Consider the following 63,604-nt stretch of genomic DNA (forward strand, 5'->3'; position numbering starts at 1 on the left):
ATGCTGGAAGCTGAAAACTCTTGGATCAGGCAGAAATGTTGCCATGGGCTCTGATAAAGTGGGAAATGCCCCAAGGCTGGGAGGTACCAGCACGGGGCTGCTCCCAAAGTCTCTTCTGCAGTGGCTGGACCCCCCCCAGGCCACCAAAAACCCAGGGCACGGGGGGTGTGAGCAGCCAGAGGATGCTGGGGGGGACCCCAGTGTCCCCCCAGTGCCAGCAGCACTGAGGCAATTTGCTGCCTGACCCCAGCTCCAGAATGAGATCTGTCATGCTTGGCTTGACCTGCTGGCCGAATCATCATTACTGGGGAATGCTTTTTTTGTTTTTCAGCTGTGTAAAAACAAGGGAACGGGGAGGGAGGAGGGAGGGGGACGGTGCCAGGCTGTGCCCTCTCCTCTCCTCACATGTCCCTCACCGTGCTCAGGCCACACAGAGCACGTGGGACCTGGTGGAGCATCAGGAAGAGCTTTAAAGAGGGGGTTGCTGCTGTCCCCCTGGCCCTGGATTTTGGGTGGGTCCCCGGTGCCCTGCAGGGACCAGGCTTTGCTCCTCCAGCCCAGAACCATCTGGGGCTGTTTTCTTGAGGAAGCACAACCTGATCCCCCCACTCTGGTCTCCCTGCTGTGTGTTTCTTACAGTTCCTTGTGCCAAAATCGTGCATTCCATGGGTTCAGAGGGCAGGCTGAGCACAGGGAATGACTCACTTTGGAAAGGAAGAGCAGCCCAGAGCCACCTTTGCCTTCCTGTCTTAGCACAGGCCTGGCATGGGAGCAGCACAGGGCTGGCAGCAGCAGTGCCCCACTCCAGCCTGGCTGCTGAGGCCCTGCCAGGCAGGGCTGGGTCCAGGACTGACAAAACCCAGCCCCTCTGTCCTGGATTGCCAAGGAAATTGCATTCTGTTTGCTACCTGGATGGCAGCTGTCTTCTGCTCATTGGGCAGTTTGCCTTATCTCTTCCACACCCACTCCTCCCTCGGGAGGGGACATCTGCTGATAACAGGGATTGAATGTCACTACATGTCTGATAAGAACCACAGCATCCCATTGGGAGATGCTCTGCCCGGGGGGAGGAGCCAAGCATTCCTACCTGGATATAATCTGGAGATTCTGGAACACCAGCACAGCCTCTCCACTGGATTTCCCAGAGGAACAGCAGCTGCCTCTTCTTCCACTGGATCTTCAGATTGTTACAGATGGATATTGGGACAATTGGCTCTCTCAATTAAGGGCTGGCTATTGTGTGGATATTAAGAAAAGCTTTAGTGATCTGTGGTTATGTTATTGTAGTTTAGATGTTCTCTGCTCTCCCCACAGTTCCCTTTCCCCTGTGCTGTTGCCATCAGACAGCCTGGGCTGTCCAGGACAGGCACAAAGAAGCTGCACATGTGTCCCTTGCATGGGGCAGCTGGGAATGGAAAAGCTCAGGGGCGCTTATGGGGTGAGGCATGGCAACACCTGACCTCCAATGCAGTCACAAGAAAGCAGCTTCCAGTGATAAATGGCACAGAAGGGCTGAGTGACAGACTCTGGGAGGGGCCAGGGCTGGCTGATGCAGCCCCAGGGGTACAAAAGACTGAGCTCCATCTTGAAGATGAACTGGCCATGTGCTGTCCACAAGAGGCAGGTCCCAGTGCTGGGAATTTTTCCTTATGTAGACCTTTGTTGTATTTTTGTCAAGATTTAATAAACTTCTTTAAATTTTCAAAGTGAGCAGTTGTTTCTCACAAGAGGAAGACTACACCTTTCTACAGGATCCCTGCTCCAGCAGAACCACCCCTGACACTCCAGGAGGGCTGCAGCCACAATTCCAATGGGACTGCTGACAACACCCTGACCCACAGGGTGTCCAGTTGAGTTCTGACTCTGTCAGTGTTTGGTTCACTGCATTGTTTATTTTACCTTTTTATTTTCTTCCCTATTAAAGAACTGTTATTCCTGCTCCCATATTTTTTGCCAGAGAGCCCCTTCATTTAAAATTTATAGCAATTCAAAGGCGGGGGGGTTTTACATTTTCCATTTCAGGAGAGGCTCCTGCCTTCCTTAGCACACACCTGGCTTTCCAAACCAAGACACCCTGCTAAGAAAACTCCTGCAAAATCATTGCTCTGAGCCCATTTTGGCTCAACCCAAACCTGTCCCCAGCATTTCCCAGAGGAGAAGGACAGAGAAATACCAACAACAGCTCTCTGGCCCAGCTGGGGACGTGAGGAGTTATTTATGGGTTGTGTCTTTTTTAGCCTGCTGTGATCAATAGGTGTGACCCATCACACAATCCAATACCAGAGCAGCACTGAGAGCAGGACAGAAAAGATTTTCCTCTCTGTGGTCACAATGCCACACACCCAGCTGTCCTTCAAGGAGGGGGAGAAGCAGCCATTCCCTCCAAGATGAGAAGGAAAGCTGGGATTCTCCTCCTTTTATTCCCATGGCTTTCCAACAAGCCACCTTTAGGTGCTTCAATAGACTTCCATACCCCATCCTTATCACCTGGTAAAAATAATCCTGTGGGAAGATAACAATGGATCCAGCAAGCCTGTGTTGAAGTGGGAGAAGCTGGAACACATCTGTGCTGCTGAAGCCCTGGATTTACCCTGCCATGGCTCTGGCATCCCTGATTCCAGCTCTTCCTTGGATCAGCAAATTCCTTCCATCCAGCAGCAGCAGGAGATGGTAATTTGGGGAGTTATCCTCATTTTTCATGCTCAAAGAGGAGTAGACAACCTGGATCTTGGGAAAGGGGAGCCCTGGGGGCAGCGTGCTGCTCCTGGTCTGTATTTGAGGCTAAGAGAGACCTCCCAAGAGTGGGATCATGGAGCAGGGGAGGCAGCATTGAGCAGCTGTCAGAGGATCTGCTCCCAAGAGAGGGTCAAGTTCCCCAAAAAAGGGCCCTCCCTGAGCACTCACAGGTCTCTGTTCCCCAGCCTGGGTCTCATTGGGGTTCACCTGTGCTGGGACAGGACAGGACACTGCTCTGCCTTCCATTGGGAAAGCAGATTCCCTGCTGAGCTGAGCCTCAGGCAGCCAGAGCTGAGGCACTCTCTGGCCACCATCCAGCCGTGACGTCTGGAGTTTACAGGCTGTGTCCCTCTCCAAGTGCTTTCCTGAAACACCAGGAGTTATCTCTGAGTGCTGAAAGCCAACCTCTCCTCTCCTCTCCTCTCCTCTCCTCTCCTCTCCTCTCCTCTCCTCTCCTCTCCTCTCCTCTCCTCTCCTCTCCTCTCCTCTCCTCTCCTCTCCTCTCCTCTCCTCTCCTCTCCTCTCCTCTCCTCTCCTCTCCTCTCCTCTCCTCTCCTCTCCTCTCCTCTCCTCTCCTCTCCTCTCCTCTCCTCTCCTCTCCTCTCCTCTCCTCTCCTCTCCTCTCCTCTCCTCTCCTCTCCTCTCCTCTCCTCTCCTCTCCTCTCCTCTCCTCTCCTCTCCTCTCCTCTCCTCTCCTCTCCTCTCCTCTCCTCTCCATGGCATCAGCAAACACCTTCACCTGCCCAGCCACATTCCTTGGCTCAAGCTCTTCCCTCCCAGTGCCTCATTCCCTCTGGTTTTACCAAGATTCCAGAGGTTTCTCCCCCATGGCTTTCTGCCCTTCTTTCTTGACACCCACAGGTGTTGCTGGAGCCATCATGACCCGTGGTTTCAGGCAAGCTCCTGGTGCTGCTGTTCTGCACCAAGCTCCAGACTGTGAAGAATTTATCACCCAAATACATCAGGGAGGCAAATGTCAGGCACAGGGAGCTGATGGATGGAACAGGGAAATGGAATCAAGAAGGATTTTGGCCAGAAAAGATCTTATCACATGGTTAGAGCTTGGAATAAAATCCTACCAGCACATGCTACAAGCCACCAGAGAGCCCCTCTCACCCCTCCTGATGGGGACACTGAGGTCCCCAAATGAGAGGACAGTCACTGCAAACCACTCCCCAGACAGAAAATGCTCTCCATGGGTAAAAACTTCCTTCTCCCTGCTTGGGTGCATGATTGAAACCCCACAGGAGGAATTTGCATTCCAAAGCTCCATCACACTCTGATTTTTCTTCAAAATTGGTAAAATTAGGAGCCAAGTTACAACCTCGTAGTTCTCACCCCCCTTTCCATGGTATCATCCTTGCAAGGACAGAATCCCTTCCCCTTTCCTGCAGTGGGGATGCACAGCTCCTGCTCCCATCCCAGATGGCATCCCCAGGAGCAATGGCTCCGGATGGACATGTCACAACAAAACCTCCTTTCTATTTATACCCTGCTTGTGACCTTCAGCTGTTGCTACCCCGCTCTGGACGCAGCACAAACAGATTTTCAAACATCCTGGAGTTTGTTTCTGAGAGGTGCAGAGGTTCCTTGTGTTTCCCAAGGGGTCATGAAGTGCAAGGAATCCAGACCTTTCCAGAAAGTGGCTAATAGGCTGATTTTTTTCCTGTCTGTATCATCATTTCTGGGGTTAAACTTAGTATTTAAAAACACAGATGGGCTCAGTTTAAAGACTGGGAGAGGATCCAATTGTAAGTTGTCCAGCTGGTAAAACACCCTCACTGCTAAAAAAACGGGTGAACTTGGGAATTCAGGCAGCTCCATCTTCCCATCCTTGCCTCTCCCTGTGCCTTTTCCCAGCTCCTCTGGCAAAGCCATGAGCCCCCCAAAAGGTCTTCACAGCACAAATGGGGTCGGTCCTTGAGCCACTCACCCCTTCCCCCCTGTTGCACAAACCCATCTGACCTCTCTGCCTCTCTGGCCACGAGTCAGATTTCTCTCTTCCATTAAAAATGTGTCATTTCCCTGAGCTTCTCCCCATTTTTCTTTGTTCCCTTGGAAGCACAGGCACAGGAGGGGGATGCAGGAGTGACCTTTGGTGGGATGTGCAGCTCTGGTGCTGGTGCACCCCTCAGCCTCTTGGTTCCTTCATTCACGAGGTGCATTCCACACAATTCTGCATGAATTCATCCCGTTAATGGGAGGGAAACATCTTCTCTGGGCTCCAAGCCCAGCTCCTGTCCTTGGGCAGGAGAATGTGTCAGCCCAAGCTTTGACTTTGTGGTGTCCCAGCATCAGGAGGTGCCTTGGCACCTCAGCTGCTGGTTTTTGGTGGGTTTTTTAGGGAGATGCAGGAGGGGAATGAGGCAGGAGAGCAAGACTTTCTAAGTCAGTCATTGAAGCCTTGTAGTCCAGGTGTGTGGAGAAAGCACTGCTGGAAGAGGAATTAATATAAAATTAATATAAAGCAAGTTGTGGGTGATTTGGGGAGGGGAAAACACAGATGTGGGAGGGCCTGGGTGGTTATTGCACGTTCAATGAGGAGCAGCTGGAGTCAGGAAAGAAACCCCAGGAAAGAAACCCCAGTTTTGAAGAGAGGGAGGGAGAATATCTGCAGATGAATTTTGGGGACGCACAGGGAGGGATTGGCTCTCCCTGCTTCAGCAGAGCCTTGGCGGGGGGAATGCTGTTTCCATTAAAAAAAATTAAGGTTTTTCCCTCAAAGCCTGCTTGTCTCCCCTTGCCTGGCTCCATTCTGGGGGGAGCTGGACAGTCAGAGCCCAGAAGAATGGGACACAGTGGGCACTGAGCAAACCAGCCCCTGGGGATGGGACTGAGGGCCAGGGCTCTCCCTCAGGGACCCCTTCTTTGCCTCCAGCAGAGAGAAAGCGCTGGAGAGAGGGGTTTGGGTCACTCTAGAGCCCTGCTGACTTTCCAAAGAACTCAGTTATTGATTTCTGGGACTGTGCTTCTCCCTGGAGGACTGGAAAAAGCCCAAGGCGGTTGCCTAGGATGCCTGTAAACTGTGACTCTGAGAACAGCCTTGTTCTGCAAGGACCTTTCCTGATGGAATTTGAGGCCAAGGTCATTCCCCCAGGCTGCTCTCCAGCAAGCAGACTGTGAGGGGCTGGAGGATCTGCCAGCCAAGGAAGCAAATTCCCAAAAATAAGGTAGAAATCAGGATAACGATGTTGGAATTATTTGTTGCAGGGTATTTTAGAGTACTTTCAAAGTTTGAATCATCTTTGCAACTTGTAATCAGTTTGGATTTATCAGAGCTTACCTAAAAATTGGCAGAAATTAAAACCCAGGACTTTATAAAATCTGAAAGTGAGCAATGTTAGTAGAGATGAGTGAACATCTCTGCAGTTGACACACAGATGTTGCAGAGAAACAGGGAAAAGATTAGGTTTTGGACCAAAATGTTGATGGACCAAAGTCCCAAATGGACCAAACTGTTTGGACCAAAGGCCCTGAAGCCCTTCTGTGGCAAAGAGGCAGAGATTTCCACCTTGTTGGAGTGGCTGATCTGGAGAGCCCAGAGCTGGAAGATGTTCTTCAGCCACTCAGATGTGTGGGGAGAGGTGCTAAAACGACCCCAGAAATCAGTTCTCTCTGCAGGGAGGTCCACAGGAAAACTGGTTGTGGCTATCTAGTATCAGTGTGAATATGGGCACAGGGAGCTGAGCTGGCCCAAACTCCATTTCCCACCTCAAACAGATAGAAACACTTGTCCTAGACCCGTCCTAGATTTGTCCTAGACTCACAGAATCGTTCAGGTTGGAAAAGAGCTCCCAGACCAAGCTCACCCTTTGACTGCCTGCCACCACTCCCACTAATACACAGCCCCACATCTCATTTTTTGAACAATTCCAGGGATGGCAACTCCACCACTTCCTGAGGAGCCTGTTCCAATGATTTACCACTCTTTCAGTGAGGAGATTTTTCCTAATATCCAACAAAACCCTCAACTCAGTGAGGTTTTGACCTCAGCCTCAAAACAGGCAGTGTTATCTCCAGCAAGGATCTCCACCACAGGTGATGCCAATGGAGATCCCATTCCCGGTCTGCCTCCTCCTTGTAGGTGCCTCAGATATTCTGGGACACCCTCAGAGCTCTTGGACACCCTTTGGAAAACTGAACTGAGCTCAGGCCAACACAGACAAGGAGCTGGGATTGCTGCTCACCTGGCACTGGTGTGGACACAAGGTGTGGTCAGCAGTGTGTGCTTGAGGAGTGACAGCCCCAGGAGTGGGCACTCTGCACCCAGGAGTGTCCAGCACTGCAGCCTGAAAATCAGGGGTCTTGGTTTGAACAGACAGGTGTGTGCTAAGGAAGGCAGGAACCGCCCTTGAAATGGAAAATGTAAACCCCCTCCCTCTGAATTGTTATAAATTTGAAATTAAGGGACTCTCAGGCAAAGATATGGGAGCAGGAATAACAGTTCTTTATAAGGAAGAAAATAAAAATAAAATAAACAATGCAGTGATACAAAACAGCACTGCCAGAGTCAGAGCAGGCCCTGTCCCCTGTGTGTCAGGGTGGGGGCACAGCCCCATCCCATGGGGCTCAGCCCTCCTGCAGTGCCAGCTGTGCTTCTGCTGCAGCAGGATCCTGCACAAGGGGGGAGTTTTCCTCTGCAGCTCCAGGGCTGCTGGAGATGGGCCTGCTCTCCCTCTGGGAATGCAGGGCAGGAGAAAGCTGCTCCTCTGGGAATGCAGGGGGCAAAGGCTGCTGGGCTGTCCCAACCCTCAGATTGTATCCAGGTAGGAATGCTTGGCTCCTCCCCTGGGCACAGCATCTCCCCATGGGATGATGGAATTTGATCAGCCATGCAGGGACACTGACTGGCCATGAACAGAAGATAATTAATGATTAATGGCCCATGGACAGTAGAGATCTCCTGGAGGGAGGATGGGTTGTGGGAGAGATAAGAAAAAACTGCCCAGTGAACAGAAGATAACTGCCCCACCTCTGACAGATGGGGATAGAACACACACATTGCCTGGCAATCTGGGACATCAGGGACTCACAGAGTCTCAGCTGGAAGGGACCTTAAAAACCAACCAGTTCCAAGCCTCCAAACCTGGGGCTTTCCATCTTCCACTGTTGGAAGGGGTGCTCCAAGCCCCATCCAACCCGGCCTTGGGCACTGCCAGGGATCCAGGGGCAGCCACAGCTGCTCTGAGCACGCTGTGCCAGGGCCTCCCCACCCTCACAGGGAAGGATTTTTCTCCCAATAGTGCAGCCCTCAGTGCCCAGGTCCCTGCTATCTTTAACAACAATCAGCTCCCACCAACTCCACCGTGATCCAAGGACGCCCTGCAGCCTCCAGGGCTGCACACCCCTTGGAGCACACTCCCAAAGGAAAGGTCCCAGCTCTTTCCCCACTAAACGTGAACCCACAGAGGTGTAAAAGCTGCCAAACCCGAGCTGTGCCTGCAGCCTGGCATGATGGATGGCAGGGCTCAGCTGGGAGCTGTTTAATTTGGGTGAAAGACACTGTGTGGGAAGCAGCCCTGCCTGAGCTCCAAGGTGTGTAGGAGCCAGCTTGGTTTCATCTCAGCTGATTCTAGCAGCAGAGTGTTGCTTTGGAGAAAAGCAAAATGCCAGGAGCTGTGGAGGGGGATGGAGGTCAGGACGAATCTCTCCATTCACTTTTGCAGGGATGAGAGAGCAGCAGTGAAGCTTTCAATGGGAATTTTTCCATGAAAGGAGCGGGACAGATCTGGTGTGGTGCTGAAAGAGGAGATAATCTGGAGCCTGCCTGCCTTGGCCAGCTCACCAGGCTCATAGCCCTGGATCCTCACTTGGAGGAAGCCCTGAGGCTTCTTCCCAGCAAAGCCAGCACGGTCCCCTCAGCAAAAAAATCACAGATTGGTTTGGGTTGCAAAAGTCTTTTAAAGGTCATTTTATCCCGCTGCTGCCATGGGCAGGGACACCTTCCACTAGCCCAGGGTGCTCCAAGCCCTGTCCAGCCTGGCCTTGGACACTTCCAGAGATCCAGGGGCAGCCACAGCTGCTCTGGGCACCCTGTGCCAGGGCCTGCCCACCCTCACAGGGGAGAATTTCTTTCCAATCTCCCATCCATCCCTGCCCTCTGGCAGTGAGGAGCCATTCCCCTTGTTCTGTCACTCCAGGCCCTTGCCCAAAGTCCATCTCCAGCATCAGTTCTTCAAATTTCTTTGGAGAAGAAGAATTAAAGAGAACTTTACAGAACCCCACACCCCAAAGATCTCTTCTTCTTTGCATGACACCCCAAAGATCTCAATTTCTGGTCCTCCTCCTCAAAATCCAGCAAAACCATCAACATCCCCAAGAACTGCTCACAGAACTCCTGCATCTCCCCAATACTTGGAGAGACCTCCTTGCTCCCGAGCATGTTCAGCCTGCCATGATGAGACAGCCCTTGGCACTGGTATTTCTGAGCACCCCCAAACCATCTGCTCTCCTTTCATCCCTCTTCTGGGTCCCTGTGAGGAGGAGGAGGCTCCAGCTGAGAGAAAGGGACAGGCCGCCCACTTGTGCTGAGTAACCATTGCCAAATTGGATGCCAGCACACACACACACACACACACACACACACACACACACAAATATTTCCACCAAGGCTGCTATGAACAATGGTCCCTTGATGATCTGCTGTCTCAAACACTCCTGCCTTTGGCAGTGCTCCACGGGGAACAGGCAGTTCAGCACTGACCCTCCCACCCCTGGGCTGGCTCGTGGGCACCTCCACATCCATTGTGCCATGGGCAAGGAACAGGACACAGTGATCCCTGCCCTGGGAATCTGCAAGGTGAAGGATGGCACGTGGACCCGGCAGAGCTGCATCCTCATCGGTGCAGGGAGGGAAATTCCTCCTCCTCCTCATCCCCCCTGGGCCTTCACTGCCCACTTGGAAAGCCTGGCTGTCTCCCTGGACACAACCCCAGCCTCAATTTGTTATCACCTTCCCAGATTTCCTTCAAACATTGCCGTGGTGTCTACAAAGCCATGGGAAGGAAGAAGTTAGGGAATGCCCAGCCAAGGTTGGGCAGCCCTTTCTTCCAAGGGTGTGACAGAGCAGTGACACCCTGAGTGGCACCAGAGTCACATCCTGATGATGTCCTGCCTGAAAGGTGAACAGCAGTGATGGAGGAAGCACTGGGAGATGCCTGAACCCAGGAAATGGGGTGAGCTGAGCAAAGTCCTGCTTGCACAAGGTGAGAGCGTGCTCACGGCTCAGGGAGGGCAGAAATCAGTGCTAAATCAGGGGGGAGAAAGGACTGAAGTTCTCAGAAGCCAAATGTTTGATCTGATTATTATTTGTGACACTCAGAGGTCTTTGCCCAGCCTTTGATTCTCTGCCCTGCTGGTTCCTGCATGACTGGAGAGAGCCTTCCAGAGACCCCATCCATCCGTGCGCGGCGATCCCGGCTTTTGCACCGTCTACAAATAGTTGGTGCGTGCTGAAAAGAGCAGATCTGGAGCCACAGTTGGCAAATTGCACCAACAAGCATATTCCCAGCGAGGCATTGTTCCAGTTTGTATATGTCTGAAAAGAACTGTTCAGGCATATGTTAAAGTTGGCACCTTCTCCCGGGGACTCGCTGCAAGCTGACGGCTGGAGCATGATCACCACAGCAAGGCACACAAAACACTCAGCAAATAAGGGAAAACAAAGTCCACTCAGGGTTTTAGCAGGGCCAGGATGAGGATGAGGATGGGGATGAGGAGTGGGGGCAGAGGGCTGTCCCTTGGGGAGAGAGTTCATCCCAACCTGCCACAGGGAATCTGCATCTGCAATGAATGGAGGGGGATTGATATAGAGGAGGAGAGTGAAAATCCTGCACACAAAACACTCAGCAAATAAGGGAAAACAAAGTCCACTCATGGCTTTAGCAGGGCCAGGATGAGGATGAGGATGGGGATGAGGAGTGGGGGCAGAGTGCTCTCCCTTGGGGAGAGAGTTCATCCCAGCCTGCCACAGGGAATCTGCACCTGCAAGCACTTGGAGGGATTGGAGTAAAGGAGAAGAGTGAAAATCCTGCACACAAAACACTCAGCAAATAAAGAAAAACAAAGTCCAAACTTGGGATTTTAGCTGGGCCAGGATGAGGATGAGGAGTGGGGGCAGAGTGCTGTCCCTTGGGGAGAGAGCTCATCCCAGCCTGCCACAGGGAATCTGCATCTGCCTGCACTTTGAGAGGGATTGGTGTAAAGGAGGAGAGTGAAAACCCTGCACACAAAACACCCAGCAAATAAGGGAAAACAAAGTCCACTCAGGATGTAAGCAGGGCCAGGATGAGGATGAGGATGAGGATGAGGATGAGGATGAGGATGAGGATGAGGATGAGGATGAGGATGAAGATGAGGATGAGGATGATGAGAATGAGAATGAGGATGATGTCCTCTGGGGAGAGAGCTCATCCCAGCCTGCCACAGGGAATCTGCATCTGCCTGCACCTGGAGAGGGATTGGTGTAGAGGGGGAGAGTGAAAATCCTGCAGCCCCAGTGCTGGTCCCAAGATAATCCTTATCAAAAGGCTCAGGGATTGGAATGGGAGGGAATGGGGGTGTCCTACAGGCTCTGGGCTTCAACCCACCAAGGAGGCAGCACCTTGCAGGGGATGGACTCACAGCACACTGAGGGTTCTCAGCTCCCAGGAATGTCTGGACCTGGGAAAACTTCTCCCTTGGAGGTGCTGGAGAATGCCAAGAGGAAATATTGACCTGTTTTGGTCTTCCTTGGGTGTCCATGGACAGCTGCAGCTGGGGGCAGGATGCTGGGCTGGCCTGGTGGAGCTGTAACACCATCAGAGCATCTCCTCTTAGCAGGGCTGGATTGACTTTTGGACTCAGTGATCTGAGGGGTCTTTTCCAACCTAAATGATTCTGTGATTCTGATTCTCAGCTACAAAACTGGACCTGCCCCAGCCTAGGCATGACCCATTTTGGGTAGGAGGACAAGTGCAGGCTCCCTGTTTGTCCCCTCAGGGTGTCCAGGAGCACTCCAGTGTCCCTTCCAGAGGGCAGCTGGAGCTCATCCCCCATCAGGTGCTCAATCCTGGAGGTGTTTTCTGGGGTGACAATTGGAGCAGGGTTCATCTGAAGCTGGAGCAGCATGAAAATCTCCATGAGCTTCCTGTAGGACACCTCCTACCCTTGCATGACCCCCAAAAGAGGCTGCACTGCCAGGCTCAGAGCAGACCAGGCTGCCCAGGAAGGACAGGACAGACCCCCCCCAGTTGTCCATGCAGGATTTAAATTGCTCCATTGTTGGCAGTGCTGGTGGGAAGCAGCAGAATCCCACCCACAGCAGAGGTGGCTTTGCCCAGCCAGTCTAATCCTGGTCCTCAAAGGCTGTAAGTAAATCAGGGAGCCTCAGCTGCCCTTTCCATCCAAGCAGGATCACACACAGCCCCTGGAGCTCCGTCAGCAACAACCTGTGCAGGGAGATACTCACAGCCTGAGGTTCTGGGGGAGCAGCTGAGGGCCTGGCCAGCACTATTAGCAGGAATAATTCATTACCTGCCCTGCTTTCACTGGAAAGCTGCAGAATTCAGTGGCAGCAATTCCTGCCTCTTTCCTGCCTCTTTCCTGCCTCTTTCCTGCCTCCTGGGACTCCTGACAGATGAGCAGGAGGGGTGTCACCTCCATACATCCATGGAAAGGCTGAGGGGAGAAGCAGAGTGTGTTGCAGGACCTCAACTGGGATCATTGTGCCACCAACCTCCCCATGGGCAGCACCATGAGCTTTCCCTTTCCCTTTCCCTTTCCCTTTCCCTTTCCCTTTCCCTTTCCCTTTCCCTTTCCCTTTCCCTTTCCCTTTCCCTTTCCCTTTTCCTTCTGGCACCTCTCGTTCCTCCTTGGAGAAGACACTGTGCAGTGCCACAGCCAGGAGCAGCCCTGCCTTCAGTCCTTGCCCATTTGGGTGTCCCTTTCTCAGCTCATCCATGTAAGAGGGAATTTGGGAGTTTGTCCCCATCCCCTGCGAGCTCAGGTCCTTGGATTCTCCGTGGGATGGGAGAAGTTGTTTCCTCTCCCACACCGACCTTACATCCCCATCCCACCCCCACCGGAGACCCCCGGGGGTTCAGGCTGTGCCCCCTCCCCCCCAAAGGGCTCTGCTCCTGGAAATGGGGGGAAACAGGGACCAAAATGGGATTTTCATGGTGGATCCGGGCAGGCAGACTTGGCTCCCACCCCTCAGCCTCCTCTGTCACCCGGGGGCTGCCCGTGCCCCTCAAACCCCAGCCGTGCCGGGGCTCAGCTCTGTTCGGGGACTCTTTTTTGGGGGGCACGACAAGGCTGCGGGGGACAGAGCCAGGGCACCGGCAGACCCCAAACATCCCGGAGCCCCGTGGGGGACGACGACAAGGCGAGGGGAGGTGCGAGCAGCATCCCAGCATCCCCAGCCGGGTCCGCGGGGACAGAGCCCTGTCCTGGGGGGTGGCGAGGGAAGAGTTAAAGGGAAGGCGAGCAGATCCTCCTCCATCCTCCCGTCCTCGCTGTTAGGCTGCCGCTGTGACAGGGGGTGGGGTCGGGGCTGGCCGCCGTTTGCCGCAAGAAGGGGGGGGAAACGTGGCCGCGAGTGAGTGTGTGTGTGTGTGTGTGTGAGTGTGTGTGTTGGTGACACAGGACAAAATGAGATGAGACCCCTCGGACGGGAGCGGCCGCCCGGCTGCCATCCCTGATCCCGGCCCGATCGCTGCCAGCGCTGCCATCGCTGCCCGGCATCCCCGCCAAGAGTAAGGCTCGGCGCTGGGAAGCGACTGGGAGGAACTGGGGAGCGGTGCTGGGAGAGGGGGGAGGTGGCATGGGGTGGGGGGTGACGAGGAGGGGGGGTCTCCCGGGGGTGGGGAGAGGTGGCGTGCGCGGCGAGAGAGGTGGGGGACCTGATGCTGGAGCTTGGCGCGCCTGAACCACCCACCCAGATGTAATTGGGGAGGGGGGAGGGGAGGATTTTGGGGAGGGGGTGGGGTGGAGGATGGGCTGCCAGCGCCGATTTCGGGTGTGATGGAGGGGAGGGAGCCGTGTTTGTGCCTAAAGTCGCAGCTGCCTGGATTTGGCCCCGCGGGGCCATCGGGATGTGACAGCACCCAAAAATAGAGTGCGAGGCGGGGAGGAGCGGCGGGGGGGGCAGACTCGTGTGCCAGTGCCAGGGCCCGGTTATTCCCCTTCGTCACCTTTCCCTCGCCTTCTCTTATTTATTTCTTTATTTCTTTGGCAGTGATGTCAGGGAGGGGAGCGGTGCCTGGGGCTGGGGTTGGATCGGCGGCACGGAGGGCTGCTGGCGGCCGAGTGATTAACGTGCAGTTGCTGGGAATTATGTCATTGCCTCGGTGCTGGGTGGCCCTCGCCCAGCAGCGGCGGTGGGGAGGGAGGGAGGACGTGGGGGGACGTCATGGCAGGGGGCTCCCCGCCTGAGGCTTCGCCCCGGGAGGCGCCGATGCCTGCCCGGCTTGGCGGGGACGTGGGCACCCAGCGTTCCTCCCCATCCCCGCTCGGGACATCGCCCGAGGAGGCTTCGCAGGGATGGAGCAGCGGCCCCCGGGCCACGCGTGCACGCCCACCCCGCTGCTCCTGGGGGTCCCGGGCTCCATCCCCGGCAGGAGAGGAGCGCCTTGTTCCGCTCCCGATGGCTCATCCCGCTCGCTGGCCCGGCAGCCGGGCTCGGAGCAGGCGGAGGTGAAGGTGGGCATCCCCTCTGCCACCTCCCCGGCAGAGAGCGGGGCTGGAGCTGCTGCAGTGCAGCACAGAGCCCCATCCGCGCCCCTGGGTGTGCCCGGGGGAGCAGGGACCCTCCTTGCCACCCCGTCCCCTCCTCGGAGCCGAGGCGAGAGCCTGGGGACCTGTAGCTGCTAGCGGCCCCCCAGGCCAGACCATCCCTCCGCTCCAGAGGAGGGTGTGGGGCTGCTGGATGCTCCACAGCCTCCTGGGCATTCCCCTGGGCATCCTCTGAGTACCCCCTGAGCATCCCCTGGGCATCCTCTGAGTACCCCCTGAGCACCCCCTGAGCATCCCCTGAGCATTCCCTGAGCATCCCCTGGGCATCCTCTGAGTACCCCCTGAACATCCCCTGGGCATCCCCTGAGTACCCCCTGAACATCCCCTGGGCATCCTCTGAGTACCCCCTGAGCATCCCCTGAGCACCCCCTGAGCATCCCCTGAGCACTCCCTGAGCATCCCCTGGGCATCCTCTGAGTACCCCATGAGTATCCCCCCCGTGCATCACCTTGAGCATCCCCTGAGCACCCCCTGAGCATCCCCTGGGCATCCTCTGAGTACCCCATGAGTATCCCTCCCTGAGCATCACCTTGAGCATCCCCTGAGTACGTCTGGGCATCCCCTGAGCATTCCCTGAGTACCCCCTGGGCATGCCCCTGGGCATTCCCTGAGTACCCCCTGATCATCATCCCCTGAGCATCCCCTGAGCATTCCCTGAGCATCCCCTGAGTAGCCCCTGAGTACCCTCTGAGCATCCCCCCCTGAGCACTCCCTGAGCATCCCCATCCTCTTCCCGCCGTGGGGAGCCGAGAAGGGAGGACAAGGCCTGCCAGCGAGCCAGGCACGGACCCTGCCGCACATCCACAACCTCTTCCCTCTGCTCCACACCCCGCGGATCCCCGGGCAGCTCCGTGCGCCGCGGCAGAGGCTCGGACAGGGAGAGGAGCAGCCAGGAAGGCTGCAGGGAGATGTGCAGTGGAGGTAGGAAGGGCGGGCACGGCTCTAGAGGGGCGTTTTTTGGCATTTTCTGCCCCACAGCACAATCCACGGGAGGGAGGGATGCCGACAGCTCCCCGAATTCCAGCTGGGAGCCAGAGGCGCCGCGGCAGCCGGGGGATGCCGCTTGCCCCGCGGGATAACCTTTGGCAACTCCCTCAGCTCCGAACACCCTCCGGCACATCCTTCATCCTCAAAGCTGCTCGGGCAGCGAATTGTGCCAGCCGAGCCCTGCAGGGAGGTGCTGGCATGAAGGGGGAACGCAGGGCACCCCAAATTTGGGGCAGGCAGGAGCGGGAGGCTGCTCCATCCCCCGGCCGTGCCCTCTCCGGGCGGGCTCGGTGCGCCGGGGGTTTGTTTATGTGTGGCCCTGGTTGGAGCGGCGATCTGGCGTGGCTAAATATAGCAGCGATGCTGTCATCCGAGTTCAGCCTGGCTGGGGAATTTATTTTCTGCAAAGGCTGCGAGGCGAACGGGCTGAGAACAGGCGTGGAAATGCCGGAGCCGTGCGATGCCCCGGCTGCGGCGGCCGGGCTCACGCAAGGGCAGCGGGCACCTCGTCCCCAGGGTCGCCTTTGTGATGGCAACAGGGCAGAGGGGGGACGGTGCAGGGGCTGAAATTGGCCCTGCTGGCTCGCATTTGGTGGGCATTTAAAAAGCGGCGCGGTGCTTGTGTGGCTTCAGCTCTCCGTGCAGGGAAGGGATCCCCTCCTCCTCCTCCTCCTCCTTCTCCTCCTCCTCCAACTCTTCCTTGCTGGCGTCCCCAGGGATCAATTCCCAGCCCCCTCAGATGTAAAAGGAGCATCTGAAAGCCCCACATCTGGCTGTGGGTATCTGGGAGAGAGCAGCAGCCTGTCCTACAAGAGGGGGATTGGGAGAGCCCCCCCGTCCCTGGGAGCTGCAGCATCAGCCCCGGGCATCCCCCGCTGCTTCCATCACCACGAGAAGGGCACCTTTGATCACCCATCCCGGGGAAAAACGGGAAAAGAGGCAGGAAGACAGGTCCCCTGACTTGCAGAAAGCCCAGGCAGACGGGGAGGGTGTTTTCCACACGCACTGTGAAAACCACGTTGCATCAGCTGTCGGAGCTCCATGTGGACGGAGCAGGAATGTGGATAAACTGGCTGAGAAAAAGTTTCTGAAGGGAGTTATACCCCGAAGGGGAAGGCTGAGAGTTAAGAGGGTGTTGCTGGAGCTGTTGAAGGGTTTAAAAATCTGCTTTCTCCCGAAGAGGAACTGAGCCATGCCCGGGGCTGTCAGAGAATTCCAGCAAACAAAGGGTGAAACGAAGAGATTTCTCGTTTCCCTTCACAGAGGATCTTTCCCATTAGTCATTCCCGTCACAGGAGCTGGCAAACACGGTTATTATTTGAGGGATCTGAAAGTGAGATGGAGGCACGAGGCCAGGAGCCCAGACATCCCTGTCCCTGGGATTGGGGAGCAGGCAGGGACCCCCCCAGCCCCTCTGGCTCCCCCACACCTCTGCTCCATGGCTAAAGCCACGCTGGGTTAAACCCCTGGATTCATCCTCTGGTTGTGGGAGCCCTTTCCAAGGTCTAGGGAGTGGCATCCCCTGTCCCTCCCATCCCAAATCACAGTTCCAGCAGGACAAGGTAGGTTAGGGATGGTGGTGGTGGACCAAGCAATCCTGAAATAACCCAGGTGCTTCCCCACAGCACCCAACACTCAGCTCTCAGGCACCTCCGTGGGGGAATGGAGCAGGCTGAGCCTCCATGGGTGGGAGGAAGGTCCAAGGAGCTCCCTGAAGAGCAAGGAAAGCAAAGGTAACTGCAAGGCAGCTCTCAGGAGGTTGGGATGGCTCGTGCCTTGTGATCCAGGCTGGAGCCAGGAGCTGTCCTGGCAGAGGCAGCTCAAAGTCCCCTTGAGCCATGCAGGAGCTGCAGAATTCCTGCAGGGCTGCAAGGCTGGGGATCAGGTTCTCAGGGATTGTGGCTGAGTTTCCATCTCACAAAAACGGGGGTTTGCCATGAAGATGTGGGTCCTGTTGGCTTTCTCTGCTTCCTGAGGCAGTTTTGTCTGAGCCTCTCTTTCCTTCAGAGCCAAAGCATCCTCATCACAGGCCAGTGAGAAGCTCCAGAGCCAGCAGGCTGCTCCAGGGTTAGACAGGTGGAATCCCAGAATCCCAGACTCACTCAGACTGGAAAAAACCTCTGGGATCACTGAGCACCAACCTTGGACCCAACACCACCACCCAGCACCCCAAGGAAACCAGAGCTCTGAGCGCCACATCCACTCATTCCTTGGGTGACTCCAGGGACTGTGACTCCACCTCCTCCCTGGATGGCCCCTGCCAATGCTTGGCAACCCTTTCCATGAGGAAATTTATCCCAATGTCCACCCTGACCCTCCTCTGGATCCCCCTGAGGCCGTTCCCTCTCCTCCTGTCCCTGTTCCCTGGAGCACAGCCCGACCCCCCTGGCTGTCCCCTCCTGGCAGGAGCTGTGCAGAGCCACAAGGGCCCCCCTGAGCCTCCTTTGCTCCAGGCTGAGCCCCTGCCCAGCTCCCTCAGCCCCTCCTGGGGCTCCAGACCCTTCCCCAGCTCTGCTCCCTTCCCTGGATCCTCTCCAGCCCCTCCAGGTCTTTCTCATTGTGAGAGGCCCAGAAGTTTCCCCAGGACAGGAGATGTCCCAGCAGTGCCAGCACAGGGGACAGGCACTGCCCTGCCCCTGCTGCCACCCCAGTGCTGAAAAAATCCTCCTGCCCACCTGAGCACACCTGGGCTCGTGAGCTGCCCAGCACCTCCAGCTCCTGTGGCCCCAGTGGGCAGCAGAGCCCTTTCCCTTTGCAGGGAGCCCAGGAAAAAGGCAATCAGATCATTAACACATGCTGCTCTTCACACAACCAACCTCACAAATATTTATCAGCTGCAGAAACACACGGGCTCAGAAGTTGCCAAGTAACATAACAAGAGGAGCTTTTAAATAAATATCTGTGCTTCTGTGGGTGAGGAATTAACCAAATCCCTTGGTGTGTGGCCCAAAGATCTGCTTTCCTCTGGAAGCCCAGCACCAGCAAGAAAAATAATGATCCAAAGCAGGAATGGAAACCTGGGATAAGCAGTGACTGTCTGTCTGTCCAGCACTGGAGGGAATTCCTGCTGGGAAGGTCTGGGGAGTGATGCCAAAAGCTGGGAGCAGGATGGGATGGAGGGTTTATTTAGGAGGGGAGGTGAGAATGAGCCCAGTGCAGTGGGCTGGGTCTCATCCTGCACCCTGTGCCTCTCCTCAGCACCCACAGGACTGATCTTCTTTGTAGGCTCAGGATTTCTTCTTGTACAAGGTTATTTCTACAACTTGGTTGTTGCAGAGCCTGTGTCTGTCTCTGGCTCTCTTCCTCTCTCTCTGTTCCCTCCAGCCCTGAGAAGAGTCCATTCCTTCCTCTCCAAACCTCTCCCAGAAACCCAGCAGGAATATTGGGGTGGGCAATGCCCCTGTCTGTTTTCCAGCAGAGCCCAGACAAACTCATCTCCTGCAGCTCAGGAGGGCTTTGGGACAGCCAGACCCAGCCTGCAGACCCAGCTCAGCCTGCCCAGGTGTGTTCTGCACTGCCCAAAGGGCCAGCCTGCCTTCCCCTGCTGCCAAATCCCATTCAATCCTCGCTGTGAGGTCACTTTGGAGGTTTTGGGGGTTGTCTGGGGGGGTCAGTGCTGCCAGAGGACTCCAGGAGGGTTTGCAGATGGATGGAGATCATCTCTCATCCAGTTCTCTCTTCCACGGGGACACTCTGGCTTGTGGGGTTGGGATTTCATGGACTGGACCTTAAAACCATCTCATCCCACCTCCTGCCATGGCAGGGACACCTCCCACCATCCCAGATTGCTCCAAGCCCTGTCCAACCTGGCCTTGGGCACTTCCAGGGATCCAGGGGCTTCTCTGGGCACCTGTGCCAGAGCCTCCCCACCTCACAGGGAGGAATTTCCCCCAATATCCCATCTGAGTCCCTCTCCCGCTCTCTTGGAGGCCCTTTAGGCACAGGAAGGCGCTGGAAGATCTCCCCAGAGTTTTCTCTTCTCCAAGCTGAACACCCCCAGCTCTCCCAGTCTGTCACCTCACCTGGTGGAGATGCTCCCAAACAAATCCACCATCTCCCCATCAGCACCACAGGCTTGACCTGGGGGTTTTGCAAGCAAGTTGTCCTTTTGGGCCCATTTGGGGTCATTTGGGGTCATTTGGGGGCCCATTTGGGGTCATTTGGGGGCCATTTGGGGGCTCTTGCCTGAACCAAAACACAACCTGGACATGGAGCTGGTTGGCAAAGTCACCTTGGAGACACTGCCCAGTCCTGGTGGGCCAAGCTGAGGGGGTGAGATGACCCTGCCTGGCTGAGGTGATGGTGGTGGGAGTCACCCAGAGCAGCTGTGGATGCCCCATCCCTGGAAAAGCTGGGATGTGGGAGCTCCTCCCTGTGCCCCAAAGCATGGCAGTGTCCCCAGGCATAGGGGGAGGTCACAGCAGTGTCCCCAGCCATGTCAGTGTCCCCAAAGCATGGCAGTGTCCCCAAACCATGGCAGTGTCCCCAGGCACAGGGGGAGGTCAGAGCTTTTCTTAGCCCAGCTGCTGGAGCTGGGAAAAGCAGCCCAGCTTTTGGGCACAGGAGCTCATCTCCTTGTCCCTGCTTTCTAATTATATCAGCTGATCTAGCACAGGCTCCTGCACTCCCCATGGGCTGCTGCCTTCATTACATCCCTGGCTCTGCCCTTGGCAAGCTCTTGGAGGAGCAGCCAAGCCATCCCAGAGGAGATGTTGGCATGGCAGGAGTGGCTGCCTCACCTCAGGCGTTCCCCTGCAGTGCAGTCCCTGCCTCCAGCACTGCCAGGAGTGACAAGGGGACAGGGGACAGACACAGGGACAGGGACAGGGACATGCTGGTGTCTGTTTGGGCCAGGCTGTGCACCAAAGTGTGCAATGGGAAGACAGGAAAGGCTGTCCCTGTTGTGGGGATTGGCTCCTCAAGGCGGCTCAGAGACACCAGGGCAGAAAGGGCAGGATGGAAACATCTGGAAACATCCCCCAAAATCATCAGGGATGCTGGGATGGGATGGGATGGGATGGGCAGAGCTGCATCCCCACAGGCTCCTGCACCCCAAGGCTCTCCTGCCCAGGGGAGGGGGTCCTGGTGGTCCCTGCCCAGGGGAGGGGGGCTCTGGAAAGACCAAGATCTGTTCTTGACCCAAATCCCTCCCTCCTCCGACAAACACAATTCCCAAAAGGTCTCTGCCAGGAAAACCCACCTCCCCACCCTGTGCAGCTCAGCAAGGGCACAAACCCCATCTCCAGGAGCAGGCTGAGCACAGTGTCAGCCTCAGGGAGACCCAGCAATGTCAATAATAAATCACTGCTGCCCAGCTGGTGCCCAGCCAGCCCCTGCACAGCAGGACTGTGTTCCTCTCCTTCCTCCTGCCTGCCCCACTCCTCCTCCCTCCCAGGGCTTTTCCAAACCCCAGGCTCTGATCTCTTTGGGGATCAGGGAGTCCCCAACACACAGGAGTGGTTTCAGTGCTGTTGAGGCCCGAGTGGAAAGTTTTTAATCTCTTTTCCTCCCTGCTGCTGGCACTCGGTGCCCTCCTCAACCTCAGTTTCCCCCTGCCAGGCTGCACTGCAGGGATTGTATGGACTGGGAGCTGAGCTGGGGACCAGGATGAGGGATTTCCACACCCGACCTTGCAGCTGAAGTGCTGCATGTGCCACCTGCAGGTGTTTGGGGTGGGCAATGCCCCTGTCTGTTTTCCAGCAGAGCCCAGACCAACTCATCTCCTGCAGCTCCAGAAGGGCTTTGGCACCAGCCAGACCCAGCCTGCTGACATTCCTCAGTGCCAGCCAAGAGCTCTCAGGGGCCCAAATTAGCTTTTAATAATAATATTTCATTAGGGAAAAAAAAATAAAATAAATAAATCCCCGGGCAAACAATCCGGCCTTGGCGCCCGCCGGGACAGCAAACACTCCCCGAGGGGCACCAGGTGCGGTGCATTCCTGATAGCTGGGAAAGAAAGGAGCCATTATTCCATGGTTTCCCTCTCTGTGCCATGCTGGGGGGAGCAGGAGCAGCCAGCCCGGCTCCAGCAGCCCGGGAGGTGGGGACGTGGCTTTGGGAAGAGCTCCAGAGCTGATTGATGGTGGCGTTTCTTTGTTTCCTCCTGGCGGAGGTGAGGCGTTTCAGGCGATAAAAGGGATCTGTTTGTTTTAAAAACAAGCCCTGCCAGTCACCCCAGCCATCCCTGGGTGCCCACGTTCCTGGCACAGCCATCCCAGCGTTTGTGTGGATGCATCCACCCCTCGGAGGTTATTCCTCACAGCTGGAAAACTTGATTTTTCCTTCTTTAATGAAGTTTCCCATCGATCTGTTGTCGTCTTTCCCTTTCATCCTCAGAAGAGAAGCTGAGGACAGGCAGGACATGGTGTTACAGCCCCAACCCCAGCTTTGACCAGGATAAAAAGCAGGGAAACCCTTTCCTCCAGCTCTCCACCCTTGCCTTTGGAGTGCAAAGCAATTTTGCCCCCCTCCAGGGTTTGAAAGGCAGGCAGAGATTTGGGCTGCTGGATAATGTTTCTCTGCTGGGATAAAACCAGGGCAACTGGCAGCTCCCGAGGGGGGCAGCCCAGCTCCTGCCCAAATTCCAGCAAGGCCTTGGAATCACAGGAGAACAGGATTCACAGAATTCAGAGAAATCACAGAATTCATGGAAATCACAGAATAACGGGATCACAGAATCACATAATCTACAGGATAATAGAATGTGCAGAATCACAGAATTCATGGGATCACAGAATCCACAGAATTCACAGAATCACAGAATCCACAGGATCACAGAATCCACAGAAACACAGAATTCTCGGAATCCACAGAAACACAGAATTCTTGGAATTCACAAGATTCACAGAAATCACAGAAATCACAGAAATCACAGAATTCACAGAAATCACAGAAATCACAGGATCACAGGATTCACAGGATTCTCAGAATCCCATAATCTACAGGATCACAGAATCATAGAATGCACAGGATCACAGAATTCTCAGAATTCACAGAATCACAGAATTCACTGGATCACAGGATCACAGGATTCACAGAATTCACAGAATCACAAAAATCATAGGATTCACAGAATTCTCAGAATCCCATAATTTACAGGATCACAGGATCATAGAATGCACAGAATCACAGAATTCACAGGATTCACAGAATCAACAGAATCACAGAATTCACAGAATCACAGGATTCGCAGGATTTCCAGGATTCACAGAATCACAAAAATCATAGAATTCACAGAATCACAGAATTCTCAGAATCACATAATCTACAGGATCTCAGGATCATAGAATGCACAGAATCACAGAAATCACTGAATTCACAGAATTCACAGAATCACAGGATTCACAGAATTCACAGAAATCACAAATTCACAGAACCACAAGGTTGGAAGAGACCTTCAAGACCATCGAGTCCAGCCCAGCCCCAACACCTCAACTCAGCCCTGGCACCCAGTGCCACATCCAGGCTTTGTTAAACACACCCAGGGATGGGGACTCCACCACCTCCCAGGGCAGAAAATTCCAGAACTTTATCACTCCTTCTGTAAAAAACTCTTTCCCGATATCCAGCCTGTATTCCCCTTAGGCCAGCACAGGGAGGTGACATCCCAGCGGGAGCAGCGTCTCCCTTTCACGCCCCGCCGCAGGGACAAGAATCCCTTCATTTCCTTCGGACGCTTATCCTCTAAGGATCTTGATCCCGGGGGCGAGCGACAAAAACGCCCTTTAAATCCATCCCAGGGGTTTAGGAGAGGATTAGCAGATGTCTCTGCAGGCTTTACACCGGGGTGTCCCACCCTCATCCACCTTCAGGCTTGCGCTTCCCGGAGGAGAAATGATGGAGCCAGCCTGGCTGGAATTCCCTCGCCGCATCCCAGGCAAGCCCGGGCCGGCCGCTCGCTCCCAAAATCACCGCAGGGCCGGGGCTGCTGCGTGTCCCGTGGCACTGAGCTCTTCCCAGGGTGTTTCACCCTGGAATTTTCCAGGCGGGAGAAGCTCCCCTGCTTCCCACCTTTTGGGGGATCCCTAGAGAGGAGCCGGATTAATTCCCCGGTGAAGATCTGGGTTCTCATCGCAGCCTGGCTGGTGGGAATCATCCCTCTCCGTCCGCCCCTTTGTGTTCACAAGCAATTACTGCCTCACTTTCCATTCTCAACACTTTTCCTCCTTAATTTGTCTCAACGCTGGGTTGTTTTTTTTTTTTTTCCCTTAATTTCCCTGCTACCCCCCACATCCCTTTGACCTCTCCTCAATTCCCAGCCCCGAGGGCTCTCTGACCGCCGGGACTCTCTGGATGCCTTTCCTCCGGCAAACACAAGCTTGCATAATAGCTGTTGACACCGCAACTTCATTTGAATCGATCTTGTTTGCTAATTAGCTGATTGCAGTAATTGGCATGAATTACCTTGGGGGATTCTGCCTCCCCGGGGGCGGCCAGTGGCCAGCGGGTCCCTGGGAGGAGGTGGGAATGGCAGCAGGGAGGTGATTCCTGCTCCAGGGACACCTTTTGCTGGTGTCCCGGGGATTCCTGCAGCTGCAGAGGAATTTCCAGAGGGGAGCCACAGCCTGGTGCGGAGGTTTTTAACCCCTGGAGTGCCTCAGAGCCACCAAAATGTCCAGAGTAGCTATTGCAGAGCCTAAAATGGGTTGAGGATGTGATTCCACTCTGCCTCAAAATGCAACTGCAGATGACTCAAACACTGGGTTTAAAGACAAACCAAGTGAAGCAGCTTTGCTCAGAGGTCATGAGTCCCTTCTGGAAATTCCCTGCCACAAACTCGTGGAGGATGAAACAGCATGAGAGTGAGCGAGGAGGGAGCGGGCAGGATCAGGGACAGCGTCCTCTGATGGCAGCAAACCTTCGGGGGGATCCAAAGACAGCTTTGGGTGGGAGGCATCCCTGAAGAGCTCTGGGATGGGATCAGTGAGATCCTCATCTCCCCAGCCCCTTTTCCTCCGAGCAGCAGCTGCACAGGGAGGAGGGAGGAACATCCCTGTGCCAGTCCCTGGGATCCAGTCGGGATCCAACACTGCCCGTGGTGAAATTCAGGGATGAAAGGAGAGGGACAGCAAAGGGAATGGCTGTAAACTGCCAGAGGGCAGATTTACCTAAACACTGGGAAGGAATCCTTCCCTGGAGGGTGGTGCTGAGCCCTGGCACACGGTGCCCAGAGCAGCTGGGGCTGCCCCTGGATCCCTGGCAGTGCCCAAGGCCAGGTTGGACAGGGCTGGGAGCAGCCTGGGACAGTGGGAGGTGTCCCTGCCCATGGCAAGGGGTGGGATGGGATGAGCCTTAAGGTCCCTTCCCACCCAAACCATTCCTTGCTTCTGGAATAACTCATTTTTTAAACAACACCCCAAACCAAAGCTCCTCACACGGGCACATTTCCATCTGTGGTGCTGCTGGGGTGCCCTGATCCAGCCCTGCCCCTGGTGAGGCTGCAGGAGTCTGTGAAATTCTGGTTTTTTATGAGCCATCTATTTATATTGACAGCTTCCCACGCTCCATCCCTCGAATCCTGCATCCCTTTCTACCAGGCTAAGCTGCATCACTCCAATTCTTCATTCCCCACCTTTTTTTTTTTCATTTTTTTTAATATTGCCCTGTAATTATCATCTTTCCCCTCTTCTGGGATCTGAGAGAAATCCCAGGACTTCTTAGAGAGGATGAGCAGCAGCCCAGACCTCTCCTTGTCCTGCTTCCACGGGGCTCTTGGGAGCAAATTAATCTGAACCTGCTGTTTAAAAATGTTTCTCCTCAGGCCATGCCATTTAGTGTCTTCCTGGGTTACTAATGGACTAGAAAGCACTTCCTTGTCCCTGTGCAATATGAGAACATCAGCCTGCTTTTTTCCAAAGGCAGAACAGAAATTATTGAGCTTCTTTTTTTTTCTCCCCCTTCATTGTTATCAGCGATTTTCTGATCCCCAGCTTGAGGACAGGCAACGCTGCTGACGTTATTTTGCTGCTCCTAATTTTGTAAAATCAAATTAAAAATCACTTCCTCCCTGTTGTGTGTGAGCATCCAGGAGAGACCTGATGTGGCCAACTGCAAACTGAATTGTGCAGTAAATTCCACAGCTTTATTGAGCCAGAATGCCAAGAAATTTTCCCTTGGTTGCCAGTGTTGGTTGTTAAATATTTTGGGTGGAAAAGAGAGAGCCCAAATGAAAACTGAGCTCTCCAAGACCCTTTGGTGGGTCAGGAGGCCACATCAGGTTGGATGTCAGGAAAAAGTTTTTTATGGAAAGAGGGATAAAGTTCTGGAATGTTCTGCCCGGGGAGGTGCTGGAGTCCCCATCCCTGGGTGTGTTTAGCAAAGCCTGGATGTGGCACTGGGTGCCAGGGTTTGGCTGAGGGGCTGGGGCTGGGATGATCTTGGAGATCTCTTCCAACCTGGTCATTCTGTGAATTCTGTGATCAACCAGATATTTTATTTTATTTTATTTTATTTTATTTTATTTTATTTTATTTTATTTTATTTTATTTTATTTTATTTTATTTTATTTTATTTTATTTATTTTATTTTATTTTATTTTATTTTATTTTATTTTATTTTATTTTATTTTATTTTATTTTATTTTATTTTTCTTTTTTTAAATTTTTTTTATTTTATTTTATTTTATTTTTTATTTTAAGACATTGCACACACACAAGAAGCAGCTGGGCTCCATCTGAGGGATCCACGGGGATTTTGTGGTGACTTTGCTCGGCTGCAGCAGAGGGGTGAAGAGGCAGGGCAGGGCATGGATATCCCAATTTCCCAGGGCACAGGAGCTGTGCTGGTGGAGCTGCCACCCAGCAGCTCTGCCAGGGACAAGTGACACGAGTGGGGGTGGCTGGAGGGGCAGGGGACAGGGCAGGAACAGAAGCAGGAGAAGGAGAATTCGCTGCTTTTCCGCCTCCCCCGAAGGTTGGACACAATGAAATTCCCTCCTCCCTCCCCTGCCCGAGGCAGCCACATCCCAGGAGGAATTCAATGCTGCCTCCCGGGCCATTCAAAACAGCCAGGGTCAAACCTTTATGAGGCAACAAAGAAAATAAACCCGAAGACAAAAAGCTATTCTGGAGGAGGGCAGGGGAAGGAAACAGCTCCCAAAACATCGGTGAGAACCTTTCCTTTGAGGCCAGCTGTGGGATGGGGGTCTCTGCTCTGCTGGGGCTGAGCAGGGCAGCTGTGAGCAGATCCTTCCTCTTGGTGGGAGAGGTGCAGAGTTTTGGGAATGTTGGGTGAGGATCACGAGGATCTGGGCGCTGGAGAGGGGTCAGCTCCTGGTGGGAAGTCTCCTGCAGGGCAGGGGGGGTTGGCTGGCACCAAAGGACCATGGATCCCCTTCCTCTGCCCCATTTCCTGGTGGCTGTGAGGGCTCCTGGTGGCTTTCAGAGGTTGTGACCCCAGAGGCAGCTGGACAGACCCCGCTCCCCACACCTCCCAAATAATTTGTTTTTTTCCCTTCATTCCTGTTCTTTAGGTGGGAGCTCTGAGTGAGGCTCTTGGAGAGGCGTTTGGAGCTGTTCCCATGTGGGGTTAAAGCTCTGGCACCGGGAGGGGATGGGAGAGGGCTGAGAGCAGCAGGAGGGAGTGGGAGTCAAACCAGAGCCCCCCGAAATCCCGTGGGGTGGGAATGGACACACACAAGGTCCCAATTCCTGCTTGGCCCCAATTCCTGCAGGCACAGAACCCCCAGTGGCAGGGCTGAGCCCCAAAAACACCCCAGGAGAAGGCAGGAGAAGCAGAAGAGGCTGAGGGTGCCCAGCCCAGTGCCCCTGCCAGCCCTGCAGGGCTGTCCCCAGGTCACTCTGCACACAAACAAGCTCAGTTTGGAGCAGAGCAGGGAAGGATGATCCCCCCAGCCCCTGCTGGGACTCAGGGGTTTATGATCTGTGAGGGGTGAGTCAATGGGAGCAGGAACAGCCTGGCTATTTTTAGGACCATTGACCATTTTTGGGGGGGGGTTTAACCCCTCTCCCTCCTCCCCCAGAGGCATCTCAGCAGTGCTTTGCTTGGAGAAGGACTTGAGGAGCTTTTCCAAGGCCAGCAGGTGCCAGTCTCACGGGGTGGGGATCCCTGGGAGGAGGGGATGGGGGAAGCAGGGTCACGGGGCTGTGAGAGCCACCGAGACAAAGCAAAGTGCACAGAGAGAATCCCAGAATTGTTCAGCTTGGAAAATCCCTCCAGGATAATCCAGTCCAACCATTCCCCCAGCACTGCCAAGGCCAGCACTGACCATGTCCCCAAGTGCCACATCCACAGGGCTGTTAAACCCCTCCAGGGATGGGGATTCACCCTGGGCAGCTGTGCCAGTGCCTGACCACTCTTCTGGGGTGGAAATTTTCCCAAATATCCAATTTAAACCTCCCCTGGCACAGCTGGAGGCTGTTCCCTCTGCTCCTGTCCCTGTTCCTGGCTGTCCCCTCCTGGCAGGAGCTGTGCAGAGCCACAAGGTCCCCCCTGAGCCTCCTTTGCTCCAGGCTGAGCCCCTGCCCAGCTCCCTCAGCCCCTCCTGGACCCCAGCCCCTTCCCCAGCTCTGCTCCCTTCCCTGGGCTCTCTCCAGCCCCTCCAGATGTTTTTCCCCAAGCTCTGCCTGTTCCTTCTCTCTGCCCCAGGGTGCTCCCCCTTCTCCAAATGCACATGGACCAAGTTTTAAAGCTCCTCAGCAAATCACAGAGAGCTTTTCCAGGGTTTTCTTTCCTCCTGGCTCTAAGGGCACAGCACGATGGCCGTGTCCCCTCCACCTGCAAAAGGGACATCATGGGACTTCTCCAGCTTCCAGCTGAGCCCTGGGACAGCCTTTCCTCTCCTTGTGTCCAGGGAAATCACATTCAGGGTGGCCTGGGCTCCACCAGGCTCTTCCTCCAGTCCTTCCCAGGGAATTGGGACCTTCAGCATCTCCTGATGGGAGGAGCAGCCTCCTCCTTCCCACGGCCTGCCCAAAAAATCAGCCTCCATCTCCCCTTCCCCACCATCCCACCTTCCTGCTGCAGAGGAATTTCTTGTCCTGCCGTGCAGATTTCGCTGCTTTCATGACAGCTAATCCATCCTCAGCCTGGAAAACTCCACGGTTTTGTTTAGTTTAGCAAAATATGGAGGTGTTTGGTGGTTTGTGTGGTTTGCATTGTTGGGGGGGCTTGGTTTTTGGGGTTTTTTGGGGGTTTTGTTGTTTATTTGGGGTTTTGGGGGTTTTTGGGGGGGTTTTTGTTGTTTATTTGGGGTTTTTTTTGGTGGGTTTTTTTTGGGTTTTTTGGGGTTTTTTTTGTCTGTTTGGGTTTTTTTGGTTTAGTTTTTTGTTTGTTTGGGTTTTTGGGGGATTTGGGGGTTTTGGGTTTTTTTTTGTGGAATCATGAGCACAAGCACCTCCAGATGACAACATTTTGAATTTTCACAGCTCTTCCTGCACAGTCTGTTGCATTTCCTGGGACACAATGGGGGCACTTGATGTTCTAGGGATGAGAATCAATGTGAATTTTTGGGCTCAGAGGTCTTTCCCAACCTCAACAATTCTGTCAGCAATGGGCAGGGATAGGTAGAAAAGGGTGACTCTGACAGCCTGCTTTATATCCCCTCAATACTCCCAAATCTGCCTCCTGTGCAATTTACAGCAGATCCTGGTGGATTTCCAGTCCATGAACTTGCCAAGCTTCCCCTCAAACCCTGAACATCATCCCACAGCAGGGAGCTCTCCAGGCCACCAACCACTGCCTGAGGAAGGGGGTTCTTCCTTTTCTCCCTTATTTTTACCTTCATCTTCTTCCTGATGGGTTTTTTTTTGCTAAAAAAATGAAAAAAAGGATGCAGCTCCACACCTGTGTGTCATTTGTTCCTGTCTGAAATGCTGCTCCAAAGCCACTGCTGCTCCTGGGAATGCCTGAGCAATTTGTCAGCACCGATTCATTAAAAAAAACCCCAAAACTACCGAGGAAAAAGGCTGGGAATCCTCCTGGTGTGTGCAGAGGCAGATCCCAGGGCAGCCCCTGTCAGCAGCACAGGTGAGATGAACGGAGTGGGATTGCTCCCAGCTCAGAGAAATTAATGAGGATGCTGTGCCAGGGTGAGCTCTGTCCCAAACAGATGAAGTGCAAGCCTGGAACATGTGCCAAGCTCCTCTGGAGCTTGTTTCACAAGTGCTGCCCATTTTCCATGCATGCCTGAGGAATTCTGCTTCCCCCAGCTCGAGGTAGGGATGAGAAGAAAGCTGAGGAGTGCAGAGAGCAGGTGGTGCTGCAGCCTCCTCCTCTGGCAAATCCTTGCACAAAGCACCAGGAATCTCTGCCTGGGTTTGGGCCACAGGTTCTGGGCTGGCTCAGCGTGGATGGACAGCCCCAGCTGGGAATTGCTGCATTCCTTTGAAAGCATCAAGCCACAGAATGGTGGAGCTTGGAAAGAACCTCTAAAGGTGATCACATCTGAGCATACATCCAGCAGAGAGTTCACAGGATTCACAGGATCACAGGAATCACAGAATCACAAAATCACAGAATCCACAGAATCACAGAAATCACAGAATTCACAGAATCACAAAATCACAGGATTCACAGCATCACAGAAATCACAGAAATCACAGGATTCATAGAATCACAGAATTCACAGCATCACAGAATTCACAGAATTCACAGGATTCACAGAATCACAAAATCACAGAATCCACAGAATCACAGAAATCACAGGATTCACAGAATCACAAAATCACAGAATTCATAGAATTCACAGGATTCATGGAATCACAGAATTCACAGAATTCACAGGATTCACAGAATCACAAAATAACAGAATCCACAGGATTCACAGGATTCACAGAATTCACAGAATCACAGAATTCACAGAATCCACAGAATCACAGAATTCACAGAATCCACAGAAACACAGAAATCACAGAATTCACAGGATTCACAGGATTCACAGAATCACAAAATAACAGAATTCACAGGATTCACAGGATTCACAGGATTCACAGGATCACAGAATTCACAGAATTCACAGAAATCACAGAATTCACAGATTTCACAGAATCACAGAATTCACAGAATCACCGAATTCACAGAATTCACAGCATCACAAAATCATCGAATTCACAGAAACAACAAATCACAGAAATCACAGAAATCACAGAATCACAAACTCACAGAACTCACAGAATGACCAGGTTGGGAGAGACCTCCAAGACCATCCAGTCCAACCCAGCCCCAACACCCCAACTCAACCCTGGCCCCCAGTGCCACATCCAGGCTTTGTTAAACACACCCAGGGATGGAGACTCCACCACCTCCCTGGGCAGAACATTCCAGAACTTTATCACTCTTTCTCTAAAAAACTTTTCCCTAATATCCAACCTGTATTTCCCTCGGCACAGCTCGAGGCTGTGTGCTCTGGTTCTGTCAGTGCTGCTGGAGACAGAGCCCAGCCCAGCTGAGCACAGGCACCTTTCAGGAGCTGTGAGAGTGATGAGGGCACCCCTGAGTCTCCTTTTCTCCAGCTGAGCACCCCCAGCTCCCTCAGGGCTCCTCTCAGGGTTTGTGTTCCCAGCCCCTCCCCAGCACCCCCATGTTCACAATGAAACCCCCCAACCACACAGGAGCTCGTTTCCTCCCCTGCAAATCACTGACAAAGCTGCTTTCCCTTTCTCCCTGCTCCCACTCCACCCCTCTCCACCCCTGGGGTATCATCCCCACCTTCCCCCCGAGGCACTGCTGCTGAAGAGGGAAAACTCCCAAAGAAGAGATTGGTTTTTTTGGGTTGTTTTTTTTTTAGGGATTCCCCAGGAGCACTGGGAGGGAAGCAGTGAAAAGCAGACGTGAGCAGGGTGAGGGCAGAAGGACAAGGCCAGCAGCTTTGTGTCCCCAAAGGTGCAGCCACACACCAGCACCCCATCAGTGCATGGTGGGAGCTCTGCAAAGCTCAGGTGAGCTCTGAAAGTCACAAAACCTGCACCTAGAGGGGCTAAAAGAGAGCTGCAGGGGGGCTTTGGAGGTGGGGAATGGGTGCAAAGTGCCAGAGGGCAGGGTTAGATGGGATATTGGGAATAAATGCCACCCTGGGAGGGTGGGCAGGCCCTGGCACAGGTTACTCAGAGAAGCTGTGGCTGTCACAACTTTGGAAATGTCCCAGGCCAGGCTGGACTGGGCTTGGAGCAGCCTGGGACAGTGGAAGGTGTCCCTGCCATGGCTGGATGGGTTTTAAGGTCCCTTCCAAGCCAAACCAGCCTGACTCAGTTGTGATGATCCTCAGGCTGACTGGGGCAATGGAAAAAGGTTTTATATCAATCACAGGGTGCTGGAGAAAAGCCCAAGAGGGGCTGGAGGTATCTCAGTAGAGACATCATGGGGTTTATTTCCATGCTTGCTTTCTGACTCTGGGTTTTCCTCTCCTGGGAAGAACATTTCTGATCCCTGGCACATCCAGCAGCTCCTGGGATTGGTCATGAACAGGAGCAGAATGGTAATTTGGGCAGGTCTCACCTCTGGGTGTCCCCTGGGTCATTCATTCCTCACAGGTTTCATTAGGTCTGGCCCTAAGGAGGGCTCTGCTGAGCTTTGGAGCCTCCTCCCTCCCCATCCTCCATTCCCTGCATCTTCTGAGCGGGAACAACACCAAACTGAGGATCAGGGAGGAGCTGTCAGCGCCCCACTCCAGGAGGCCAGCACAGAGAGGATGTTTTCCCACTTGGGGATGGTTTATCCAAGCTGCACACACGCTCTCACACTCACAGGCTCTCTCACACACACAACACAGCCGTTTTCTCACCCAGCCCTTGGGATTTTGGCACTCCCTCCCACTCTCCTGGGCGTGCACAGCCCCACTTCCCAGCTGAAGTCGTTGCTGGAGGAGATGTGGAGAAATCTCCTGAGTGTTTTGTTTGCAGCAGAGCTGCTGGTGCTTTCCAGGGCTCCCAGGCTGCTTATGAGCAAATGGGAAACAGAAGGAAACCAAATCCATCCCCCCATCCATCCCTGCCCTCGTGCTGCCAGCTTGTCCCGTGGCCATCTCCAGCTCCACATGAAAAGCCCTCCATCAAACCAAGAGCTTTGCAGCCTCTGCTTCCAGTTCAAAGCCTCTTTTTTTCCTTTTGCTGAGGATCTGGAGGGAAGGGAGAAGTGTTCAAAGCCCAGAGTCGGTTCTGAAGTCCAAAGCTGGGGTTTATTTTGTATGACAGAGCAGAGAGCCCAGGAACCTGTGAGGGCAACACCTCCCTGCAAATCAGGTCATTTATTTAGCGAGGGGAAAAAAGGTTCAGAGCATCAGGGCAGAAATCAAAGAGTATTTGAAGGAGGAGGGAAAGCCAAGCTCTGGCTTTGCCACTCCTGCCCTCCTGCTGGATCCCCACGGCCTGGCAGGCACCGAGGGAGACCAGGAAAATATTTCACTCTTTACAAACCCTCAGAGCTGCCCTTTCCAGGGGGACTCAGGTCAGCTGCCACACTAAACTCCCAAATATTTTCCTAGCTGGCAAATGGAAAAAAAAACCCTCCTTGTGTCTGTGCCTGGCTCTGAAGCCAACGTACACGGAATGATCAAGCCCCTGGCACACATCTTGCAGGAGCTAATTATAGAATTTGGAAGGCAATGTGATAATATTTTCTTTAGATGTGTGGTGCAGATGTAATTACTTCTCCGGAGATGCCAGCCGCAGATGACGCAGGATGCCCTTATGTAATCACCTTTATTATGCAGCTATGGAAATTCTCCCTCCCTGACCCATCCCCTCAACTCCTTCCTCTTGTTCCCCACCCTAAATTCTCTGTGGTTCGTTCAGAAGGTGAGGGGTGAGGGCCACAGGGCAGCTGTGACTCCACCACCTCCAGGGAAATGCCATTCCTGGGTTTCCCCATCCATCATCCCTCTGGGAAGGAGCAGGAGGTGATGGCTGTGCATTGGCAAGGCTGGGAAAGGAAAACCTTGGAGCCAGGTTTCCTCCATCCCTGGCATCTCCTGTGGCTTGGACCAGGAGCCAACTGCTCCATTCTCCTGCTGTGGAGGAGCACCCTCCCAAAAATGGGCTGGGGATGCTGAGGATGCAAGAAAACTGCAGAGGAAAGCTGGTTTGGCCCTGTAGGGTGAAGGCTTGGCGGGTCACTAACGCCTGAGGTGCTCCAAGGTTGCTCCAGAATGCAGGAGGATCTCCCAGGTGATCCACAAAATCATTCCTGACAAGGCAAAATCACAGCGGGATCACAGCCAAAAATGCTTCCAACACAAGGGGGATTTTTGCCTCTGGATCCTTTCTGAGGTTTCCCTTTTTGCCTGTGGATCCTCACCAAGATTTTCCATTTTGCCTGTGGATCCTTTCTGATGTTTTCCATTTTACCTGTGAATCTTTTCTGATGTATTCCATTTGCCTCTGGATCCTTTCTGAGGTTTTCTATTTTTGCCTGTGGATCCTCACCAAGATTTTCCATTTTGCCTCTGGATCCTTTCTGAGGTTTCCCTTTTTCCTGTGGATCCTTACCAAGATTTCCCATTTTGCCTGTGGATCCTTTCTGATGTTTTCCATTTTACCTGTGAATCTTTTCTGATGTATTCCATTTGCCTCTGGATCCTTTCTGAGGTTTTCTATTTTTGCCTGTGGATCCTTACCAAGATTTTCCATTTTGCCTGTGGATCCTTTCTGAGTTTTTCCATTTTGTCACTTCACAGTCTCTCTGTCCCACAGCCCACTGAGGTCCAAGCCATGGGTATCTCCAGGACAGAGGTGTCCCCCACCACCAGTGCTGCTCAGGGGGGACACAATCCCCTGGCATGAGCAGTAAAACCCTGCCTTGGCCACAAATATTCAGGAAAAAGGGTCGGGAAGCAGCCTGGAGGCATCACCCTGTTCAGCAGCACATATTTTGGCTCTGTGCTCCCATCCCCTTCCATCCCTCTTCCTGGCCAAACTGGATCCTTCCTTGCTGTTTTTAAGGATTAATATGTGATGCAGAGGGGTGATTCTGAGTTCTGGGCCATCCTGATGCCACCCAAGTTGCAAATCTGGGTTGTGAAGACTTTTCCTTTTATTTTTCTCATCATGGCATCCGAGGCAGGGCATGGATCGAGGAGGATGAGCCTGGAGATGAGCAAGGCTGAATCCCTCAGTGTCTGGGAAGTTCAGGGAGTTGGGAAATGGGGGAATTGGCCACACAGCCTAAAGGAAAGGAAGCCAGGGAGATGGTGGCTGGAGCAGAACTGGAGGCAAAATCATGGTTCACCCACTGGGGAAACTGGTTTCCAGTCATGGGTCAGTGCCAGTGCCTGCCAAGGAATGTGTCCTCAGGGCTGGGAATGCCCACATTCCTCTGAGGACCTGGGGGATGTGTTTGTGGCACTCAGGTCATTCATTAACCGCAAATTCCAAATTCCCAGGATCCAGGGCCAGCAGGTGGTCATGGATTCAGGTGGCATTTCAGCCCAGTCCCTCCCTGTGCTCCATGGGCTGTGTCAGCTGGGTCCCTGTGGCCTGGAAAGGGACTGTGTCAACCTTGTGTCCTACCCAGAGAGGCCTGGGAGCCACCACAGGGGTGCTCCAGGCTTCCTGCTCCGTGTTCCACTGCCCCCCCAGGAGATCTTCCCCAAGACTCGAGGATTCTCATCCTTCTGCTTCTGCTGAGGCCACTCAGCCACCAATTCCTCCCCAGAGCAGAGGCTGGCCGTGATGGAGGTGATGGAGATGGAGACTGGAGATGGAGATAGATGGAGACTGGAGATGGAAACTGGAGATGGAGATTGGGGATGGAGATTGGAGATTGGAGATGGAGATGGAGATTGGAGATGGAGATAGATGGAGATAGAGATTGGAGTTGAAAATGGAGATGGAGTTGGAGATGGAGATTGGAGATGGAGATAAATGGAGACGGAGATGGAGATGGAGATTGGAGTTGAAAATGGAGATGGAGATGGAGATTGGAGTTGGAGATTGGAGATGGAGATTGGAGATGGAGATAGATGGAGATGGAGATGGAGATTGGAGTTGAAAATGGAGATGGAGTTGGAGATGGAGATTGGAGATGGAGATAAATGGAGATGGAGATGGAGATTGGAGATGGAGATTGGAGTTGGAGATTGGAGTTGGAGATGGAGATTGGAGATGGAGATAGATGGAGATGGAGATTGGAGTTGAAAATGGAGATGGAGATGGAGATTGGAGATGGAGATGGAGATTGGAGATGGAGATTGGAGATGGAGATTGGAGATGGAGATTGGAGATTGGAGTTGAAAATGGAGATGGAGATTGGCGATGGAGATGGAGATTGGAAATGGAGATAGATGGAGATGGAGAGAGATGGAGATGGAGGTGATGGATGGGACAGCATGAGCACACACAACTCAGTCCTGAGCCTGATGTTCCTCCCTGGAAAACACCTCCCACCCTGAGCCAAGGGGGCTGTGACAAATCCCTAACTCCTGATATGGACAAAAGGGCATTTCCAAGCAGCATCCTTGAGCACCTGGTGATTTCAGGGTTCATCTGCCCCTCCTGGCTGCAAGCTGCTTTGCTCCAATTCATTTTTGTGAGGCCTGGCCTGATGCTTTGGGACTGTGAATGGGAGATTTGTTTCCTTCCTTCTGGATAATCACCCAAGGATGGATGGATGGATGGATGGATGGATGGATGGATGGATGGATGGATGGATGACACACAGGATGAATGGCCAGGTTGGAAGAGACCTTCAAGATCATCCAGTCCAACTCAGCCCCAACACCTCAAATAAACCCTGGCACCCAGTGCCACATCCAGGCTTTGTTAAACACACTCAGGGATGGGGACTCCACCACCTCCCTGGACAGCCATTCCAGAACTTTATCACCCTTTCTGTAAAAAACTTCTTCCTAATATCCAGCCTGATGCATAAGGGATGGTTTTAAACTAAACAATGAGAGATTTAGCCTAAATATTAGGAATAAATTCCTTCCTGTGAGGGTGGGGAGGCCCTGGCACAGGGTGCCCAGAGAAGCTGTGGCTGCCCTGGATCCCTGGAAATGTTCAAGGCCAGGCTGGAGGGGGTTTGGAGCACCCTGGGATAGTGGAAGGTGTCCCTGCCCATGGCAGAGGGCTGGAACTGGATGAGGTTCTCTTTCAATCCAAACCATTCCACAACTCTAAGTTTCCACAATTCTCTGGCCTAGACATTATCTGTGAAACCTGAGAATTCACATCCTCCCTGCAGGCAGCTCCCACCTGACCCAAATCCCGTGGCCAGGACACCCAGCACCCACTCTGGGCTTTCAGCACCCACGGGTGGAAATGCAGGAGCCTCTCCTGATTTATGGGGAGAGCTGGCCCATGCACCAGGCTGTGGCTTGCCAGCACTGTGAGGCTTTGTCTGCTCTGTGCTGGTACAGGAGGAGACAGCTTATAGCAGCAGGGAGGTTTTTTCCAGAATAGGAAACCATCCCTCTGGATGACATAAAGCAGAGTCTTTTGGCTCGCTCGTGCTGGCTCAAGCTGAGCAGGCAGATGTCATGGACTGGAGATGGAAAGTGTCCCCCACTGCAGCACTGGCATCAACCCAGCTTTTTGGGGTCAACCCAGCCTCAGGACCCCCTGTGGCAGCTTGGAGAAGGTTCCTCTCCCACCCCCAGCTCTGTGTGGGTATGAGGAGGTGTCACAGAGGCTCAAATTATTCCATTTACTGAGCAGGAAAAGCCTCTCCCAGCATTTCAACCTGCAGAGCAGTGGGATGTCCCTGTGCTGGTGAACCCCCAGGTGCAGAGAAGATTTGTTTGATCACATAACCAGGTTTATTCTGGTTAACTGATAAACAAACTCTGGGTGCCATCCTGCCCAGCAGGCTCAGCCACAGAGCCTGCTCAGGCTGTGCAGGCTGCTGGGGATTTTATCAGCATTCCCAGCAGAAAGGTTGGATTTCCTGGCATGGTGGAGTCATGCTCCCCTACCAGCCCCATCCTGCACGTTTGGCTGTGGTCCCTGAGATCACTCACAACAAACCAGGCCAGGCAGAATCTCTCCACAAACACAGGGAAGCCCTTGGATGTTCCACACCCATTGAGTGTCACAGAAAACTGGGGATTTCCTCTGAAAACAGGGCTGGAAATCTCTGCTCTAACAACAGAGAGGGGGGAAGAGCTTCCAGCAGAGCCTGATGAGGAGGTACTGCAGGAATTCTGGTTTCAGTGCCCAGCCTGAGGGGTGTCAAGCACTTGCAGGCACAGCTGGCTCACAGCTGAGGTCTGAGCTGGGTTTAAGTTGTTGTGGTGCTGGTTGGGAAGCTCTGGAAGCTTCCAGCACAAATTCAGAACTGTCTTCATCACCAGACCTTGGCATTGCCCAGCCAAGGCACTGAGACATGCTGGGATGGAGATGCCACTTCATCTCAAAGTGTGTTCAGAGGGGTTTTCTTTCTGCTCCTCAATTTGAAAATTATCTTCCCTCTAAATAAGGAGTCTGGGTGAAGAGAGAAGGAGGCTCTTGCTCACATTGGGATGTTTTGTAGGGAAAAGCAGCTCTCCAGAGGTTTCCAGGAAGAAATCCCAGTGCAGGCAGCCTCTGTCTCTGCTCCCATTCCCATCTCCCCACATCAAGGCTTTCTACCTCTCTTCCCTGGGGAATGTCCAGGCCCATGGATGCTCCTTCAGACCTCAGTGCAGCTGATGGTTTATTCCTTCTCTGATCAGTGCAAAGAACTCTGAACCACTCCAAGGACCTCAGAGAACTTGGGGATCTTGAAATGGAGCAGCTCCAAGGGAATGGAAATCACCCAGCCAGGGGGCTGCCAGGAAAAGGGAGAAGAAAACTGGACATGGGAACAAAGAGTTGGGATTTTGGAAGAGTAATTTTTTCTTTCTCCAAGAGGAAGAAGGCTTTGGGGGGATGTTCAAAGCCTGAGCCCAAGACAGAGCAAGGCTGGGTGGGGAAGGTTTTTTAGGTGGGTAAACCCAACCCTGCAATCCCAGGCTGGAGGTCACCTCAGCTGGTGGGGTCTGGGTGACACAGCTTGACCATGGCCACCCAAAAAGGGCAGAGCAGAGAAGGATGAACCCCACAAAGGGCTGAGACCAAGTCCTGGTGGCTGTGTGCCATGGGGACAGGGAAATAGGGTGGGTGCAGCTGGCTGTGCAGGAGCCCTGGCACAAAGGGGTGCTGGCTGAGAACTGGGGGTCTCTGCTGGCTCCCAGAGGTGATGGAGGGGCTCTGCTGGAGGTGGGCAGAGAGGCTCCTGGCTCAGCCACCCGAGCCCTGGGTTAGAAATGAGAGTTGGGGGTTCAAAAGTTTACACCCCACCTCAGAGCACCAGGAGCACGGGTTATCCTGGATCTCCCAGCCTTCTCCAAAATCTCTCCTCTCATGATTTATTCATCCCTGTGGGGAGTGCTAAGACATAACTCAGCTCCCAAAGGGAGGATGAGCACAGGAGCCTGTGGCTGTCCAGCAGGGAACTGCAGCAGTGCCAGCTCTCAAAGGAGACAGGCAGTTTCCTGACACTGCAGCTGCTGATTTGCTTCCCCAAATCCCACTGCTGGGAGGGGTCCCTGTCCCAGCAGAGCCCCTCAGCCACCTCTGGTCATTGCCAGAGCAGGGATGGGAAGGGCTCTGTGTCTGTGTGGCTGCTTCCAAGCTGCACACACGTCCCCAAACCAGCCTCTTTGTCAGAATTCTCTGCTTCTGGAGCTTAAGGGTAAAATTGCGAGCTTGAATCTCCACAGGAACGCATTCTGGTATAATTTACACCTTCCCCCTGCACCCCAGCAGCGTGTTTTGCCCTGGTTTGAATGCACATTAACCCAAATGTGATTATTTTGGCATTATTGCTGTTTTACTGCTCTCGCTGTTGTTTGCCCACCAACACCAACCCCGTGACCGGCGACTCCTTTGATCCCCAGACATCCTGCCAACAGAAAATTCACCTCAGCAAATGGGTTTCAATGAGGGGTTAGCTTTGTGTGGCTTTTATTCCCCTCCCTCCACGACTGCAAATAATCCAGAGTAAGTGCTGAGGCTGGATGGCCCCCCAAGGGAAGGCTGATTGCTCTCCTGCCACTGGGAAAGTGGGAAAAGGAGCTCTGGGCTATCCTGTGCCAGCAGGGCTCTGCTCTGAGGGCTGGAATGGAAAGAGGGCAGCATCCACATCCAGCTTTTGGCCAGGTGGATGGAGCTTGGGGAGATCTGGGATAGTGGGAGGGGTTGGAATGAGATGGGGTTTAAGGTCCTTTCCAAACCAAACCATGCTCTGGAGGCATCGTCCCATCTGTCCCACCTGTCCAATTCTCTGCCCTTCTTTCAGAGCTCTTCACAGCCTTTCATTTCAGCCACACAGCTGGGAAGCACCCCCAGAAGGATGGGAAACTCGAGGAGGGTCCCCTGATAGAAAGCTCCCAAAATTAGTATTTGAGTGAAAATGAGCTGTTTTGAGCAATCCCCACTTGAAAAATAAAATCCTAAAATCTCCTTTTGAAAAACAAACAAACAAACAAACAAAACAGGCAGTCAGACCCCAAATCCCTATTTGAGGAAAACCCAGCTGCCAGACCCCAAAATCCCCCTTTAGCCAAAATCAGTTACCCCATCCCAAAATCATGACTTGATCAAAACCAAGCCATCAGACCCCAAAATTCCCTATATTTGTAAAATAACCCAAACCCCAGCTGTCTGATCCTAATATTCCTGTTTGAGCAAATTGATTCTCAAATTCCTTATTTGAGAAAAACCAAATTCTGAGAGCCTGAAATTCCCTATTTGAGAAAAAAGTATTAAAACAAAAGAACTCAACAGTCAGATACAAAAATTCCAGTTAAGCAAAACAAGCTGTCAGACCCTCAAAACTTTCTCTTTGCAAAACCAAGCTGTCAGACCCCAAAATTCCCATTTGAAGAAAAAACACATGGTCTGACCCCAAATTCCCTGAGATAAAACAAGCCTCTGAACACCAAATCCCTATTTGAGCAAACCCCAAAACCTCCCAAGTCCACAAATCCCCATTTGAAGAAACCCCAAACCTCCCAAATCAACAATCCCCTATTTGAGCAAACCCCAAATCCACAAATCTCTTATTTGAGCAAACCCCAAAACCTCCCAAATTCACATATCTCAATTTGAGCAAACCCCAAAACTTTCCAAATCAAAAAATCCCTATTTTTGCAAACCCCAAAACCTCTCAAATCCACAAACCCCTATTTGAACAAACCCCAAAACCTCCTAAATCAACAAATCCCTATTTAAGCAAACCCCAAATCCCCAAACCCCTATTTGAGCAACCCCCAAAACCTCTCAAATCCATAAACCCCTATTTGAGCAAACCCCAAAACTTTCCAAATTAACAAATCCCTATTTGAGCAAACCCCAAAACCTCCCAAATCCAAAAATCCCTATTTAAGCAAACCCCAAATCCACATATCCCTATTTGAGCAAACCCCAAAACTTTCCAAATCCACAAACCCCTATTTGAACAAACCCCAAAACCTCTCAAATCCACACATCCCTATTTGAGCAAACCCCAAAAACCTCCCAAATCCACACATCCCTATTTGTGCAGAAACAAACCATCAAACCCCAAAATCCCCATCTGAAAACAGAAAAAGGCAAACTCCAAATCCTTATTTTGGAAAACCCAAAGATCCCATTTCTGCTGAAACAAACCATCAGCCCCAAATTCCCCTTGCAGGAGGACGGAGCCATCCCTTCCCCAAAACCCTGCCAGAGGTGGGCAGGGGTTGAGGAAAACCCAAAACCTCCCAAATCCACATATTTCTATTTGAGCAAACCCCAAAACGTTCCAAATTAACAAATCCCTATTTGAACAAACCCCAAAACCTCCCAAATCCACAAACCCCTATTTGAACAAACCCCAAATCCACAAATCTTATTTGAGCAAACCCCAAAACTTTCCAAATCCACAAACCCCTATTTGAACAAACCCCAAAACCTCCCAAATCCACACATCCCTATTTGAGCAAACCCCAAAAACCTCCTAAATCCCCACATCCCTATTTGTGCAGAAAGAAACCATCAAACCCCCAAATCCCCATCTGAAAACAGAAAAAGGCAAACTCCAAATCCTTATTTTGGAAAACCCAAAGTCCCCCTTTCTGCTAAAACAAACCACCAGCCCCAAATTCCCCTTGCAGGAGGATGGAGCCATCCCTTCCCCAAAGCCCTGCCAGAGGTGGGCAGGGGTTGAGGAAAACCTAAAACCTCCCAAATCCACATATTTCTATTTGAGCAAACCCCAAAACTTTCCAAATTAACAAATCCCTATTTGAGCAAACCCCAAAACCTCCCAAATCCACACATCCCTATCTGAGCAAACCCCCAAAACCTCCCAAATCCACAAACCCCTATTTGAGCAAACCCCAAATCCACAAATCTTATTTGAGCAAACCTCAAAACCTCCCAAACCCACAAACCCCTATTTGAACAAACCCCAAAACTTTCCAAATCCACACATCCCTATCTGAGCAAACCCCCAAAAACCTCCCAAATCCACACATCCCTATCTGAGCAAACCCCAAAACTTTTCAAATCCACGTCTGTATTTGAACAAACCCCAAAACCTCCCAAATCCACAAATCCCTATTTAAGCAAACCCCAAATCCACATATCCCTATTTGAGCAAACCCCAAAACTTTCCAAATCCACAAACCCCTATTTGAACAAACCCCAAAACCTCTCAAATCCACACATCCCTATTTGAACAAACCCCAAAACTTTCCAAATCCATACATCCCTATTTGAGCAAACCCCCAAAAACCTCCCAAATCCCCACATCCCTATTTGTGCAGAAACAAACCATCAAACCCCAAAATCCCCATCTGAAAACAGAAAAAGACAAACTCCAAATCCTGATTTTGGAAAACCCAAATTCCCCATTTCTGCTAAAACAAACCACCAGCCCCAAATTCCCCATTTCTGATAAAACAAACCATCAGCCCCAAATTCCCCATTTCTGCTAAAACAAACCACCAGCCCCAAATTCTCCATTTCTGCTAAAACAAACCACCAGCCCCAAATTCCCCATTTCTGCTAAAACAAACCACCAGCCCCAAATTCCATTTGGAGCAAGGGGAGCCATCCCTTCCCCAAAGCCCTGCCGGAGGTGGCACAAAGAGTTAATTCAAGCTCCTGCGGACGCCCTGGCCAATCCCACCGAGCCAAGGGCAGCCCTTGGCCCCAGCCCAGCAGCAGGTTGCTCTCCCCAGGTATTATTGTGAACTTTTTCCCGGGATACCACGCAGGGAAACAATGAATTTCGCGGGCGGAGGAGGATGGGGAGCTGCAGGATGCACCCCTGGGCTGCCCAGGTAAATCGCGGCGGGTGCCGGATTTTTTGGGATCTTTCTTTTCCTCTCCTTCCCCCTCGGGCTGGGTGTCTTTGTTTGGCAGGGAGGGAAGGGTTTGCGGTGGATTAGCGCCGGGCTGAGCTGGAGGGACGCTTTGCAGGTGATTTTTTTGGGGGGGGCACAGCGGGTGATAGAGGTAGGAGCCTCTTTGAGCCAGGTCTCATAAACTCTTGGAGATCTATTTCACGCTGAAGATAGCTCAGCTACCTTTGGAGGCATAAAGTCAGCAAGATAGCTTCTGCTGCAGAGTTAGAAACAAAAAGGTTTAATAAAAGACAGAATAACAAACAGAAAAACCGAGCCAAGTGCAAGAACTTCCTGCTCTTGGTAAAACACCTCACAAAAGCGATTTGTTTTTTTGTTCACTTATTTTTCTAGCGAGTTGCCCAGCTCCTGTCCAATTAGCTATCCTAAAGTTTGAGGTGAAGTTTCTCAGGCCTATAAGACGCCTTTTTCACCTAATCGAAGAGAAAAACTTCTAAGCTTCTTTCCTTTTTAAAGAGACAAAAAACAGTTTCGTTACTCCGTCAACAAAAACCGCATTCCTATAACCGGGCTGCGCTCGCCGCGGGGGTCAGGGATGGGATGTGCTGGGTGGGAAAAAATGCGATTTTCCCCTCTATAAACCCCCCCTGGGATCCCCCCAGCACCGAGACCTCGCAGCTGGGTGGATTTTAGGGCATGGTTCTAATTCAGCGGTGGGCACAAGGCACCCGGCGTGGGGGTTCGCTCCCAGCGCGGTGTCCGGGGAGGAGCGAGCGCTTCCCGGGCTGGCTCCGCGCCCAAGAAATTCCTGGGGCCGGGTTAATGATAAATCACGGGCTGGTGGCGGGTCCCCGCTTTGTCCTTCCTGCCCTGGGACAGGGTTTGGGCAAAGTTTGGGGATGGCAGAGCCGGGCAGGGCTCCGTGGAACCGCTCTGGGGGTGATGGCTCATCCCAAAGGGTCCTCCTCCTGCAACAGCCCGTCTGCAGGAGGGGCTGGTGACAAAAAGGGGGATCCCTCTGGCATTTGGGGCCATGGAGCTTGGATCACATCGGGATCCCTGAGATCTGGGCCGTGGGGATTTGTGAGGATGCTCAGGAAGGTGCTGGGGAGCCGGGCAAGGGATGTAGCTCCGTGCTGGGACACTTTCAGGGGTCACCACATATCTCCTGTGCTGGGGAGCCCCACGGGCTCAGCTGGCAGCACCTCATCTCCAGCCACCTTCCCAAAGGATCTTCTGTGGATTAGTGCAGGGCTGAGCTGCTGGGACCCTTCCCAGTTGCTTTTTAGGGATGGGAAGTGCCTGCTGTTTGCACCAGGGGGTCAGAGCAGAGATGGGGTGCAGAGATGGATTGTTCAGGGTGGGGAAATCTCACCCTGGATCCCACTGGCAGCCCCTTAACAAGGGGAAACTGAGGCACACAGGGCTGGGATGACCCCTATGGTATGGGGCATCCCAGACCCTCAGGGCTGCAGCCAGCTCCATCAAAGCCCTTGTCCTGTTCCAAGGGAATCCAGGGAGTTTTCCCTGTGCCACCAAAGCTGGTGCTTTTCTGGGCAGAGGTTGCCATCAGGACCTCACTGGGGACAATGACACAGCTGGCCCTGAGTATCTTCTGGGGGCAGTCACAGGGGTCACAGAGGAGGCCATGAATGAACCCTCCCTGATGGATTTGGGAAGGCACTTTGGGATGAGCTTGAAACCATCCTGTCCTGCTGCCCCTTGGGATGATGGGCACAGATCAGGCAGGGCATGGAAAATCCTTCCTGTCTGCCCTCAGGTCCCTCCTGGAGGATGCCAGCCTGGATCCAAACCCAGGGCTCTGAGAGCAGATGGGGAAAAGGGGGAAAATCCCCCTGAGGATGAGGACCTTGGCCAGGGGAATGCTGGTGGATATCCAGGGTGGCTTGTGAAAAATTCCATGGCAGGATAATTCCATGTGGAAAGGACCCCAGGAGCTCTCCAGTCCATCCTGCTCCTGGTGTTCAGGGCTTGAAAACCTCCAAGGATGAGACAAAAAAGCCTCCTTGGGACTGTACAAATGTGCCCTGTCACACCTCCACGTCACCTGCTGAGGTTTCTCTGGGGCTTTGCCCACCTTGCTGCAGCCTCCAGAATAATTCTGATTTCTTCCCTTACTGGAACAGCTCAAGGCTGGCGTGGCCTGCCAGGTGCTTGGCTTTTAATTCCACTCTGCCTGCTTTTTCAGATTCAGAAAATCCTGTGGGTTAAAACTGGGATAAAACCCCCAGAGATGAGGAGCTGGGATTGGGACAGGGGGAGCAGCTTGCTCAGGGTGAGCAATAGCCATGCCCAGATGGATTTACTGATTGTTTTACTGTCAGAGGTTGCCAGGAAGCTGTGGCAGGGTGTCCATTCCAGGAACAGCCTCAGGGAGCTGAGATGGAAGGAGGGACAAGCAGGAGGGCGCAGAGCCAAGGCCACAGAGCAGATTGTGGCTGCGCTTTGCCACGATTCCCCCTCCTGCCACATCCTGGGGGATGGGGACAGGGTGGCAGCGGACTGTGTCCCTTAAACACAGCGAGCAACTGAGGGAGGAAAACTGATAGCAGGGTGGGAGTGAGGGCCAGGGAAGGTGGAGCAGGCTGCTCTGTTCGGGCTCTGCAGGGAACAATGGGGCCTTTATTGGGGAAGAGAGGTGGCGAGGCTGGCAGGCACAGTTTGGTACTCAGAGAGCTCCTTGGCCAGGTGGTGACAGGGCTCTGGCGTGTGGGATGGGACAGACTGGTGGCCAGTGTGCCCCTAGGCAGCTGTGGGGGCAGGGAACTGGGACATGGGGTGGGACAGGTTGGTACAGCTGGGGGGAGAGGGAAATGGGAAATAATGGGGAATGGGAAATAATGGGGAATGGGAAATAATGGGAAATTATGGGGAATGGGAAATAATGGGGAATGGGGAACAATGGGAAATAATGGGAAATGGGAAATAATGGGGAATGGGAAATAATGGAGAATGGGAAATAATGGAGAATGGGAAATGAGAATGGGAAATGGAAATGAGAAATAATGGGAAATGGGAAATAATGGGGAATGGGGAACAATGGGAAATAATGGGAAATTGGAAATAATGGAGAATGGGAAATAATGGGGAATGGGAAATAATGGAGAATGGGAAATGAGAATGGGAAATGGAAATGGGAAATAATGGGGAATGGGAAATATTGGGAAATAATGGGAAATTGAAATGGGAAATAATGGGAAATGAGAAATAATGGGAAATGGGAATGGGAATGGGAAATAATGGGAAATGAGAATGGGAAATGGAAATGGGAAATAATGGGAAATAATGGGAAATAATGGGAAATAATGGGAAATAATGGGAAATAATGGGAAATAATGGGAAATAAGAAAATGGAAATGGGAAATAATGGGAACTGGAGAACAATGGGAAACAATGGGAAACAATGGGAAATGGAAGTGGGAAATTGGAAATGGAAAGGGGAAATAATGGGAAATGGGAATGGGAAATGGGATGGGACAGGTTTATATCCAATGCATCCCTTGGCAGGGAACTGGGACGTGGGGTGGGACAGGTTGGTACAGCTGGGGGGATGGGGAAATGGGAAATAATGGGAAATAATGGGAAATAATGGGAAATAATGGGAAATAATGGGAAATAATGGGAAATGGGATGGGACAAGTTCATATCCAATGCATCCCTTGGCTGACTGGGGGGACAGGGAAATGGGCTGGGACAGTCTGGTACCCATCATGTCCTTTGGTCAGAAAGTGCAACAAGGAAAAGGGATATGGGATGTGGGATATGGGATATGGGATATGGGATATGGGATATGGGATAGGGGATGTGGGATGTGGGATATGGGATGTGGGATGTGGGATGTGGGATATGGGATGGGATAGGTTGGTACCCAGAATGTCCCTTGACCACAACTGGAGGAAACTGGGACACGGCAGATGGGACAAGGGACAGGCCAGTTTGTACAAGACATCCTCTGGTGGTGGGACTCGTCACCAGGTGCCTCTGCCAGCCCCACAGATGCTGCCAGGACTCTCCTTGATGCGGGTCTGGGTTCATGGCCACCCTCCCAAACTCTTTGGCATCAGGAACTGCAGTGAGTGGTTTAAGAATGAGCTGGTCCTGAGGGCTGAGAATGAGGAGCATCCCATGCAGGGGACATCCTGAGTCAAGTGCTGCCACCCACTCCAGTCCAGAGGAGCTTTGGGGATGCAGGAATCTGTCATCCTGCTGGGCTGTCCCTTGGCAGCTCAACAGAGCTCCCCCAAGGAGCTGCCTGGGTCCTTTCATCTCATCTCTTTTGTTTCAGCCTTATTATGTAAATAGCTGATGCGGCCCCCATAATGAGAAAGTCGTTTCCCAGAATACAAAAGGCTGTAATTATCTCATTAGCAGGCGGAAAGGGAAAGGAAATGTTTCTAAGCCGGCTCACTTTTATTTCCCACAGCAGCCCGAGGAAACTCAGCCCCCAAAAGCCCCTAAAACCAGGACCTGCCTGCCCCTAACCCTGCCACCCCCTCTCTGCAGGAGAGAAAAGCAAAGTGGGATCCTCCTGTCTCAGAAATGGGTTTGTACTGGGAGGGCTGAGGGCTTTGACCTTGGAACTTTCCAGTTATCCAGAGGATGCTGCAGAGCCCTCAGTGCTCTCAGGTGCTGGGACAGGGGGAGCTGGAAATTGGAGGGGGGTCACAGAGGGACAGGGTGGTCCCCACGTTCTCAAATTGGGTGTTTCTAGGCAGGACTGCCATGCTGGGCAGTCCAAGTCCAACCTCCCTGCTCCAGCAGGGTGCCCTAGGGCACGTTACTCAGGATTGTGTCCAAAAGTAAATCCAATCATAAATCCTTTGCACAGAAGGATGGAAAATGTGCAGATACATAGCAGCCCCACAGCCCAAGAGGTGTCTGAGGGTGGCTGCAAGAATCTGCCACTGCTTGACCCTCCTGAGTTTGATTTTTAGCTCTGAGTGGGGAGGAAAAGATCTGCAGTGCAGGGATAAATGGGAAAAGAGGTCTGTGACCTGGGGGAAGAGCAGTTGTTCTTCTGAGTTCATTTGGCTTTTGGTGGTGGAAAAAGCTTGTGGTTGAAAAGCTGAAGATCTGCATGTTTTTGCAGACAGGTTCAAGTGTGTTCCTGCTGTATTCCAGTGGCAGAGGAAAGCCTGGAAGCCACCAAGCCAGGATGGGGGGAAAGGAGTAGGAGGAGGTGCAGAAAAGAGCCACAAGAGTCACTTGAGGGCTGGAAAAAAATGCCTGTGAGAGACAAGAAAAGCTCATTCTGTTCTCCTCTTCAGAGTGAGCAGCTTGAGAAGGGTGCAGGAGATCAGGAGGAGCTGGGGCTCTGCAGCCAGGTGGGAGGGGAGCTGTGGCATCCCTGCCTCCTGAATCAACCCCAGTGGAGGAGCTCAGCCAGGTTTGGGACCAGCATGGCCACAAGGAGGTGGCAAGGGGTGGCCTGTGACACACAGGAGGCAGAGCAGTGGCTGAGTGGCCTTTCTGGAGGACATGATGTACAAGAAAAGGTGAGGGAGAGGAAGAGGGATGTGGCTGAAACTAAGAGGACAAGAGAGAACAGCCTCTAAACAGGAGAGGTTTAGACTGGATATTAGGGAAAATTTCTTCATGGGAAGGGTCAGGGCAGTGGTGGAGTCCCCATCCCTGGAGGGGTTTAAAAGCCACGGGGGTGTGGCACTTGGGGACATGGTCAGTGGTGGCCTTGGCAGGGCTGGGGGAACAGTCAGACCCCACAGCCTCAGAGGGTTTTTCTAACCAGACTAATTCAGCGATTCTATGATTCTACAAGTGCAAGTCTTGGGTTTCAGCGGTGGTTTTGCCCCAGGGCTCGTTAACACCTCCCTGGACAGAGCTGGCTTTGCTCCCTGCAGGGTCTGTGTCTTCACTGCTAACCCATTGCTGTCCCTCCCTTCCCTCTCCACATCTCCTCCTGGATGAAGCTGAAATTATCACAGCCACTCTTTCCCCACCCTTTCCAACCTGCTCCACCACCACAGGGCACGCTGACTTTTCCTCCTCCAACCAACCCAACCCCTGGGCAGCGCTGCCAACAAAGCCCAGAGCTGTAAACACCGGGCAGGTGAGGCCCTACCCCTGCAAAAACAACAGAGCAGAGTTAAGGTGTCACTAATTGCTCTCTCGTTAAGCAAACAAAGCCGACTAATGAAGGTCAGGGACACACCTGTTACCGCAGTTGGCAACAGGGGGAGTTTTTGACCTTCAGGTGCCTTTGTTGCTGCCAGCACCACATGCCTGGGATGGGCACGGGTGCCAAGCCCTGCCTTGGGCTCTTTGCTGGTGCCCAAGAGCCATGACTGATCCCCTTCCCTGATTCCTTTCACTGATCCCCTTCCCTGATCCCCTTCCCTGATCCCCTTCCCTGATTCCCTTCTCCCACGGCACAGTGCCAAGGTGTGTCTGTGTGTCCGTCTCCCCAAGGCCTTTGTTAGGAGAGTGTTAACAATTAACCTCCCCAGGCAGCAACAGAGCCAGGCCTCCATCATTTAGTCCTGGTTAACCATTCAGCTGCTTATCTCAGAGCAATTTTTCTTCTTTCTGCACTGGAAGGCATTCACTGAATGGTTTGGGTAGAGCAAGTGCAAAGATGAAGCTGTTATTTTACAAATTTTTGTACTTACAATAACATCCAGGAATGTCCTGGAGCTGCAGGCAGGGCTGGAAACCTTGGTATGAGTTGGACATGCAGAGTTTGCCTGTCACAGCTGGGGAAAAGGACATTTCCCCCCAGATCTTCTGCATCAGGCATCAGAATTTTGCTGCCTCCGAGGCGAGGCTGTTGCAGGAAAGGCCAAGAGGACGCTGGATGGGATGGGGAGGTGGAATGTGGAATGTGTGGATTCCCAGTGTCCCTGCTCAGAGGAGTGTGTGGATTCCCAGTGTCCCTGCTCAGAGGAGGAATCTGTGGATTCCCAGTGTCCCTGCTCAGAGGAGGAATCTGTGGATTCCCAGTGTCCCTGCTCAGAGAAGGAGTGTGTGGATTCCTGGTGTCCCTGCTCAGAGAGGGAATCTGTGGATTCCCAGTGTCCCTGCTCAGAGAAGGAATCTGTGGATTCCCAGTGTCCCTGCTCAGAGAAGGAATCTGTGGATTCCCAGTGTCCCTGCTCAGAGAAGGAATCTGTGGATTCCTCATGTCCCTGCTCAGAGAAGGAATCTGTGGATTCCCAGTGTCCCTGCTCACAGAAGGTCACCCAGCCATGCTCAAGGGTGACTCTGCTCTCCTCCTAAAGGATGGACATGCTGATAAAGGCAAACACTTGGCTTCCCTCAGCCTCCCTGTGCTCATGGACAGGCTCAGCACCCTTGGGGATCACAAACAAAGTTTGTGAAACATTCCAACATGAGCTGTCAGTTCAGGCTCCCATGGGAAGGAGGCAGTTCTCATGGAATCATGGAATAGTTTGGTTTGGAAGGGACCTTAAAGCTCACCCAGTCCCTACCCCTGCCATGGGCAGGGACACCTTCCACTATCCCAGGGTGCTCCAAGCCCTGTCCAGCCTGGCCTTGGACACTGCCAGGGATCCAGGGGCAGCCACAGCTTCTCTGGGCATCCTGTGCCAGGGCCTCACCACCCTCAGTCAAGAATTTCTTCCCAATATCCCACATAACCCTGCCCTGTCAGTCTGAAGCCATTCCCTCTTGTCCTCTTGCCCCAGAGATGCTGAGACTTCAGGAGAAGAAATGTCCTGGGGAAGTTTTTAGTCACACATTCCCCCAAACCTGGAAAAAAAAAAAAAAGAGCGTGGTAAAATTATTCCTGTGCTCAAAATTTGATTTCACAGTTCAGCTGAGGAACAACCAATGTAAAACCTGACTGGGAACTGGAGCTGGCCAGAAGGTACAAATCCAAGGGTTGTTGTTCTCAGGGAAAAAATGGCCCTTTTTGGCAAACAAAGCTGTACTGTCAGGGAGCTCTTGGCACTTCTGGAATCTCCTTAATAACATATTTGTAACACTTGTCTGTATGCCCTGTTTATCAGATCCCGGGTTTGCAGTAAACACAAGCTAAGAACAGAGGTTTTTTTCAGAATATTTTCTTGGATGATTCCCAGTTAAAAGAAAATGCTTCTTGTTGTGTTGGCTTTTTTTTTTTTTTTTTCCCCTTTTGGAAGGATCAAACTTTCCAGTGACCTCATCCCTGCCCTCAGAGAGTCAATGTAAATGTGCAAATGTCACTGTGAAATTTACCCAGTGAGGGAAAAGTAACCTGGATTTCTTCCTGGCTGGCTGGGGAGCACTGCAAGGAGACAATGCCACATCCTTGTCTGGAGCTGAGACCTTCCAGCTCATCCCTCCCGTGGTGCCTGGTGTCCCATAAAATGAAGTCACAGCCTATAAAGATTCCCAAAATCACTGAAAAGCAGGTTACTCCTAAATTAGGAGGACAAAAAGTCTTCCCTTCACTCATAAAATCCCAAGGCACCGTTGGCTGAGCGTGGCTTCAGGTGGGTGTTCTCCATCCTTCCTCATCGCCCCGCAGCCCAGCCGAGTCTCCAGGTGCTCAGCAAGCACCTGGACTGACCCCTGGGCATGGTGCACTCATGAGCTGTCAGTCTGATGTTCTTTGGGAAGTGTCTTTAGGGTGTGGCAGGGTCATGAGCCTTTGAGTGCTGCTCAGAGCACGTGTCCCAATGTCACATGCCTCCTATATGACCAGACCCTGCCACTCCTGGCTGCTGGCAGAGGTTTTGTCACTTATGGGCAATAAACACTCGTGTTTTGGCTGTGGGGGATGCCCCCACGTGCTCATGTGATCCTCCTTTACTGCCTGGTCTTTAGACTTTCATCAGGGAATGGCATGAGATCATCTGCTGGGGACAGAGGTGCAAACTCAGAGGGACCACAGAGTGCTCACCTAATGCTTGTTGATCATAAAATCCCAGAAATGGGATTACAAATGATCATAAAATCCCAGAATGGGCTGGGTTGGGTTGGAAAGGACCTTAAATCCCATCTCAACAGCTCTGTGTCCTCTCCCTCTGCACAGCAGTTGCCACATCTGCCACTCAGGCTGTACTTTGGTCAGGGCAGGGTGCTGGGAAAGGAGGGGGAGAAGCCTCCAGAAATGCAGTTTAATAAAAGCAAAGTTGAGCAGCACAGACCCTGCTTTAACCTTTTTAATTCTTTTTCCATTCCATTATTAGTGCAAATAGCAAGGCCCTGTGAGACACCACGTGGGAGCTGAGCTCCAGACCTCAGCTTGCTCTCCAGGGAAATAAACCCAGCTCTGCTTTACTCAGGGAGGGCTGAATGAACATCCCTACCCCAAGGAGAGGGAGAACCCCACTGAAATGGGGATTTTCTCCATCTCCCCTTCCTGCAGGTCCTGCCTGACTGCTCCCATCCTTGAGCCTTTCTCCAAAGGGCATCACTATTTTTATCCCATCCACAGGGAAACCTGCAGCTTCTGCTGCCCTTAAGTCTTGCTTTAGCCTCCACGCTGTCAGGATGGATTATCCTGGAAATCCTGGAACTGAGGGTGCCTGAGACAAAAGAAAAGCATCAATTCTGTCCCATGGGGACCAAGTCAATGAACTCAGCAGGGCAGGTGGGCAATGGTCAGCTGAGTGCCCACAGCTGACCACAAGCCACTGACCTTTTTTTCCTCCAGGTTTGGTTCAATCACTCAAAATTTGCAATGCTCCTTCTCCCTTCCTTCAGGTAATGAGATTCTTGGCTGGTACAGGTTCAAATTCTCCATCATTCAATGAGGCAACAAAAAAAAAAGGTTGTTGTGGGTCTTTTATTTCCTTAAATAAGATTTTACACCTTTGTGTAAAAGCTGATGAAGAGCATCTAGACAGCTGAGAATTGGTCCCAAGGAAAATTGGTCCCAGGACAACCCTAGTGAAAGACAGCTTTTGAAAACATTATTTGCATGTTATCCATGTCCCATCGCCTAGTTTTGGCCAACCCAAGGCACAGCCTAAGCAAGAATGAAATGGAGAAGGGGAATAAAGATTTAAAAGCAAATTTAGGATGACAGCTGCACAAAAAAAACATCTTTTTATAAGCTCAGGTTTGGGTGAGCAACAATCCCAAGAAAGAGATGGAAATTGTGTTGCTTAAACCCTGTGGTGTCATCCCTAAGGGATGTGCAGGAGAGAGCACCTGAATGAACCAGGACCAGGGATGGAGACCTTCCATCCCCATGGGAACACAAACCTACTCAGACCTGGGAAAAGTGACAGAAATAATTCAAGCTTGGGCACAGCAAATGGTTGTGTCTCACCAGTGCCATAGAACTGTGCCTACTAAAATCCATGCAACTCACTCCCCTGGGAACCACAGCCCTCGGATTGAGAAGATTAGGAGCTCCTTTTGATAACAGTGGGGGGGGTTGGGGAATGCTGCTCCTCCAAGGGATCTGGGGATCCCACAGGAGAGGAGAACCCCATCACCTGGGGAATTTGCTGGGTCCCCAGGACGAAGGAGGAATTGGGAATCTGACTCCATGTTCTTAGAAGGCTAATTTATTAATATAATATAATATAATATAATATAATATAATATAATATAATATAATATAATATAATATCAATTATATATAATATAATTATATATAAAATTATATTATATATATAAATATACATTATATTATAATACATTATATATTATATATTGTATATATTATATTTTATATATAATTATATACAATATAATTATATATAAAATTATATAATATATAAAATATATATTATATTATATTATATTATATTATATTATATTATATTATATTATATTATATTATATTATATTATATTATATTATATTATATTATATTATATTATATTATATTATATTATATTATATTATATTATATTATATTATATTATATTATATTATATTATATTATATTATACTAAAAATATACTAAAGAATAGAGAAAGTATCTTACAGAAGGTTTAACAAGATACTAATTAAAAAGTCGTGACTGCTTCCAGAGTTCCCGACACAGCTGGCTGTGATTGGTCATTAAGTAAAAACAATTCTCCTGTTGGATAAACAATCTCCAACCACATTCCAAAGCAGCAAAACACAGGAGAGAAAAAATGAGATAATATCGTTTTTCCTTTTCCTCTGAGGCTTCTCAGCTTCCCAGGAGAAAATCCTGGGCAGAGGGATTTTTCAGAAAATATGACAGTGACAATCACCAGGACATAATTTTGACCCGCAAAGGGCACGGCACTTTTTTTCCAGACAACAGTTTCAATCACCAGGACATAATTTTGACCCGCAAAGGGGCACTGCAGACAAAAGTCACCTCTCTAACAACCCTTTTTCCCCCCCTCCTTGTCCCAGTGCCACTGAGCTGCGCCTCCACCTCACCCCTACGCTGCCATGGCCACGCTAGAGACGCTGCCCGTCCTCAGTGACCCGGCCTACCCCAGCCCGGAGAGCTTCCACGGCTTCGCCCCGCGCTATTCCCAGACCATCCCCAGGAGCGCCATGGGCAGCGTGGGCAGCGGGGTGGCCAACGACCAGGAGTTCGCCATGAAGAGCGTGGGCACGCGCACGCAGAGCGGCGGCCGGCCCGCCGACGGGCCCCGCAATGGCTACTCCGGGCGGGACATCTCCCACCGCTACTCGGGCGAGGAGAAGACCTACAAGTCGGAGAAAGTCTCCAACTCCCTCTACATCAACGGCGAGGCGCGCAAGAGCGAGAAGGTGAAGGTGGACATCTGCGGGAACGTGACCGCCAACAACGAGAAGAACCTGCCCCCGCCGCCGCCCCAGTACCGAGAGCCCGGTAACCCACCAAAGATTTTGCCCATCTCCGGCAAACTGGACCAGGTGAGGACCTCCTGGAGCAGCTGGGTGGCCGTGGCACTTCTCTGGAGGCACAGGCCAGGAGGCCATGGGTGACGGTGCCATTTTTGTTTTGTACATTTTGATGTAGAGATGATGTAATTCTTACGACTCTCGGGGGCGATGTTAGTACTTGAGGAACCCAAGAGCAAGACCACAGGTCTTCCACACACAGCTCATTGAAGTCACTGGCTGTTCCAACCTCCCTGAGATGTTGTGCTTACCTCCCTGAAGGATGGGGAGGGAGCTGGGGTTGGTCCCTGTTTGTAGGTCCAGCATCTGAGTCCCACTCTTGTTTTGTGTGTTTTGTGCCTTTTATAGGCAGTTTCCAACCACCCACTGACACCTAAAGCTGTTGTTTGAAAGCAGCCACGAGCATCTGTTTGCAATCCCAGTGCCCCTTGTGAGGGAAAAGGCTTGGGAAGCACCCCTGTAAATGTTATCTCCCAGCCCAGCCCATCTTCATGGCTCATACTGGCTTCAAGGCAGCAAAAATCTCCCAGGCCTGGAGGAAGAGCACCCCAGAGCCAGCAGTGTTTTATGTAGCCTGCTGCTCTGCTCCAGTGACTTCCATAATTTGTGTCCAGTATTGTTTCTGCAGCATTTGGTGGCCTTTTCTCCTGGGTTGTTAATCCAACAGCCCCTGCAGTCCATCTCAGTCTCGCACTTGGTCTCCAGCCTCCAACCTGTTCAGTGGGGCTTTTTCTGTTTCTCCTGAAAGGCATTTTCAAAATATTTGCTTCCTCCTGTTTAATTTTCACTTAAAATCCAATCTGCCACAGGGGAGACTCAATCCCATTTTGAGGAAAATTTTGTTTCTATTAGTGCATTGATGGGGTAAGGAATATGCAAGGCTTTAAAATCCTTTCTAAATCCCTTACAGCTCTGGTCTATTGTCCCCCAGCCTTGCTTATGCCACAGAAAACACAAATTTCAAATGAAGAGCAGCTCCAGCATGTTCCTTGCCTGGTGTCACTGCTGTGACAGCTCCTACCTGCTCCTGTCTGAGGACAAGCAGGACATGAGGTCCCCACAGGCACAGGTCACTGCTGGCAGGAGGGAGATGTGACGCTCCTGAGGCCAAAGGGCTGCAAATCCAAGGGTTCAATTCAGCTTTCAGCAAAAGGGCAATGCAACCTCAAGGCTAGAAATACAAACAGCAAAAATTAGAGTTATTTTTGGTCAGGTCTGGTAAACAAGGGGCAGCCCTCCTTGTGACAAGCACTAAGAGAACCCAAGGAGTATTCCAGAGAAAAATCATGCGGGTTTGGGGTGAGTCAAGATGGTTTCCTTTCAGCTGGGGGAAGAGAAGGCAGTGTTGCCTTTCGAGTGACCACAGGTCCCTCGTGTGCAACCCCAAACGTGAAACAAGGTGGGATAAGGAGCCAGCCCCAGCTGGATGAGCCCCACCCTGCGCCGTGGTGTCTCTTTTGTGTGTTGCTACCGAGCCTCCTGCCGTGTTTGATGCCTGCTCCTTTTATCTTTTTGCAGAGCAATGAGCCCTTAGTTAGACCCTCAGCCTTTAAACCAGTAGTTCCTAAAAACTTCCATTCCATGCAGAACCTCTGCCCGCCGCAGAGCAACGGGATGGCAGAGAACAGAAAGAGCTTGAACCACGCCAACAGCAATAGCCCGTCCGCGCCCAAGGGCGGGCTCGACAAGGGCAGCCTTAACAGGACTACAAACCAAGGCGGGGGGCTCTCGGATTCGGGCCGTAACTCCCTGACCAGCCTGCCCACCTACGGCACGGGCTACAGCCAGCACGTGGGCCCCATGAGCGCCTCCACCAGCCACATCAACCGCATCGGGACCACCTACGTGGAGAAGAACATCGTGGGCTACAACGGGATATCTACCTCAGACAGCGGGCGGTCCTCGAGCAAGAGCACCTCGTCCTTCAACAGACTGAACCATCTCAACGAAACCATGCCTTTCCACTCGCCCTCCACCGACGACATCATCCAGGACCTGGAGGACCGGCTGTGGGAGAAGGAGCAGGAGGTGCTGCAGATGAGGAGGAACCTGGACAAGAGCGAGGCGGCCATCTTCCAGGTGTTCGAGGAGAAGCAGAAGATCTGGGAGAGGGAAATGGAGGACCTGAGGCAGAACTATGCCAACAAGTTGCAGCAGGTCTCCAAAAAGGCGCAGCGGGCTCAGCAGGCTCTGCAGCTCCAAATCTTCAAGCTCCAGCAGGAGAAAAAAAAACTCCAGGATGACATGGGACAACTCCTCCAGCAGCGAGAGGAGCTGGAGAAGAAATTTGTGGCTTTCAAGAAGGAGCAGGCTGAGTTTCTCCCAAAGATTGAAGAGACCAAGTGGGAGGTGAGAGCGTTGTTGTAAATGAGGTTTCCATTGTGGAATCTGGTGACCCAAAGTGTCTCCCACATGCCCTAAGTGGAGCCCAAAGATAGCAGCCATGGGTTGGTGACCTCCAGGTAACAGGTGACACTTGTCACCTCACTTGTGGCCTGCTGATTTCAATTAAGCTAAAATAAGCACAACTTTTTGTGCACACCCTCCTGTGCTGGTTAATAATTTGACTTCACAGTCTGGTCACTCCAAGTCGTGACATTCAAATCCAGTTTCACGGAATACAGGTCTTTCCACACAGGTACTTGTGCCTGCCAAAAATGGGCTTAAGTCTGTTTTAATTAAATTCTTTTACCGTTTGCATTTGGGCAAACCTTGAAACCAGTTTTCAGATATTTGATTTTTTTTAAATTGAAGATATAAAAGCAACTGAGCTAAGAATGACATTGATGGCCATGTTTACCTCATGTTTTCAATTGCAACACACTTTTTTCGGTTGTTAATAAGTTGATCTCTCTTAAAAGGCTGAAAGACACATTCCTCTTTCTAGTTCTCCCGTTGAGTCCTACATAACTTTTTCCTACTGTTCCTATTTTTAGAACATTTCATCAAGGTCTGTTTGTATAGCCAGTGCTAACATACCATTTTTTCAGCTTGATCATGTGAAGAATTTTAATCCTTCCATGCACAGGCTAGAAACTTTAAATTTATTAAGAGTGCAGAGGCAAAACATAGCTCTAGAATCCAGACGAGCTTATTCTGCTAATCCTGATGGAAAGTCAATGAAGCTGGGATTAATTAGGCTCTGAAATGTGCCATTTGCAGATGTTCAGCAGAAGGTTTGGGATGGAGCCGCCTGGGTTTGTGGGTGGGAGAGTAAGATGAAGGCAGGAGCAAAGCATCTGGGCTTGGCTGTTTGGGCAGCTCCAGCTGGGAACAGCATCAGATCCCTGAAGGAAAACACAGAGGTGGGGACAACCTCCAGGTCTGTGGCATGGTGAAGGCTGGGTCCTTGAGCAGGGTCGTTTCATGGGCAGTTCAGGGGACAAGCAGCTCCTCACTGCCCCCCACCAGCCTCACGAGTGCTCTCCCCACAGGTGTGCCAGAAGGCAGGTGAGATCTCCCTGCTCAAGCAGCAGCTGAAGGACTCCCAAGCCGACGTCTCCCAGAAGCTCAACGAGATCGTGGGCCTGCGGTCGCAGCTCAAGGAAGGTAAGAACTTCCTACGGGAGAAAGAGGAGCAGATCCTCACCCTGAAGGACTCCTACAGCTCCAAGAGCGTCAACCTGGAGATCTGCGAGGGCGAGCTGCAGAGGAAGATGAGCGAGGTCCAGGTGCTGAGGGAAAAACTGAACCACTGTGAGCTGGAGGTCTCCGGCCTGAAGCGGACACTTGCCAGCATGGGACCCGCGGGGTCTTTTGGCGGGGACCTCGGGGAGAAGCTGCGGGACCCGCTGGCCTGCGAGAGCGACGAGGCCAAGATGCAGCGGCAGAGCGAGGACAGCGTGAACAGCCTGAGGAGGGAGGTGGAGAGGCTGCAGACGGAGCTGAAGCTGGAGCGGCAGCAGCGGGAGCAGCAGGTGATGGACTTCGAGGAGGAGCGGCGCACGTGGCAGGAGGAGAAGGAGAAAGTCATCAAGTACCAGAAGCAGCTGCAGCTGAACTACGTGGAGATGTACCAGAAGAACCAGCTCCTGGAGCACAAGGTCAACGAGATGAACACCAAGGCCACCAGCCCCCCGCACACCGAGGAGAAGAAGACATGGACTCCCTCCAGGCTCGAGAGGATAGAGTCCACCGAGATCTGAGGGGGGACTGAGGCGACACAACAGAATTTTTTATTGCTGTGCATGTACTGCCTACTCAAGCCAGAGATCTTCCGAAGGATAATGCGCTCCCGCCGGAGCGGTGAGAGCGTGCTCCCACCAGGCTCCATCACCCTCACTCTCCACTTCTGTGCTCTGTAGGTACAATAACTGTGGATGTGCGTTGGTCTTCTATCGATAATGCCACATCTCGGCTGGGGTTTTTTTCCTAGTACAGCTGGTGAGGGTCAATTGGCTCTTTTGTAATCTGCCCTGACTGTTACTTCACTAGAGGCTGCCACCCCTTCTCCTACAATTCACCCTTCTTTGGTTGGATGTTTTGGAGGGTTGTGTTCGGCTTCTTTGGTTTTCCAAGCATTTACGCGCAGCAAAACACTTCAAAGTGGCAGGTTTGTTGTTTTTTGGGTTTTTTTTTTTCCCCAGGACGTTTTTAGCCACATTGGCTAATGGAGCAAAGCTCTTGGGATCATGAGCAAACTCAAGTGTTCTGCATCAAGTATCCTGTCTAGACGGTGGTCTTAGTGAAGTCAGTGCGAGCTTTGTCACTGATTTCAGTGAAACCAGACATATCTCTACCAGACAACTCCCTCTTGCCCCAGCTGCAAGAGGTTAGGACATCCTTGAGGAGCAGGATGAGCCTGTCCTGGTAACAGAAGCCAACAAGGAATGATGTCCCAGCAGGAGCTTCTCTGGAGGCTCAGCAGAGCTTAACACATGCTGCATTTTCACTTCCTTGTGGTTTCCTCCTGCAGTTCCACTCCTCTCCCAGGTTGTGACCAACCCCGGGAGCAGAAATACCCTCCCACCTCTGCCTTGGCCCCCTTACTCTACACCCAAGCTGGCTACAGCAAGAAAAAAGCTTGGAAATCCGAGCTAGTTTCCCTTCCCAACAGCCCCCTAACTTCCCAAAGTCAATGGAATCGAGGTTTGGGGAAGCCTCCAAACCCGTGGGATGTTTATGCAAACTGAAGCTTTAGCAATCCGCCCCAGAAGTGGGCAATTGTGCCACCCTGTCCTCAAACGAGTGACACCTTGGTGCACTCTCTTGGGCCAGGGTCTGCTTAAAAACAGCACTCGAGCCTCACTCAGGAGTTGCGGGGGGGGCACAGCAGCATCACAGCTGGATTGCAGCGGTCAGCCTTCAGTTCTGCCATTCCAAACGGCACCCACAGCCATCCCATGGGGCACCCCACACCCCGGGGATGGAGAGAACAACTCGCAGGCCCAGCTCAAGAAAATACTCAGCTCCTAACTGTGAGCATGAAGAAAGTCATAAGAGGGGAAAATGCTTAAGATCACGCAAGTGCTTATGCCCTGGCAGAATAATAAACCAAATCCTACGTGCACAGTCACTAAGGCAGCAAAACCTGGCATTCTGCCTGAAAAGGTGGGCAAAGGGAACTCGGTTCTTCCTGTCATGGACAGGTTTTTACCACAAGTCACAATAAAGAGAAGAAAAACGTTGCAAAGTGGAGTTTGCACTGGCCAAAGGATCAATAGGATTTGGGGTTTTGGCTCTTTGCCCTGGGGAGCAGCTACAAAAGTTAGGATTAGCACTGGGACATCTTGAAATGTCTGTGAGGTGACTCCAGGGCGAATTTGGCCAGATCAAATTTCATGTGCACACCAAGGAAGGACCTGGAGGCATTGAGGGGCTGAAGACCTTCCAAACAAAAGCCCTGAAGCTGCACACTTGCCATGTTCTGTCTCCCCAAAGCTCTCCTGTTCACGACCAGGTGTGACCATCATTTTGAGAACAAACATTGTTGTGATGAGCTCCAGACTGAGCAGAGTGGAGACTGCAGTTAGCCCCAGCAGCCCAAGTCATGGGACAGTGCTACCAGCCAGGAGCTGGTGGTGGCTGCCAGAGATCCCTGGAGCTATTGAAAAGTGCCAAGACCAGGGCATTTCAAGACCCCAGTTGACAGCTCCTCTCTTTTCCCACCAGTCCTGCCCATGTCTTTGGAGCTGGAGGAAGACAACTCATGGAAAACACCAGGGCAGCTCAGGCTAAGCCCCTTTCCCTGAACCAGCCATAAAAGGGAGGTTAGGCCAGGTCTGACCACTGATGGGTGTGGGGAAGAGTCCTACTGCAAATCCTGAAGATGCTCCAGCACTCTTGGACATCAGCCCATGCACCCCAGCAAGGAAGGAGTGCAGCTGCCTGCCAGTGCCACACAGCTGCAGACTTTGCCATGGCAGGGAGACAGCCACGTGCACCTGGCCAGGCACATCCTAGAGCTTCCTCCATGTCATACTCCAGGCCTCCCAGACAAGAGTCAAACATCCCACAGTGTCAGGGCTGGAGATCTGGTGCCTTGCACCATCTCAGTTTTCTGTTCACATCGGACGAGCCCACGCTGTCCTCCCTCCCAAAGGTGTTTGGTGTCTGCTCCTTTGAAGATTGTTCACCTTAGAGGAGAGGAAAGGCCCTCTTCCTCCACCCTCCTCACTGCAACACATCGATCCAGAGCTTCGATCCAGATCTGAGACCTCGACTGTGGACATTCCCTGGATGACAGAGCCTTGCAGTTAAGACACTCTGCTGCTGGTTTTCCCTCTCTTGGGATCCTCCCAGGATCCCCCAAGCAGCACCTCCAGCTGTCCTGCAGAAACCACCCCACCCCTGCTATGGTGACAGAAAACAGAGATGGTTTTGGGAGCCAAACTGCCACAAAGGATTCCCGTGCTTCAGGATTCCTCCCCACAACTGGATCAAGTTCTCTCCCCTGTGCCAGCCCTTTCCTCAGCAGAGATGGAGCAAAATGATGGTGAGACACCTGGATTCCTCTTGTCTGTGCCCAGGTGGAGCTCACCTGGCTCCTTCCAGATCTTCTACACTTTCACAAGTTGATGAAATCTCCCATCAAAAGCTTCATTGAGGCTCTGGGGTCTTAGCACTGGATTAGGACAGCCAAGGGGTGCCAGGCTGGTGTTTGGGTGACATATCCTGGGAATGGCCAAGGAGGCTGGCAGCCTGTCTCTTGGAGGCTCAGGCAGGGCTGATGAATTGTTTCTGTCCCATGGAATTCCACCCAGAGCTTGGGCTTGACCATCCCCCAGCTGTCTCCTCCACCTTGGAGCTAGTGGAATTCAGCGTGACATCCTGGCTCTCGTGTCATTCTCCAAGTCCTGCCCCCAAAATCCTCTCTAACTTGCCACTGGCCACTACCACAACCTGTGGCCGTGAGGATCTCAGCTCAGTTGCCCACACATGGGTATCTGGGATATCTTGGATACCCAACACATGCATGATCCAAGATTTTTGGGAGAGCCAGGCCAGTAATGGCAGTCCTGGAGCAGCTCTGGTGTCACACAACCCCCATGTACAGAGCCCAGTCATGCTCCAGGCACATCCACACGGCAAACAGAGGACACTGATCAGCTCCAGAGGCTTCCACCCATGAGGATGTGGGCTAAGCAGGCTGTCCTGGTGCCAGGGAAGGTCTCACTCTGCTGGGAGCAGGGCTGCTTTGCTCCACCACCATTCCAAGGCTGGCTGCTACCACTGTCCCAGCAACCCAGCTGGGCTGATTCCAGCACTCCCCTCTCACCCCCAGGGTGAACACCACAGCCAGGGCACATTGTTGTGCCTCACACAGCCCCACTTAGCTCCTGCCACTGTCTGCTGGCAGCTGGCAGCCCCAATCCTGCTGTCACTGGTGGTGGTCACTCACCCCCGGGTTTCCACGCTCCAGAGAGGAATGGAATTGCTGCTTCTACACTGTTGTACAGAGAGAAGTGTATTTGGATGTAAATAAGAGCCCAGCTCTGTATGTTGGTGATTAAAAGGAGACAAGAAGGCTCTGTGGCTTCTCTGTTGGCGAGCGGGGCCGAGCGCTGAGCGCTGCACACAGGGTGCTCAGCACCCCGACCTGGGCCTGGCTGCACTGGCAATCTGGGCTTCAGCACCTCAATCCACTTGGGATCAGCTCAGCCTGGTGTCCCTCTGTCCTGCTTTGATGCTTGCTGTCCCCCTGAGCCAGGTATGCGATGGCCCCCTGGTTAGGGGTGAAGTCCCCTCTGCCCATCTGGTGTCACAGCCAGACTCCACGCAGACAGTGGCTCCCAGAGTGTCCCCCTGAGCTCTGCCCATGGCAAGGACCATCCTGCTCCCCTCCTGCCCCTTGCAGTGGCACTTTATAGCTCGCTCAAGGCAGTGAGCTCACGAGCAACATGACCAAAGATCTCTGGAGAGCACTGGGCTGCATGCTTGGAGCTGTGTCCCGGCTTTCCTGCAGAGACGTGAGGCTGGTGGGGGTTGGAAAAGGGGAATGAGAGCTGGCAGGGGACATTATTTCCCCCTGTCCCACCTGGGAATGTCTGCAGGTCCATAAGGGCCTTCCCTGTGCACGATAGGACAGGACACAAAGGAGTTCCTGGGTGAGGTGATGGTCCCCAGTTGGTGACACCAGTATCCTCCACAGCCATACCAGTTAGCTCCACACATTTCCCGTGGAGAACATGGACCAGGGGCTGTCCCTAGGAGCTGGGATGGATGCCATTCCCTTTCTTCTTGAGGAGAAGAGAGGATGCACACCAAGTCATGCACCCTCTTGTCTTCAGGCAAACTTCATGCCTCTCATCTTCAGAGCAATAGGTTAGCAGCAGACACCGCTGCAGGGTCCAGTCAATTGTTCCAGCTCAGTGGGAATTGTCCAGGAAAATGAGCATCCTGAGAGCTGGTGGTCCTGCTGGCTGCCCCCTTGGTGTCCTCTCCACAGCTCACCCCAGGGCATCCTCAGCACCTTTCCTACCAAGGAACTAAATTCCCAGGTGAAGGCAGCGTGTTCTTCACTTCTCCTGCTTGGGGTGTTGAAGGCATCTCCACCCACCCTTGCTCCAGGAAGGCTCCTGGAGCTGGCAGGAGGCCAGTGGGAGATCTGTGCTC

At 52.5% G+C, this 63,604-nt stretch overlaps 1 protein-coding gene across 1 annotated transcript; it reads left to right on the top strand.

Annotated features, from left to right (window-relative positions):
• The first annotated feature begins 13,343 nt into the window (after positions 1–13,343).
• On the top strand, positions 13,344–58,848 carry LZTS3 (leucine zipper tumor suppressor family member 3). The gene is made up of 4 exons (XM_084204479.1): positions 13,344–13,469; positions 54,071–54,562; positions 56,069–56,899; positions 57,985–58,848. Exons 2-4 carry the CDS (start codon positions 54,110–54,112, stop codon positions 58,693–58,695), a joined length of 1,995 nt encoding a protein of 664 aa, XP_084060605.1. The 5' UTR covers positions 13,344–13,469; positions 54,071–54,109; the 3' UTR covers positions 58,696–58,848.
• The last annotated feature ends 4,756 nt before the right edge of the window (positions 58,849–63,604 follow it).

The sequence above is a fragment of the Fringilla coelebs genome (assembly GCF_963513975.1).
Source record: "Fringilla coelebs genome assembly, chromosome: 4".
NCBI classification, from domain to species: Eukaryota; Metazoa; Chordata; class Aves; order Passeriformes; family Fringillidae; genus Fringilla; species Fringilla coelebs.

Excerpts from the sequence above, each read along its gene's own strand:
- LZTS3 (XM_084204479.1), top strand. The coding sequence starts at position 54,110 with ATGGCCACGCTAGAGACGCTGCCCGTCCTCAGTGACCCGGCCTACCCC. Across the intron at positions 54,563-56,068 it reads TCTCCGGCAAACTGGACCAG|AGCAATGAGCCCTTAGTTAG; the intron begins GTGAGGACCTCC and ends ATCTTTTTGCAG. Across the intron at positions 56,900-57,984 it reads TTGAAGAGACCAAGTGGGAG|GTGTGCCAGAAGGCAGGTGA; the intron begins GTGAGAGCGTTG and ends CTCTCCCCACAG.